General features: G+C 41.3%; 2 protein-coding genes across 6 annotated transcripts; both read left to right on the top strand.

Moving 5' to 3' along the window:
• The first annotated feature begins 18,268 nt into the window (after positions 1-18,268).
• LOC131248396 (very-long-chain aldehyde decarbonylase GL1-10-like) lies at positions 18,269-36,204 on the top strand. Its single transcript, XM_058248667.1, has 5 exons — positions 18,269-18,713; positions 18,804-19,126; positions 35,296-35,443; positions 35,770-35,802; positions 35,882-36,204. The coding sequence occupies exons 1-5, from the start codon at positions 18,384-18,386 to the stop codon at positions 35,960-35,962; spliced, it is 915 nt and encodes a 304-aa protein (XP_058104650.1). The 5' UTR covers positions 18,269-18,383; the 3' UTR covers positions 35,963-36,204.
• Positions 36,205-50,894: 14,690 nt separating this feature from the next.
• On the top strand, positions 50,895-56,864 carry LOC131248395 (uncharacterized). Of its 5 annotated transcripts, none has more exons than XR_009172218.1 (3): positions 50,895-53,580; positions 54,324-54,406; positions 56,172-56,864. XR_009172218.1 is itself a non-coding variant. In XM_058248665.1 (3 exons), exons 1-2 carry the CDS (start codon positions 51,306-51,308, stop codon positions 54,363-54,365), a joined length of 2,385 nt encoding a protein of 794 aa, XP_058104648.1. In that variant the 5' UTR covers positions 50,895-51,305; the 3' UTR covers positions 54,366-54,406; positions 56,172-56,864. The 5 variants fall into 5 exon arrangements, 2 of the variants coding, with proteins under 2 accessions (XP_058104648.1, XP_058104649.1); XR_009172217.1 differs by having other exon boundaries at positions 54,302-54,406; XR_009172216.1 differs by having other exon boundaries at positions 50,895-53,626.
• The last annotated feature ends 15,225 nt before the right edge of the window (positions 56,865-72,089 follow it).

Raw genomic sequence — 72,089 nt, 5'->3', positions numbered from 1 at the left:
CCAGGAATCCAACCAAAGGAGTGGATTCTCCTGATGTGGGCCCCACTTACAAAAAACCGTGAGAAAAAATTTAAAAAAAAAAGAGAGAGAAGGGAGTTGACGCTGCAACAAGGAGCATCCTGCTGTTTAACGGACAAACGTGGGCTTCACTATAGGCCCCACCATGATGTGTGTTGAACATCTAGACCGTCCATGTGATGGGTCCCCTTCAATTATTGGGATAACCCAAAAATCAGCCGTTCACGATACTCAGGTGACCTTATAAACAGATTGGATGGAAAATCAGCCTTATGGTGAGCCCCACGTGGGACCCACCTAGCATGGAAATGGATTGGCTGGGCTACCACGCACCAGCTATATTGCTAATTGATGTCAACAAGTTCTGTGGGTCCCATGTGATGTACGGGTTACATCCAAATCGTCCATATGCCGGACGGGTGGGCCACACCTTGATGTATTTATTTTATAAAGTCAACTCTCTCTCTCTCTCTCTCTCTCTCTCTCTCTCTCTCTTACAATCCATACCTAGTCAAGTACACCCATCCATCACTCATCATCACTTCTCTCCCATTCTCTCTCTCTCTCTCTCTCTCTCTCTCTCTCTCTCTCTCATCTCTCTCTCATTTTTCCTTCTAAGCAACCCACGTCAAAGCTCCATGGGAGAGAGCTTGTGTGGCCCACCTTCCTACCATCCAATCCCACTCTCTAAGCTTCATCTCAACCATTGAAATGCATTCCATGGAGTTCTAGGATGCATTGGTGGAAGAAGGAAGAGGAGATCTAAAGGTGAGTGCTTTCTTAGGGTTAGATTTATCTGTTTTTGCTTGGATTTGATGATTTGAGGGCCCACTTGTGGTGGGACCCATCTTGATGTATGCATTGTATCATGGAGGAGCTCATAGTGTCGGAGCTCCTCCCATCATCATCGTTCTCTCTCTCTCTCTTGATGTGCGTGGCCCACCATGATGAATGTATTCTATCCACGCCGCTATCCATCCAGTGGACCAACCATACCGTCCATCAAGTGGGCCCACAGGTGGTGAAATCCCACTACGGCGTGGGTGAGGGGTGGTGCATACCCACCTGTTCAAAACGGTGGCTAAGGATGCTGCGGCCAACGTCCAGGGCTGTGGCGTCCTAGCCTACTCAAAAGAGGGAGGAGTGTGGGACCCATAGCAGGCCCCACCCTTGATGTATATATTCAATCCACACCGTCCATCCAATTTCCCAGCCCATTTTAGGCGTTGAGCTGAAAAATGAAGACCAACCGAATCTCTGGCGGGCCATATTGTGGAAACTAGTGGTTTTTAGTGATATTAATTGTTTGGGGCCGCTATGATGTTTCTACGAATCGAAACATATTCGATATGGGGCTTGTTAGATCTGTCCCGAGTCCAGGAATCCGACCAACAGTGTGGATTCTCCTGATATGGGCCCCACCTATGAAAAACGACGAGAAAACAAAAAAAAGAAGGGAGTTGACACTGCTGCCAGCGTCCAGAGGACGCTACAGCAAGCAGCGTCCTACTGTTTAATGGACAAATCAGTGGGCCCCACCACAGGCCCCACCATGATGTGTGTTGAACATCTAGACCGTCCATTTGATGGGTCCCCTTCAATTATTGGGATAACCCAAAAATCAGCCGTTCACGGTACTTAGGTGGTCCACACTACCCAACAGCAAAGGATTGAACCTCTACCATTGAAACCCTTTTTTGGGTCACAGAAGTTTTAGATCGATGTGAAATTTGTTTTTCCTCTTTATTCAGGTCTTTGTGACCTTATAAACATATTGGATGGAAAATCAACATTATGGTGGGCCCCACGTGGGACCCACCTAGCATGGAGACGAATTGGCTGGGCTACCATGCACCAACTATGTTGCTGATTGATGTCAGCAAGTTCTATGGGTCCTGTGTGATGTACGTGCTACATCTAAATCGTCCATATGTTGGACGGGTGGGCCACACCTTGATGTATTTATTTTATATCCACTCCGTCCAGCCGTGGACCTCACTTGCTGCATGTGTGTGTTCTACTGTGATCTATGTATTTCATCCACACTGTCCAATGTTTGGACAGTGCTGGACAATGTTTGGATGATACTGATTTACATGGACAGTGTTTGGATGGTGCTGTCCAATGTTTGGGCAGTGCTGATTTACATGGGCAATGTTTGGACAGTCCTAATCATCATTAGTGAGCCATGTGCCCCATAATATGATAGTGTATAGTGATACACATGTTACACATGCAACTATTGAAATGATTTTTGGTGTAATCCAAGCTCTCACTATGAGGCCCATTAGTGCGGCCCATTATACGGCCCACTTGATATATATGCAGCCCATGTGATGTGTATTATGGCCCATGTGCCGAGGCCCATTGTGATGTATATGCAGCCCTTGAGTGAGGCCCACGATGATGTATATTAGGCCCTTGTGTGAGGCCATGGGCCCATTATATGTTTGGCTTTATGTGGGTCAGTCCTTGGAAGCAATGTTGGTTAAATATCCACATTGATGGGCAATAATGTTAGATGTCCACATCGTGACCTTTCCTTAGGCCAATTCCAATTGTCTAAGATGATTTTGATTATTGGAGCCGATTCTGATTGTCGAGACCGATTTCGATTATCGAGACCGATTCCGATTGTCGATGCCGATTTCGATTGTCAAGGCCGATTACATAGGCTGATTGTCGATGTTAATTATCGGTGCCAGTTATCGATACCGATTATGAGTATGTGACAGCATAACATCATGATACATGCCCATACACATCATCTGCATATTTATTAGAGATGTGGTTGACCATTGTATATGCCATAGGGCAGGTTATTTATGGGACTCCCTGCTAGGCAGAGTTGCCCACATCTGCGCACGATATGCGTAGGATTGATGCATGATTAGACTGTGTGATTCATGCATCTTGCATTTCATGATATGACCACTATACGCCTTAATGACATCAGGGCCATGGCCTCCAAAGGCATATCGTGGATGGCCAGTTAAGACACCGAAAATATTTGGTTCTAGCATCGGGCTTCCACAGATGGCCTTGGGTGAAAATTCTTAAACCCTCTTGGTACCAGAGGACGCCCCAACATCTAGACCAAGTGGATATATATGAGCGTATGAGGACCGTATACTAGTAGGTCGCGTCTCCCACTGTGTCGTTGTCGGTTGAGAAGGGGTGTGACCTTACCCGTCGGAGTAAGAGGGCAATATCTAGGTTGAGTTTGACCAGCTTGAGGAATGGGTCCACTGTCGACGAGGTGGGCCCGATATTGGCAGGCGAATAGTGAGGTCTCTTCCACTTACCCAGTTGTGCACTCGGATAGGGGCAACAACTTGACGTAGAGTGTAATAGACCCCAGTGATGATCCCAGAGATGTACGGTACTGATATGTGGACTTACTGAGCAGGAGTTGCATACTCATTCATTCATTAATTCACTATCTACTCGGGCTGGTGGTGCGCAATTATTTGTTACGTGTACCTTTGCAATTGCCAGGATTTCGGTTGAGGCGCACTACTAACCTGAGATTCGGAGTTTACCACATTGAGTCTGACTATGTAAGTTAGGTATGGGACTGGTTTGGATAGAAGTCCCTTGTGGTGGACCCCATATCCTGCGATACCACGTACTATCATACCGACTTCACACTCTAGTTTGGTTATTTCATTTGCATCGCATATTGCATTACATCTGTGGTATATGGTATTCCGAGTTGCTACGTTTCTGCATCCTCAGCATATAGCATTTGGTTTACTGTGCTTCTGTATTGCATAACCTGATTAAGGTTGACGGTATTTATGGACTCGGTATATGATATTTGGCTTACTATGTCTCCACATTACATAATCGATCTACATTGCTTCCTGAGTATATGATATTGGCTTATTATGTTTTTACATCGCATAGCCTGGATGAGGCTGATGATATTTATGGACTTGCTAGTATTTACACTTACTCTGATATTTATATGCTTGGCACGTGCATCGCACACACTTACACCATCCTCTAAGCTTTTTATAAGCTTATGCACGATAGATGCGTGCAGATGGCGTTAGATCGCAGCAGCATTGAGTTTGGAGCAGGCAGCCGTCTTCTGGAGCTTTGATTTTCAATACATGTATTTCCCTTTCAGCATTATATTTAATTGTTTATATTAGTGGATATGTGATGATGATGTTGTCTTTGTGATTTAGGTAAACTTGTGGTTATGCTTCTTACGAGATAAATGTACGTTGAAAAATCCTCCTTATAGGATCCCAGGATCGAAATCTGGCGTATGTGCACTAGGAGCCGAGAATGAGGTACTACGGAGGCTGTTGGCATCAGATTCGACGATTAAAAATTTTGTGAACCCGGTTTCCGAATGTGGGGTGTGACACTGCACTTCTGACACGCGGGTGTTACCACTTAAACCTACATCAATGGAAATCTAGAGTCAATTAACCAAACAACTTGTACTCAACATGTGTAGGATGGGGCTTTCAGTCATCTTTAAAGCTACCCATCAGAGGCCTTAGGAGCTGAATTGTACCCTACATCAGTCAAGAAGGTAACCTTGATTAAACATCTTGAGTTAAAACAGTTTTTAAGTCAACTGATAGTAAAGAAATGAAACAACACTCTAGTAATTAACCTTCAAGAGCTAGTGGATGACAAACCAAGCACCACTGTGTCTTAAATCCATATTTAGCCATTGAAATCAAGTATCAAACTGATCCAGCCATTGGATCAGTGAATATTAGGCCAAATAGAGCTTAAGACGTGTGATACGACCCACTTGGGCCTCAGTCCCGCCCCAAACTGGGCCAGGACCCCTAAGTGAGGCTCCCAAGACCATTGGACGGAGTGGATTTATTACAAACATCACAGTGGACCCCACACGAGGTGTGTGTGCACCCCGTGTACCTGTGCACAACGTGCACTAGATAAGCTAAGTCGGTCAAATCGACTTTGATTGAGCCTTCCACGAAAATCCGATTTCCTCTCGCCAAAAAGCTGTTTGAATCTGTCGGACTTGGGCTTCCAAAGTGGCCCACCCTAGGCACTATCCAAATGATCCGAGCCATTCATCAGGCTCGTGGGGGCCGTCCAACCAAAACCCTATAAGGTTTCGGGCCCCTGCATAGAGACAAGAAATCTGAGACGGAATCGTCCAGAAGTTTGCATGTGGCTAGGATTTGGGATGAGGGGCCAATTAGTGGCCACACAAGTGGCCCACGATTGACCTGATCGTGCCATCCCAGCCATCCATCTTTCAGCTAAAGCCATGCTCTTCCATTTCTGGAAATAGCCGAACAATGGCATGCACCAAGAAAAGTAAAAAGGAGTCTTTCCTTTCTGGAAAAACAGGTGTTGGCATGATTCTTACCATTCCCTGGGCCACGTGGAGAAATCATAACCCTTCTCTGCAAAGTGGTACGAGATAATGGAGAGAAATGCTCTATCTCTTGAGAAAGTGATGAAAACCGGAATATCTCATGAGATATTCTGAAACTCACGTTTGAGATCCAAAAAGTGGGCCCCACCATGATCAACAGTCCCATCTAGTCCACTCAAACGGACCAAATCATGCTGAAGTACCCCAAGGAGTGTTTTGTCATTAACGGCTACTCCATCTTCCCCGTTAAACCGCTCGACCCACGATCACGAGATGGGCCCCACCAGAGCTAAAATTATACTTCTCTGGTGGGCCATTGTAGTGGGAATCCATCCTTGGGATCATATGGACCCCATGCATTGCCGTTTTTCAAAGATGGCCCATAAAAGTGTAGTTTCTTTCCTAGCCGTTGGAGCTCTCTCTCCCATGCCTATAAAAGGGGCATTGTTGCCCTTGGGATTCGCACTAAAGAAAGAGAGAAGAAAAGAGAGAGAGAAAGGAGAGAGAGAGTGAGAGAGAGAGAGAGAGAGTGAAAGAGAGAGTGTGAGGTTCGACCAAGTAGACTTAGTGTGCACTGCACCAACTCAGCGGGTCAGTGCAGGTATGTAGCACCACAGCAGAAGGAAGGAACCTCCAAGGAGAGAAAAGAGAGAGGAAATAGAGAAAGAGGGAGAAGTGAGGGCTGGTGCGTGCATTCCCTTCCGAGTTAGAGTCAAGCTCGACTGAGTCAGGTCATGCACGAATCTAGTCAGGTAACTCCTTACCCTTCCGTCTTGATAAGCTTTCAATCCAAGTTGAAAACAGCCTTTGACTGGATCGTGAATATAGTTTTCAGCTGTTGCTGGTAGCAGTCCGAAACCAGCCTTCGTTAGGCTGTGAAATCATACTGAAACCCGGCATGCATCAAGCTGCATGTTGGCCTGAAACCTAATGTTCACTAGGCCGTGGAGATGTTGCAAATGGGTCCTTAGATGGGTTGGGAATTCGGCAGGAAACGAGACCTTGTTTGGGCTCCGAAATGAGCTAAGAATGGCCTGTAAGTGGGCCTGGAATTGGATTGGAATCAGGCCTCAAATAGGCCCTAATTCGAGTTGAGATGCAGCCCTTAACAAGGCCTTGGTTCGAACTAGAGTTCAGATCCTCACTTGGGCCGCACTCTGTAAAGAGATCAAGTGGGTCACACCCTGTAATACAGGTGGGTCGCACCACATTAACTCGTAGGTGGGCTACACCCCATTAAGGTTGGGAGCCCTGTGCATTTCAGATTAGCCACACCACAAATGGTGGGCCTCACCTTAAATCACGATGGGCCTCACGTTTGATCTCTATGGTCGAACCAGGCCTAGATTTGGGCCACAATCTGGGCCGCGATTGGATCACACAACTAGGTCAGACGGCCTAGTCCGGTCCAGATTGTTGACCTTACATTGGACCCAATAAATGGGCCGAAGCAGGCCCAGTTTGGCCCTTAACAAGGGGTGATTTTGGGCCCCGACTTGAGTACTTGTTGGGCATAAGCCTATTGGGCCTGGTCACCTTGAAACAGGCCCAAATAGCCCTATTTATGGGACCCTTTAAACCTACACCATTTCAATGCGTTAACCTTGGGAATATTTATCTATAACCTTAGGGGGTCATTTCATGATTTGGGCCACAAGGTGTACACGGGGACGCAGATTAAGAACGGTTATACGACCCTACCAGGTGATGATTTCCTTCCCCTTGGGCTTTCCACCTCCAAGCTAGGCTAAGGATAGCTTTATTGTAATTTCAAATGATAACCAAGAAGCGGTAAATCATTCGGGTAGTTGGTTGAACTTACGTCTTATAAGTGGGTTGGTACTTGGTTAGTTTATATAAACTTATGTTTTAAAATTTATTTGAATACTTGGATAATCTAACTTTTGCTTTAGACTTAGTTACAATAATTGATTAGTTAATTTATCACATGTCTTAGAAACGATTAAACTATTCAATTAGTTTACTTAGCATTTAGTAGGATGTTTGATTAGCTTACTTAATCAAGTCCTATAATTAAAGGGCATGCTTTGGATTTATTAGAACACTCGATTAGCTTACTTGAGCACATGTCCTAAGAATTAATTAACTAACCATTCAAGTATAGGAATCACTTGATTGGTTTCCTTGAGATATATGATTAAAAATTGATAAGTTATGAATACATGACTCTTGAATTATTTGTATATGTGAGTTTCACTTTGAATATTGAAGCATGCCTGACTCTCCATATGATTGCATTTGTTGTAAGTCACATATTATCTGAAATCTCTTTATGGAAACTTCTATTTAAAAAAGAGTCCGTACTTAGGGTGTAACGGAACGGATTGTAGTAAGATTAGACCCTCAGGATGGAGGTTATGGTTTGTGACAGTCTAATTCATAGGATTTACCACCTATGGAGTGATTTTATCTACCTGACCATGGAATGACCTTTTTAACATTTGTTATTATCGTTGTTTACTCGCAATTGAATTATACATATCGCAATGAATACTGAAAGCCTGTAGACTCATGGGCCGAGTATGGTGGTTATAGGACACTATACCCGAGCCGTCGGCCTGCGCTGGGCTATGAGCTCCTCGTAGTGACCTTAAGCTTTATTAAACTTGCTGATCGTAAATGGATTAATAATGGTTTGGCTAATCATGCATACATAGTATTCGACCATATTAGTAAGTTTGGTACTACGCATGTACTACGTACTTTCACTGGTGACCGGCCATATTGGTGAATTTGGCACTACGCATGTACTACATACTTTTGTTGGTGACCGGTCATATTAGTGAGTTTGGCACTATGCATGTACTATGTACTTTCGCTGGGGACTGACCACATTGCATGCGTTTTGCCCAAAGGCCAATTGGATGAGCATCCTCAGTTGATGTGCACTTATACATCCATGCATTAATTAAGATTGCATCTTGCCCTATTTTTATGCTATTTCTTGTCTGGAGCGGCGGTGTGTAATCTTGAAGGGAAATCACACTGAGTTGGCCACTTATTCATCAATGTTCAACCATACAGAGGATACAGGTGCAGGGATGGACGACTACGTGACGGATCTTGGGACCGCTACTGGCGTAGCGAAGGAAGAGCCAAGCAAGGATGATCCGTACCAGGAAATGGTTGCTTACTTTGGGCTAAATCAGTAGATTACTTGGTTATGTTTATTTTGAAACTTGAAGTTTTGTATTTGGGCCCCACCTGAGTGGCCCAGAATATTATTCTCATTTGGGTTACGTTTATACTACACTTGATTTTCGTTAATCGTACTTTGATATATTGATTACCACATAATGATCTGTTAACTCCCGAGTTTTCAGGAAACGAGTTATATACTCAGGTCCCGAAAACCGGGGCGTTACATTATAGTGGTAGAAAGGGTGTATTTGGCCTTAATGGCTAGGCATTCAACATCATAACCCTATCGAAGGTTAATTATAGATGTTAGGGTTCATTAGAGGGTGTAGGATCGATCTAAGCCGTAAGAGATTTGGTCATAGTGATGATCTACGCGAGGATATGATTGCCTTGCAATTTAGTTGCGAAAATTGCTGACTATGATAAAAAGTTAGTTTGATAGCTATCGATTATCAATCGGGGTCGCGGTTATACGGATATGTATAGGATATTAACTTAGGTCAGTGTCCTAAATTTAGTCGCGATCTAACGGTTTAAAAGCTTCATTTTAACAAAAATTAAATGGGGATAATTAACTTAAGTTTATAATAATTTCTAAGGGCATTTGCACATCTCATGTGCTTACCTTGCGAGCCCAAGTCGAATGATTTGAGGCCTGATCTCGGCTCCATGTTCACGATGAATATCAAGCCTGCTAAGACGAACATCTTTTTATAGTTTTGAGTTCAGCGACCCACTAATGAGCTGGTCTAGAGCTTGTTTAGTCAATCTAGACATTTTTTGAATAAGTCGAGCAATGAGATTTCTCGTGCGTGATGATTAGAGTTTGGATTAACTAAGTTTACAGTGTGACCTATTCACAATTAGTGAAAATGGTGATTCAGTTTAAAATACCATAAACTATTTATTCTTAGGATAAAAGGACAGTTTGATCAATTTGATTTTTGTACATAGAATAATCATGATTTAACCTCCTTCAATAAGGAAATTTTAGGTGGATCTTTGTTAGCTATAATAATTATGATTAATAGACGATGGATTGTGTAGATCTTGGCCTTAAACTAATAGATTACATAGTTAGGCAAAAGATCTAGTGTCCTTGAATGAATTCGTTAGTTTCTTATAGGTAATTAATCAAACTGGTATAGTTATCTGGTAGTAACGCTCGTGTATATGCTACGGTCAGGTACATAAAAATGTGGGATGTTACATGACTAATGAAAAGAAATAAGACTAATAATTCCGTATGAGTTTTTTTTGCCTTATGACAATAGATGTGAGTCTACGGAATGACTTATTCTTTTACTAACACTTTTAGTTTAAAACACTTCTCAAATAAACGATTACACAAACGAATTAAATAAAGCAAAATGTTACCAATTTCATTAAGTAATTGTAAAATGATGCTGATTACAACTGACAACTTGTGGGTCAACCAAATCAATAAACAAAAAAAGAAAAAAGAAAAGGAAAGGGATAAATACCTAATATGTCTATTAGAATAGACAGATTAGGGTAGGTGTGATAAACCAAATCAAAACTTGTAATATCACAATCTACAACTTAAGGTTGTAAAAAAACTATCTCTACTCCTAAGGTACTGTAGCGGGATCCACTATGCATTATCTAAACTATGCCATGTTAAGAAAAGAAAATAAATATAAGTAAAAGATACACTGATGTGTTTGGTGTAAGGCCTCGAGCTCTTTTTCGATTGTTCCTTTTATAGATCATCGAGGTAGGGAAACCCCCGCTAGTATTTCCTTATTGTTTTAAGGTCGTTCGCACTCATGTCACTATTCTGTACATGAGAATCCCTCTGATCACTCCAGAAATGGCGGCTTGAATTAGGATGGATTCTAGTTAGATTCGGACTTCCTAGCTTATTAGATCTTCTTATAATTGATATGTTGTAAAGATCTTTATGGCCCACTAAGGATTAGGCTTGAGACCACCAAAGTTTCTTTAAATCTGAGCCACCAAATTAGATTCTAGGATCCTCACGGGTTGATCCGAAAGGACCCCTCCAAGAAATCGAGCTTGGTCGCTCATGGGATTCTACCGTCTTGATGGGTTGAAGTGTTAAAGGGGATAGATGGACATCCATCACATCAAGATCTCCCAAACCTTTGATTTAGGAATAATCAAACTAGATTTTGAATCTAGTTATCCTATTCTCTTAATTCCAATTAAGGTATGGGGAGAAAGATTTGATCGGATTGATAAGTCTGTCTCTTTCGATTTGGGTCCAAGCCGTGGCGGAGTTCATTTGGACATTGATTCGATCTTTGGGTCTTCGAAAACTACTGAAGTACTACAATCTCTCTGAATGTCTTTGGGAAGATATCCCATTTTAGAAAAAATTGTGAGAGATGGCCTTGCTGAGAGAATCTTCGCCAAATTTACAATATAATTTATTCTATTGGTGGGTCTCTTATAGATGTGATGGGCATGTTGCCTCATTAATGGGCATGATAATCATGGCCATGTGGCACGAGATGATTTACTATTCATAAGGCAAGCATGAGGGACCGTGCCTTCACTTTTATTATAAAATACGTATCGCCCAATAAAACATTAATGATGATACTCTCGAATAAGAGTATGTTTTGCATCAGTTGCAGTTAAGGGTGTACAAGAACCGAGCTGGCTCGATTAGATCGCTCGACTCGAATAAAAAAAGCTTGGTTCGACTCGGTTCGAAGCTGAGTTCGAGCCGAGTCGAGCTAATTTTTTGAGCTCAAAAATGAGTTCGAGCAGGCCCCAGCTTGACTCGACTTGGATACTCGACTCGGATCGAATCCAACACGAATCAAACTCGGATCGAACCAGTTCGGTGATTCGGTTACTTTGCCATTGATGTTGCTCACCAATTGTTTGATAAAATGACTCAACAAAAGGTGGCTGGTGGCAAGGAAGGTATTTTTTCACCTAATGTACAAAATCACAAGCTTAAGGAACTGAGGGTACATGTGCTTGTAATCGGGCTCAATGAATCCTTGCATCCTGATGCGCTTTGTTACCAAGCAGAACAAGTTGTGTACACCCTCTTGTTGGGTGAGATTGTATTGAGATATCAACCTGCAAACAGCAATCAGTTCGTGGACTTTCATGTTTTACAAAACTGCATTGAGCATGCATCCACCCATATTTCCAAAGTAGATGTCTATGCCTTCAGGGAAGCACTGTTTCAAGGCCGCAACCAGATCCTGCTCCTCTTTGGGTTCGATGGTGGCAAGGAAGGTATATACATGAAACAAATACCCATTTTCTCTTTGTTTTTCTTAGTTTTTATATTGCGTAGAAGGTGTTTGATAAAATACCTGTAAAACCATTGCCTCTGTTTGCGAAACAATGGGATTTTGAAGTCGCTGTTCAGGTGTTTGTGAAAATGCCCCAATGGCGAACTTGGCTCGAACTTGGCCCGAGCTGCTGACCGAACCGAGCTGAGCTGGCCAGTCAGGCTTGAGGACCGAGCCGAGCCGAGTTCGACCTGAGGTTAGCCAGTGGCCGAGCCGGCCGAGTTGAGCTGAGGCCAGCTCAACTCGATGTACACCCCTAGTTGCAGTTTCATGGTGTTGACGGACTTTGATTAGCCTAGTGCGCCTAAAATGAGTGTAAACAAAGACAATAGGATAAAAATCTAAAAATTAAGTAAATCCAAAACCCATGCCGACCACACCAAACGAAAAACAATGGAAGAAGAAACACCCACTTTGAAACCTTCTTGGAGCCAATTATGATGCTTATATGCCATTCCAACCATTGAAAGGGTTACTACCACTTAGATAATTTTTCAATGGTAGACGTTTAATTCACACTATTTCGTATGGTGTGGTCCACTTGACCTTTGGATATACTTTATTTTTTAGCTCGGATTCTAAAATTATCTTGTAAAATAGATGGATGGAGTGGATAAAATATATAAATTAGAGTAGGCCATACAAAAAAGTTTACTCAGTATACAATCCCATTTCTTATACTTTTGAGAAGCTAAGTGGTGAAATCCACCGTGTCCATGGTTTCCGTGTTATCCTAGAACATAAGTCATCTAACTCAAGTGGGCCTAACCACGGAAAAAAAGTGCATGGGAAAATAGATGTCTATGATGTTTATATGTCATCTAAACAAATCCTTTATAAGGCCATTCTTACTCATTCTTATTGAGATGAACTGCAAAACACAATAATATTAGCCTCAGCCAAAATTTCTGTACCCGCTTGAATGTTACGACAATGGATATTCAATTCTCACTGTTTTTATGGTGCGGTCCATTTAAGTTTTGGATCTACCTTATTACTGAGCGATGTCCTAGAATCAGCTGAAAAAATCATTGGACCCGGTGGATTTCTCACAAGCATCACGGTGGGGCCCACCCAGCTTCCCGTGAAGTTGCTGTTAGAGGCTTTGGCAGTCCGCGTACGGATACGAATGTCCACGTCGCCCGTTTTGCCTCCCGAGAAGGGTGGGGATTGGGTGCTACCGACCACTAGGACCTCACTGGAGAGGGACAGTCCTCTTAAGGGTTATGTGGGCCACCATGATATATGTATTTTTGCTCCTGGCGGTCTATCCATTTGAAAGATCATTTTACGGCTTGAGCCAAAAGAGGGAAGCGGACCGGCTGTTGTACCACACACCAGCTATATAGCTGGTGTTAAGCAAGTTCTGTGGTCCCCATCACGAGGTATGTGTTATATTCAACCCGTCCATCCATTTGTCGTAAAATAAGAAAGATCTAAAGATAAAGTGGACCACACTACAAGAAGCACTGGTGAGTGGTGACAACGACGCGCATCTACACTGCTTCCCCAAAAGAGGAGCCAGAAGGCCGGAGTGGATCACACTACAAGAAGCACTGGTGAGTGGTGACAACGATCCCACCGTTGAAACCTTTCTAGGGCCCACCTTGATATTTATTTTCCATCCAACCTATTCATAAGGTCAGATAGATATGGAAGAAGGAAAAATATAAATATCAGCTTGATCCAAAACTTCTTTAGCACCCAATGGGCATTGGGTATTTCACATTTTTTGGATCATCACTTACAATGATTTGTCAAAAATGAATGAATGGCGTGGATAGAACATATACATCACGATGAGCCCCACAGATCCCTTGACCGGACCATCTCTCTAGCTAGGTCATGTACCGGTAGCCCTTTACCGGACAATATGTCTCTACCTAGGTCATGTACCGGTGGTACCGAATCCCCACTCGCCCGTGAAAATCTCAGCTAATTGTGGCATGAAATCCGGACACGGACAGGGTACTACCGGATGTGGATTGCGTACTACCCTGTGGGGCCCACCGTAATGTAAGTGTTCTATCCACGCTGTTCATCGTTTTTATCAGATCATTTTAAAATATGAGCCAAAAAATAAGGCAAGTAAAGGGCTTAAGTGAACCACAAAGTGGGGTTTGAACGTCCACCATTAAAAACTTCTTGGGAGCTAGAGAAGTTTCAGATCAAGCTGATATTTGTCTTTTCGCTTCATCCACGTCTACATGACCTTATGAATATGTTGGATGGTAAAAAACCATCACGGTGGCCCTTAGAAAGGTTTCAAGGGTAGGTGTCATTATCACTGCAGTTTGCTTTGGTGTGGTCCATTGGAGCTATGGAACTGTTTTATGCTTCCTACCATACTTAAAAAGGATCTGATAAAAGCGATGAACGGTGTAGATAAAACACTTACATCACGTTGGGCCACACAGAACCCTGCCAGGAATGATTATGGTCCGGGTGGGGTAGGACGCAATCCGCGGGTACTACCTCCCCATGGACTTACTGTCAGTTGTGAGGCCCAGCCTAACGTAGGTTTTATCTATACTGTCTATCTATTTTTTTTTGATCTGGTCCGTCCATTTTTCAAATCTTTTAGGATATGCACGCAAACTTAAGAAAGATCACGACACCACAAGAACAAGTAACGATGATGATGGCCACCGTTGAAAACTTCTTATGGCCCACTATGATGTTTAGTTGCCATCTAACCTGTTCATAAGGTCACGTATACCTGGATGAAGAGAAAACACAAAATATTAGCTTGATCAAAACTCTTGCAGCTCCCAAGAAGTTTTAAATAGTGGCGTTCAATCCCAATTGTGTGGTCCGCCTGAGCTTTGGATCTAACTCATTTTTAGGCTCATACCCTAAAATGATCTATAAAAATGGATGGACGGCTTTGATAGATCCCATATATCGTGGTGTGCCCCACCTAGCTTGCCGTTGAAGGAAGTCCATGCGGATGGCTTTGGCCGCAGTTGGAAACGGAAGCGGGTTGGCTTGTGAACCAGTAGGATGTCACATCACCCCGTTCTTTGGGCCCCACCATGATGTATGTGTTGTATCCACACCATCCATCCATTTGGAGAGATCATTTTAGGGAGTGAACGAAAGAATTAGGCATATCCAAAGTATAAGTGGACCCTACCACAGAATACAGTGGGAGGTGACGGCCACCATTGAAACCTTCCTGAGGTGGACCATGATGTTTATTTGAGACCCAACCTTTTTATAAGTTAAAAAAAACATGGAATAAGGTAAAGCATAAATATTACCTTGATCAAAAGCTTCTGTGGCCCAAAGAAGTTCTAATGGTAGGCATTCAATATCCATTATTTTCTACTGGTGCACTTGAAATTTGGATCTTTCTCACTCTTTGGATTATGCCCTAAAATGATATCACAATGTGAATAAACTGTGTGGATATAATACATACATCATGGTGGCGCCCATAATCGGGAGGGAAGAAAAGAAATGACTTTGAAAATAACATTTACCTTTGTGTGGTCGAGTGCGTGCACCGGCTGACAAAGACGGACGTCTATCGTAACTCCAAGGAAAAGAGCATTAATTGCATGGGAACATGCTTTTGCCATTCGTTTTGGCTATTGAAGTGTTTAGTATCTAATCCGCTCCCCCCGACTCACGGTCAATTGGGAGGCCCACCTTAACGTATAGGTTTGATCTACGGTGGCCATCTATTTTTTAAAATCATTTTAGGGTAGATTTGGTCCATCCATTTTTTTTCAGATCTTTTAGTATATAAACCCCAGACATAAGGCAGATCGAAGGCTCAAACAGAAGACGCTACAAGAAGAAGCAACGATTATGAGGCCACCCTTGAAAACTTCTTATGGCCCACCCTGATGTTTAGTTGCCATCTAACCTGTTCATAAGGTCATGCATACGTGGATGAAGAGAAAACACACAACATTAGCTTGATCAAAACTCTTGCAGCTCCCAAGAGGAGAGGTTTTTAAAGGGCCGTTAAATTCCAATTGTGTGGTCCACTTGAGCTTTGAATCTACCTCATTTTTATGCGCATACCCTAAAGTGATCTAAAAAATGGATGGACGGCTTGGATAGATCCCATACATCACGTTGGCCCCTCAGAGCTGCCGAGTCCGTCCAAGCCAGGGTACGTTCGCCCAACAAACACAAGATAATAAAAGACTCAGATGGTGAGTATCCGGGGTTTAGTGAAAGATACAGACCATGGTTGCCCACCCATCCACACTGTTCCTTATGGCATGGCCCACCTGAGCTGGGGATTTACCTTAATTTTTGGCGCTATGGCTAGCATCGAGACCGAATGGATAGAGTAGATTTTACACAACACGGATTCGGTGCGGCCAGGAAAGATGTCTTCCGTGAGGCCATCATGATAGGCCCACCTTGATGTATGTGTTGTATATCCATGCCGTCCATCCATTTTTTCCAGCTCATTTTAGGGTATAGACTAAAATGGAAGTATATCTAAATCTCAGGCAGCCCACACCACTCAAAATAGTTGTGATTGAATGCCCACCATTAAAAACTTCCTACGGTCCACCATAACGTTTATTTTCCATCCAATTTCTTGATAAGGTTACATAGACATAGGTGAATGGTAAAAAACCAAATATGAGCTCGATTCGAAACTTTTAAGGCACCAAATTTTTTTAATGGTGTGCATTTAATAACCATTGTTTCCTATGGCGTCGTTCACTTGAGATTTGGATTTGCTTCATTTTATGATCTATACCATAAAATTATCTGGAAAAATGGATGAATGGCATAGATATACAATACATCCATCAAAATGGCCCCCATGGTCACAGCCGGTATGTTTATTTGCCATCCAACCTGTTCATAAGGTCACAACGACGGGAATGAAGGGACCACACAGATATAAGATATCAGCTTAATATAAAGCTTTTGTGGCCCACAAGAATTTTTTAACGATCAATTACCACTGTTTCCTGTATTGTGGTCAAAGAGGATGGACGGTGTGGATTTATGTCACATACATCACAGTGGGCCCCACAGTCAGAGAACCACCAAAGCCGCGCAAATGTGCTGCGAGTACTCTTGAATATCCAAAGCTCGAGTTACACTACCATTTCTCGCCAGAAATGCTAATTTCAGCGGCTCGAGTGCGCGTGCCCACACACGAAAAGCACGTGCAACGGCAACCGATTGGCTACTCCCCCTGACACTGTGGGCCCTACCATGATGTATATGTTTCATCCATTCCGTTCATTCATTTTTAAAGATCATTTTAGATTTAATTCTAAAAATTAGAGGTATGTAAATCTCAGGTGGCCCACACCACATGAAAATAATAGCGATGGGATATCCACCATTAAAATCATCCTAAGGCCCAATTTACTGTTTATTTGATATCCAATCTGTTGATTAGGTCATACATGCCCAGATGAAGGGGAAAAAAACAAAAATCAGCTTAATCCAAAGCTTTTATTGCCCCCAAAATGTTTTTAATGGTCAACGCTCATTCAACACTGTTTCATGTAATGTGGTCCACTTAAGATTGGGATATATCTAATTTTTGGTCTCATATTGGAAAATGATCTTTAAAAATAGATGGACAGCATGGATGAAACACAATCATCATAGAGGGGCCCACGGAGCACCGACCACCAGCCATTGGCTGGTGTCAGGGGGAGTAGCCAATTCGTTCCCACGTGCAATGCCAGAGTTGCCCGTGACGCTATCCCAGCAACAGTTAGATTCCACATCTAAAAGTCGTACACCATAAATCAACGGTTAAGAACATGCTTCAGATTCAGATGCGCATTTCGTGGCCCATCTGATGATCGAATCTGCCTGATTTTTTAAGGATCTCGTGACCCAGTCCAATCGTACACACGTACCACCCGTATCCTCGTGCGAGGCAGCGATTAAAATCAGCATTTCTCCGTTTATTTTCTCACCGAGGGAGAAAGACAAAGCCGTCTGTTTGTCCAACGCGAACAAGGCACATATCTACGAGTTCGTTTTGCCTCAATTGCGATTGAAATGATAACGTCTGTCGCGGCCAACTGGGGCCCACATACTAAATAGTTCGATGATCGGAACCGTCAATGTTGTGTAATCTATCTTATACAAACCACCATAATAAAGTCACACTGAAAAGTTGATAGCGTTCATCACTAACGATAGATTAATTTTGATAAAAATGGAAAATTTTCAATGGCACTAGTTCAACTATAAAAATCAAAGTTTCGTATGATTAATAAACTTGATTTTCTGAAAATTGTTTATTTTATGTATTAAAGACAATATGGACGGCTCCAATTGCCAGATAATCTCATCACGTGGGCCCCAGTGGGCGGCAAACAGAAGCTCAATCCTGCATCGCGACAGACGCAAAACGAACATCATCTCTACACCTCTACATAAACAGCCTGTTCTCCGGCAACGTAGTTGCTCCCACCACCCATTTGCCCGAGTCTGGTTTTTCTAGGGCACAGCGTCCTTATTTGTAGGGTATCCTACCAGCTCTTTCCTTGCTCTCTCCATCGATCTCGACGATGTTGCCTTTCCAGACCATGCAAGAAGCCGAGCAGGCCCTTGGCCGGAGTCTAACGTACGCAGAGAGCCTATGGTTCCGGTACTCAGCCCGAATTCCAGACTACTGGCTCTACTGCCACAACATCCTCTTCCTCTTCCTGATATTCTCTCTCATCCCTCTTCCCCTCGCTTTCATGGAGCTCAAACGCTCCAAATCCCTCAAGAAATACAAGCTCCAGCCCAAAGTCCTCCTTCCTTCCCAAACCGTCCTTCAATGCTACAAAGATGTCATGCGGGTTTTCATCTTCGTCATCGGCCCGCTCCAGCTCGCTTCTTACCCCACCATCAAGGTCACATTTACGAAATTGCCACTCCCTCTGTTCGCTTCGATTTCGTTCTTTCAATTTTTATTAATTTTATTAATTTTTTGTAATTTTTAGTTGGTTGGAATTCGAACGGGATTGCCGCTGCCATCGGGATGGGAGATTTTCTTCCAGCTTCTGGTGTATTTCTTGATTGAAGACTACGGGAACTACTGGATTCATCGGCTGCTACACTGCAAGTGGGGGTACGAGAAGATCCATCGGGTCCACCATGAGTTCACGGCTCCGATTGGGTTCGCCGCGCCCTACGCGCACTGGGCTGAGGTCCTGATCCTTGGGATCCCGTCTTTCGTTGGGCCTGCGCTTGTTCCGGGCCACATGATCACTTTCTGGCTGTGGATCGCCCTTCGGCAGATCGAGGCTATTGAGACGCACAGCGGGTATGCGCTTTGATCCTGCATTTTGCATTTCTTGAATGTTTTATGTGGTAGGATTTTATTTAGTTTCTGATAGCGGGTTTGTGGCTGTTTTTGAAATGTTTGTGATGATTGGTGTTTTCTTGAATTTGAAGTTTCTTCATGGGAGGAAATGGGGGGTTGATCGTCATTTTAGTAGTAGATTTGATTGGGAAGAGAAAATCAAGCTGTTGACGGTTTGGATCGTTAGTTTTAGTCGGAGGAGAGTTGATGGCGATTTCTTGAATTAAAGGGTTTTGATAGGTGGGGCACTTTAATGATGCTTTAACTTTAGATGTTGTTTTGGATTGAGCGAAATGACTTGGGATTGTGATGCGACCTTGACTTTGCATGGTCGTCTTTTACTGGTATCGTTGGATAGTGGTTGAAGACATTGGATTATTTAAGAAGATTATGATTTTTGAGTTTTGTTATATGTATTGCTTATGGCTTTTTAATTTTTATTATTCATGGGGGTGGGGTTGGGGTGGGTAGTGGGGTTCTTCTATCATGCATTTATTTGGTTTGCCCTGTTCCTGCTTTCTTTAATGGTGGGTTTCAAAAAGTAACACCATATTGTTTGATGGTTTGCAATGCTTGCTAATAAAGCATGCATAAGGGAGGATCAGTAGGCGGCGTTTCATCAATTTGTATGCTTTTGTTGAGAATTAATGATTTGTTTTTGTTGTTTGTGGGTGTTTGCAAGCAAAGATGCCCAATCTTGGGTTGAATTTATGCCAGCCCTCTGAGCCTTATTTAGGATGTTGGTTTATGGACCCTGTCATTGTTTGAAGTGGTTTGCTAATCCAACGCTTCTGAATAGTGCAGTCCCTCAGATGTGCCATCCACGCGTGCCAGATGTGGCGAATGTTAGGAACACTCAAGAGAGGTGGATCCCACCATGTGCATGTCCCGGACCAAAGTTTCAGGCCAGTTTACTCATCTGGGTGCCTCTTATATGGAATAAAAGCATTACTAATGAAAACTTGTTTTGCTGTCTATTAGTTTTGTACATCTTGGCCCCACTGATGATTAAACTGGCCTGATTTTTGTGCCAGCACAGATCCACAGAGGGGCCTACCTAGTGGATGACTTGCAGATATTTCATGTCTGTGCCACATTGGTGCATGTGGAGGTGTGTATAGGAACTGGGATTAAATGCGTTTGGATTAGCAAACCTCTTGTTAAAACCTACAAGCGAGAGGAAATAAGCATAAACTAGAAGATAACTTGTACAATTGGACAACTACAAAGAACTTAAAGGCTAAAACTCTGCTAAAACTCTAGAATAGCAGTCCACGTGAAGTGCTTAGGACCGTGTTTGCTACATTCCACTTGCAGTCCTTTCTGGAATGCAAGAAAATTTAAAGGGTGCTCCCTTTTGCTTGTGGGAATCTAGAATGACTTGTGGTGTATCGGAAATGCTTCTAAACAAGAGTTGTTCACATCTGCAAACAATTAATTGGATGGCTGTTACAACATCCTTGTGTTGCTGGACCCAGCTCTAGGAGCTTGATCAATGTCAGCATCCTTTCTTTGTACATTTCTTCTAGAGAGTTAGGACTGTAGATCAGATAGGATTGTACATATTTCTTATAGATGAACATGCAGTTTTTGGCTAGCTTCAAAGCCCCTATTACATAAGACACACGTAGGCGCTGTGGTTTTTTAGCTGGTTGCAGATTGGGGTCTTGGAGTAGTCTGTGCTTGACTAATTCTTGGTGGCCCTTTTCTTGTACAGAGCCTGTTTAGGCAGCCTATCTTGAAACCCATGCAGAACATGGCGTCTTGATAAGTGATTAGAGTGAAGCCGGGAGACCTTGGGTTGGTTTGGCTAATACCCTAGCCAGTTGGTGTCCCTGGTCTATGTTCTTTTCCTTCAATGGAGGAGTTGTTTGCAACAAAATAGCCCTACTGGTTGGTGGGGTATTTATTTATTTTTCAGAAAGGTAACGGAAATTTTATTAAAGGCACCGAGATGGTGCCAAAACTACAAGCCTAAAAAGGGAAGGAACAATCCTTTAAAGCATCTATTCAAGAAGACCATTCGATGACATACAAGATAGCCCTACTAATGACCTGCTCCACTCTATTGCTTTCATTTGAAAAGTGTTGCCCATTCCTTTATCCCCAGATAGCCCAATTGCTGCCCAAAAAACGAAGCCTCCAAAGAGCCCAAGCTCACAAGGTCACACCATGCCAAGCCATATGTAGCCCTGCCAATTGAGTTTGGCAAAGACCAAGCAGTATTGGAGCTCATAAGAAAGCCGCCCCATACTTGACGTGCAAATTGGTAGTGTATGAATGAATGGTTGACTGACTCTGCATTTGCCATGCACATTAAGCACATGTTGGTGGTTTGACTAAGAGCACTAAAATCACATTGACATTTCTTTGTAAAATCCCATAATCTTGAGTGAAGTCCTTTCACAGCAAACTCTCCCCAAAGCTTTTTGCGCATGCATTGGGTACAAGTTTCATCTTTATATTACACTCTTGTAATGGGCTATATATATATATATATATATATATAATTTTTTTCTTTTCTTTTTGGGGATTAGATTCCTATGTTACTTTTGCACAATTAAAAAAAGGTGGAGACTCTTCAATCGTTTACATGTCATGGTTGCATCATCACATTCTAGACTATGCAAATCACTAACCTAAATGTGGGTGGAGCATAATCTAAAAATTGCTCTGAGAAGATGATATTCACCATATGATTTCCCCTCCCCCCTTTTGTGATAGAGTGGAATGGCATAACAGGATTCGTATTGTTTTCCCCGATTAGTTCGGAAAAAAGGATTTGATGAAGATGATGATATGGTTTTTTTCCCTTTGAATTTGGACCACTCATTTTACTCTTAACCATCCATTTTAGAGCACCATTAATTGGTTGGTTAGGATTGCTTGACCAGTGTGATTTTAGAGATAATCCACATTGGGACCCACATTTTGGATGGTCTGGATAGCTGTACATCAGTGCCACAATTGGCAATTCTTTCACGAGGCCTTCGTTTCTTCATTCATTATATTCATAAAATGTGATCTAGAGTATTCATTGTTGGATACCAGTTTGCTTTCTTTCATTTATTCTTACAAAAAAACACAATAAGCAGATGAAGTTCTAAATGCCTGCCCGCAGGCCTTGGAATAAGATGTTTTGGTTCTAGTTAAGTCTCTGTTTGTTAAATAGGAAGTTACTTCCAACATGCAATCATTCCACCTTTCCTTCATTTCCTTTGTCATTTAGCAATGAAACAATAATATTAAAAAGTTCTGCAATTTATGCATTTTTCTCACTGATGATCTCATCCTCTAAATCACTAGAATACCAATGGGAGGGAAAGGGTGTGGTGATAACACTTGGCAGCTTAGAATATTTGCCTTGTATGATTGTGAACAATTTTTATTCAATGGGGATGACAATAGAGTCTAAGCTACTTGGTAATCAAGGTAAAGGATGTAACAAGGATTTACTTTGTTTTTCTTTACGTAACTCACAGTTTCTATAGCCGGTCAACCCAGTTGCTCAAGATCACCATATTCATTTTTTCATTCATTTGCCATGCCTATTATTTAAGTACCTTCAAAATAGGCTGGATATCCTCATCTCATCCATTTCCAGTAATTCCATTTTAAGCTTTATCCATACCATACACGTATTTGTGTATTATAGATTAACATTATTTCACTTTGCATGTACTGCTATTTATGTATATTGAACCATTTCCTTAAATATGTTCTCTGTTGGTCAGTATACTAATCTCAAAAACTTTATACACACAGCCACATGTAGTTTACAATAAGGTAAAAGAAGAGGCCCATATAACTGCATCTCTATCTGACAAATTTGTAATGAACTTATCCCTTGAAATCAAAGGCGGATCGAGATTGGCAGGCATATATATTGAAGATCTACATGCACCATTGAATTTACGGTAAAGGAGAAGTGGAAGAGCTTCAGTGCATTTCAAACTACTGTTGCATGTACTTGCCGATACTCAGAAAACCATCTTGAACTCCCCTTTATCATCTTCAAATCCCCATTAATACTAGTGGCCTTGGATTTCTATTAAAACTAGCAGTGGAATTTAGTTTTCATGGTCTGTAAGGAGGGATGTACTCCCTAGTCCCTGCGAACAATCAAATTTGCCTTCATTACAATCTAGTTTATCCCTTGTTCCTTTCCAAATGCGTCAAAGTTCTTTCCTAATTAGAAATCACTGAATAAAAAGTTTTAAGTTTTCCAGTCCTACTAACCTTTTCCAACGTTGCTTTTACATTATCAAATATTTAACTTTCTTTCCCTCCAAATCCTCAAGCAAGCTTCATGGATAGCATTCTTTGCTTGTATTTCAAGTGGAATGAAACACTTGACCAAGCACCTAGCACGTCTTCTCTTTTGGAACATCCTTGATACTCCCAAAGGAATGAGGAAGAAGTTGCAGAGTCATTTCCATCCTACCATGAAGGAAGAAAGATAGTCCATCCTTTATTTCCCTAACTCTTGAATAACTATTTAGATAATATTTGTTACAAAAGTCGTTCCATTCCCTTTACTTCCCTATGCTTGAATGATTGTGTAGATAATGTTCGTTCAGAGGTGGTCCAACATGATGGTTTTGTTTGCCATCCCCATCCAGGAAAACGATGCTACCCCAAGTAGGATAGATGTTTCCCATGTTAAATGGATGGGGACACCACAGTTCTCTTGAGTGATGGCGAAGAGAAGGAAGACTTGGTTGAGGAACTCCGTGGACATTCTTTTTTACAAACCCTTGTACTTTGTTTCTAGAGATATGCACTTTTTAGATCCAAACTGCACCTCAAATGGGCCAGGGAAAATTTCTCTAGATTTTGTTGAAATATGATACTTCAAACTAAATACTCTCTTATGAACTCATAGCAAGACCAAACAGGCAAGGACTCTTTTCTTTGGATCAAGCTGTAACCTAAGTAACCTAGTTCCAGACACACCTCACTAAACTACATCTCTCCCTACACTTCACATCCTTGCTTACCACTCTATCGATAGACTCCTCTTCCCTTGGCATGGTGGAGGGGTTGGGAAGGAGAGGAGAGTAAGTCCTTGTGGCAGTGTTATAGGCAATTTGGAGGGAAATGAATAACTGTTGCTTCTATAATAGGTGCTGGCTGGTTGAAGAGGTAGGTAGGAGGGTTAAGTTGGATGTGGTGGGAGGGCGTCCAGGTTAAGTCTGTGGACGATTGTAATCTTTTTTCATTGTTTGGGTTGTAAGTTTTCACCCTTTTTTGGCAGTCTTAATAAATTATTGTTGCCTTTCAAAAAAAAAAAAAAAAAAACTCCATTGGTGAAGATTTTGCCCACGCACTTTGATGTGTGGTTGTATCCTATTCTGAACCCCTTTTGTCTTGCTCTGCAGTCTCCTCAGGTACTGCATGCTCTGGATGCCAATTGCCAATTGTTCGCAATTTCCCTTTGTGAGTAGAGTACAATAGTTGTGCTATGTAGTGTGGAGCCTTGCTAAGTTGGCATTTGAGTCATGTTGGTAATTGTGCATCAGCAGGTTCCTTGTTATTTTGGGCACCCAAGTACTCGAGCATAACCTTTTAATGTCTGGGTGCTTCGTGCTGAGCAGTTTGTGTGGCAACTACCCCTCGATGACCCTACATTGGTGTCTCTCCCTTTAGTGTGCGTTTATAGTTGGGCTGGGGGTGAATACTGGGTGGGACTGTGTTGGCACATGGCTGGTGTAATTTGAGCCTCTGGCATGGCCCATTCCAAGAGCCCTTTAAAACAGGAAGGTCGCCATCTGGTGGGCAGCCGATCATAAATTTTTTTACCAATCTACTGTTTAGAAGCCGACCCAAAATAAATGGGAGAAAGGCTAAGATAAGACGTGATGACGACAATGACTGGATCATTCTCCCCTACGGATTCTACTCAGAAATCCCTTTATAACGATTACTTTATGTTTTAACAAATTTATGTGTTTGAGTGGATATTTTTGGATCTTAGGTAGATTATCACTATCTTTTATCATGTAAAATTTTATATGAGTCACGAGTAACAATATACTATCTTTAATTATATAATGTTTAAGTTATAGAATTCTAAATGTTTGTACTTTATGGTTAAATTGTATTCATTTTATAGGATGCACTATTAATTGAGATGCAAATTGAGCATGACTTTAGCACGGATTAGGCAAAATCTGAAACAATGCTTCAATCTATACTTTATGTGGTAAAGGTAAACCACCCAAGGATATTTAATGATAAGTAAAGAAATAACTCCAAGATATTTCCATATCTTTGTATGTAAATAAAAAGAATCCTTCCTAATTGGCAATGTGCAGGGATAAGATTAGATGTGCAAGCAAGAATTACCCCTTGTGAAATTGAGGGGCATATATGCATCCCTTTGATGTTATGTCCGTCAGCACCCATAGGCAACTAGCAATCCTTATTCTCTTTGGGTCAATCATGCATGTTGGACACTACATATGACATTTTGTAGATTAATCGTGAAGGCACCCTTGTTTAATAGCAAAAGACCAGTAAATACACACGATGAGCTAGACAGAGTTGATGGTGCTTGCTAAGAATTTAAAAATGCACAGTGAGTGGCATGCTGATGCAACTGGACAGGTTGTGGATGTTGGTTGGGGAACCCCGTCACCACACAAGTTGCCTCAATTGGAAGTTGTGGCTATGGGTGACCATGATAGTTATTTATGAATTACACGAGCATGGAGTAATGGTTATTTAGATTCTAGTGAATGCTTAAAATGCAGATTTGTATGCAGGCTGTTCAGCTACAGCCTTCATTTTGGTTGACTTTAGATGCAAACTTACACTTTGTGGTGATTTTTGTATCGGAATTGGTTATCATTACCTTTAATGCTCAATGGATCAGTTTCAATCTATCGGTGGCTCCCCAGGCTGTATTGTTTCCTTTTTGGATCCATAATCAGATTAAGTGTCTAGGCATCACAACATTTGAACTTGTAGGTTTTGAGTTCTTCTGACTACTAGTATTTATGCACTGCATCCATTTTTTGCTCACAATGCTTGTGCTGCTAAGACTTCCATGATGAGTAGTGGCAACACCTTAGTATCCATCCCCAGCCACACACTAATGATTCAGAAGGAAAGTCTCCTTCTGCAGGCAAACACGATGAGATGAGTGTTGGGGGTGTGGGGCATTGCATGGGGTTTTGGCTGACTAAAAGCTAGTAGTATTGTGATGATCAAGTTGAGGATGACTCTTAAAAAGAAAGTGGAATAAGCACTGTCAACAAAGGTCAAGGAATTATAGCTACTAGCTCTTTAGGATGCTAGTTACATTGTGAGGTGCATTAGTGCTCAAGTATAGGCACCTCCAAGCTAAGCACAAGAATCGGGCAAAGTAAAAAGAAACAATCTAGAAATTCTTTATTCAATTCAACGGTGCCTTGATATTACTCATCTCACGCTCTATATATAATAAGCTCTTGAAACATGCACAAAAGGAAAAATCATAATGTTATTGATAATCAATGACTTATTACAAATATGAAAAAGAAATAAAAGGGATAAGAATACATTTAAAATTATTTGACTAATGGATTATTCATAGCTAACTAATTGATTATGCTAGCTAATTATCTAAATAAGTTAGCTACCTAAATAGGAGGCTCAAGTCTCTTTATTAATGGGCCAGGTGTTGGGCTTTGGCTTAATGGTCATGGCCCATGGATCGTGGGACCATATAAGCCTACATCAGTCCTCCCTCGCTTGAAAGAACTGGACTCCGACGGACTTTGATGAGTTAATGGCTTGATATTTCTCATAGAGGTCAAAATTTAGACGCTGGAAGTATGTGGCTGTGATCCATGTAGCATCGAAGAGAGGCCGTTCTTGCCAATGGACGAGAAACTTTTTGCGACCACCTTAGCTCATGAAAACAATCAAGTTATTGATAATATCAACGATCATGTATGTAGGTGGAAAAACAGCCGGAAGTGTGATGACTTGTTCTTTGATACCATCGTTAGTATATGCTGCCCATGATAGATTAAATGATCTTCTACATTAAAAGTAGGATTGATAGGTAAATCTGGTGGGAGATCTAAAACATAAGCATTAACACTAATCTTCTTTATGATTTTGAACGGTCCCGCATTGCTAGGATGGGTACTAGGGGTTAACTATTCCTGACAAATACGGGCCATAACCATGTCACCTTCCACAAATTGAACAAAGCGACGTCATGTACTTGCACATTGCTTATAACTTTCATTACTCGTGCCAATATTGCGTCGAACTTCGTCATGCACTAGTTACATATGGCGGATGAAATTATTAGCTTATGCGCTTGGTCTCAACTCTACGGGTGGAAGAACCAAATTGACTAAAAGACGTGGTCGTATACCAGTTACTGCTTCAAAATGTGACATCCCTATGGACCTATTAACTGAGTTATTATAAGCAAATTCAGCCACGAGTATTACAAGGTCCCATGTAGCTATATGATCGCAGACAAGACACCATAATAACTTGCCCGAGCTACGGGTGATTACTTCTGTTCGACCATCGGCCTGGGGTTAACTATTCGGGATGAATACGGGCTATAACCATGTCACATTTTGTAAATTCAACAAAGTGACGTCTTGTATCTGCACATTCCTTATAACTTTCATTACTTGCAGCAATATTGTGTTGAATTTTGTCATGCACTTGCTGCATATGGCGGATGAAGTCATTAACTTTTGTGCTTGGTCTTGACTCTACGGATAGAGGAACCACATCGACTGGAAGACACGGTTGTATACCAATTATTTCTTCAAAAGGTGACATCCATGCGGACCTGTTGATTGAGTTATTATAAGGAAATTCAGCCATGGGTATTATTAGGTCCCATGTAGCTATATGATCATGGACAAGAAACCGTATTAACTTCCCAAGCTACAGTTGACCACTTCCGTTTGACCATTAGCCTGAGGGTGGTAGGCACTAGAGAACTGGAGCTTGGTTTTTGTTGCTGCCCAAAGAGTTCTCCAGAAATAACTCATGAACTTAGTATCCTGATCGAACACAATTGTTTTCGGAAGCCTATGAAGACGAATAACCTCTCGAAAGAATAATTGAGTAGTTGTGAGACTGTTTGATGTATTTGAGCATGGTATAAAATGAGCCATATTTTAAGATCGATCAACCACCACAATACTAAATCAATTTTCCAAGCTGTCTTTTGCAAATCCAGGACGAAGTCCATGCTGAGATCTTCCCAAGGAGCATGTGGCATCGACAATGGTTGATACAATCCACAAATTTTCTTTTGACCCTTGGCAAGCTAGCAAACCCCGTATAACTGGCAAATTTTTACAACATTTGATTTTATACGAGGCCAAAAGTATCCATCTCCAATGGAAGCTAGGGTCTTATCATGGCCCAAGTGTCCACTACACCCATCAGCATGTAACTCCTTCATAATATACCCACGGATGGATGGATTAGGTAGACAAAGTTGCATTCCCTGGAACAAGTAGTCATCATGAATACGAAATGTGGATGTCTTGGATGCTCTCCACTAAGAACACGTATAAATACATTCGAAATCCTTGTCGTTAGGATACATCGTATCTCTTTAAATCCTGGAACAATGACCGACATCGATGACATAGATGCACGTGATGGCTTAATGCATCGGCAACTTAATTGTCCTTGCCAATTTTGTGGATGAATGATAAGAGAAAACTCCTAAAGGTAAGTTCTTCACTTGATTCGACGAGCACTCATCTTGTGTTGAGAGTCTAGGTACTCGAGTGCTTCATGATTAGAATATAGGCAAACTCATTGCCAACCAAATAGTGATGCCAATGCTGTAGAGTATGAACAACGGCATAAAATTTCAAGACATATGTGAAGTATTGTTGCTTCACATCAGAGAGCTTTTCGCTAGAGAAAGCTATTGGATGACCCTCTTGACTGAGAACTCCACCAATGCTGATATTGGAAGCGTCGCAACTCACCTCATATACTTTCTCAAAGTCTGGAAGGCTCAAGACTAGAGCTTCAATTATCTTACTTGTGATCCTATCAAACACTTGTGTTGTTGCACTTGTCTATTGAAACCCCCTTTGTTTTATACAATCGGTGATCGGGGCTATGATGTTGTTGAAGTTTTGCACAAAATGTTTGTAAAATGTAGTGAGGCCACGGAAACTATGAACTTCAGAGATAGTGGTAGGTGTTGGCCAATCAACAAATGGCTTTTACCTTGGTGGGGTTCCCCTTTACACCTTGTGACAAGAAAATGTACCCTAAAAAGACTATGGATGTACTTATGAAAGTACACTTTTCAAGGTTAATGTAAAAGCGCCCGCGACAAAGGACTGAAGATAAGACTCAAGTGATTGACGTGCTCCTTCCTCGACTTATTGTATATAAGGATATCTTAAAAATAGACAACGACAAACTTACCAATAAAGGGGTGCAACAGCTGGGTCATGACGCACATGAAAGTGCTAGGCATGTTTGTGAGACCGAATGGTATAACTAGTCACTCGTAGAGATCATCATTTGTCTTAAATGCCGCCTTCCATTCGTCACTAGGTCAGATGCAAATCTAGTGGTATCCACTGCAAAGATCAATCTTGAAGAAGACGTTAGCACTTGGTATCAAGTCCAGCATATCATGGACCTGAGTTATTGGGAAGTGATACTTCACTGTGATTTTATTAATAGCCCGGTTGTACACACACATACGGCAATTTCCATCCTTCTTGGGAGTAAGGAGTGCTAACTCTGCACATGGTCTTAAGCTCCCTTGGATGTAACCCTTTTTAAGCAACTCATCAACTTTTGACGCTTTAACTCGGCATACTCAGCGGGACTCATTCGGTATGTTGGTAAGTTAGGTAAAGATGCTTTAAAAACCAAATCTATAGCATACTGAATATCCTGTAGCGGAGGCAACTTCTTAGGCAAATCATCGGGGACCAAATCTTGAAAGTCATGCAGCATAGATTTGACTTCATTATGAATAGGTTCATCCTGGTCAGTAACAAGCTCCTGCACCTATTTTGTGACTTGAGTGAACATTACGCCTTTATCCTTGCTCGTTTCCTCAAACTTCCGCATGGTGAGAACATGGGAGTTTGAAAGAGCAACTAATGTTGACGATGAATACGTAGAGATGAAAAAGGTGACATAGCCCTTTTTAAGCAACTCATCAACTTGATGCTTCAACTCGACGTGCTCAGCGAGACTCATTCGGTATGCAGGTAAGTTAGGTAAAGATGCTTCAGGAGATATTCTTATCTCCTTGAACCACAACGTTGTACACCTTTGGCGCCATTTGATTTCTTCCTCCCTAGCCTAGGTGGCATATCTAATAGAAAGATCGGACCTCTTCATTCTACCTTTCTTTAAAAGATCACCACCTTCTTCTAATAAGTCGAGCTCATGAATTTTTAATGCCATCTTGTCAAATTCTCTCTCTCACCCCAAAACCTCTTTTGTCCATAACTTGAGTCTTTCTTTCAACATCTTGAGCTTCTTACCAATCCTGAAACCAACAAAACCGTCAACCGAGAACGAGGACCACCAATCTACTATCAGCTTCTCGAAACCGTCAACTTTTGTCTAGTCTATTTCAAACCTGAATGGTCTAGGGCCCCAATTCTCTTCAATAGCCTCAAGAGTGATAAGTCGATGATTTGAAACCACTCTCGGGAGACCTTGCTAATTTACTTGAGGGTATTTGTCAAGCAAGCTCAACGAGACTAAAAATTTGTCCAAACATGACATTATTGCACTTTCTTGGCCATAAGACCATGTGAAAGTAGTGCCCGCCCCCAAGATCCACAAGATCATGTCTGTGCACCTAGTTAGAAAACCTCGCCATACTTGTAAACACCCTCCCCCCTTTGGACTTCTCGTAAAAGAAACGAACCACATTGAAGTCCCCACCCACACACCAAGGAGCCTCCCACCTCTGTATAACGCTATCCAACTTTACCTAGAACTGTTCATGCAGACCATAAACACCAGGGCCGTAAACAACAGTGAAGGCCCGCTGGAAACTGGAAAATATTTCACCTAGCAAGACAAACTGAAAAGGAGCCAATGAAGGAGTCTATCTTTCTCTAGACATCAAACCTCCAAGCCACCAGAATCCTCCCAGCAGCCCCCCTTAGCATCAAGATAAACCCAATCTACATTTTTAACCCCCTAAATTGAAGTTAACATATCTTTATCAGTCATGGAGTTTAGTCTCCTGCACCGCAATAAGATCCGCCTTCATTTTTCTGCACATTCTTCTGACCTGGTCCCTCTTAACCTTGCATCCCAACCCTCGAACATTCCGAGATAGAATCAACATTGGTCACCACCTTTGCCCAATCTCGCTCTCATGCTAGATGCAAAATTGTAGTTAATGGAACATTCTAATTCATTAGCTCCCTCCACCCCTTGGGGGATTTCTTAGTCTTTCAATATTTGGAGGTCCTGGTGACACTGAATGGCTCTGGCTTGGACAAGATGAAAGAATGCATAGACGCCTAAAGGAACTGTTCTTCTAATATCGAATCCCTTATTGCAAGAATCTCTATGGTCACACCCTCCATTGTTGAATTTATGCCTCAAATCAGGGCTAAAACATCCTCTTTTTTTTTTTTTGGGGGGGGGGGGCGGGAGTGTGTGTTCAAGGCTTCCTCAATGAGCTCTGCTTCTAGTGGGTCACCCACCGGGACCAGTTCTCCTTCTAGAGAATCTGCTTCTCGACAATTGACAATTGTAATCTCTCCCTCAAAACTCATTGGGTTTCCTTATGAAGGAGAGCGGCCGACTTCTCCACTGTGGACGGAATCTGCTGGTGGATCCTCTTTAGAAATTGTCACATTCTTGCCGATGTTGGAGGGCCCAATCTGCAGCTGAAGTCCTTCACCTAACTGGTTCGCACAGAGCTACCTCTTCAAAAGAATCGGAGTATGCTTTCGAAATAAGGAATTAAAGTCGGTTCCTCACATGTCATCTCTTAACACACGTGGACGGGTGTTATAAGTCGCCACACATGTTGGCGATAATATAATTGCAAGTGGGCCCGGTTGCTCAGGCACAAGTGTGTTGCTCGTCGTCCCTTCATCCACTGAATCATGCTTCTCTGAATGCCACATGTTGTAGCTGGAGGCATCGTCTTGCCACATGTCGATGTCAGACCCATTATCACCGACCATCTCAGAAGTAGAACCTGCCGTCTGATGTAAGGAGACGGAAGCATTCTCCAGCTGACAAGTGTCCCGTTCTTTGGGCGTTGGTTCGGAAAAAGCTCTAGTCTCCAAACAAAAAAGCTGGTTTGAGACCCGAACCTTCAGCCAACGCTAGGCTCGGAGGGGTTGGGACGATGCTCTGTGCTCCCGTGGCACACAGAAAGCTCCTTGTCACCTTCTCATGTGGTTCTAGCTCACCAACCTCAATATTGCCAATAGGCGCCTCACATGGATGCCCTCCCTCGACCAGAACTCCAGCAGAGCACCCGGCTCAAGCACCATCTATAGACAACCGGAAACCATGTTCAGCCGTGGTCCCCCCCAAACCTCCCACGATCTCCAAATGTCTCCCCAGCGCTGCAAGACACCTCCATTCTCTTCACTCGGGACATGCATAACCAACCGTCTTTCCCCTACCATAGCTGAGATGGTATTTGGAATCCACAACCCTTTCTTCCACCGCACTCGGACTCTAGCCACCCCCAGCTCCTCCCCCCTTTCCACAAAAGGTCAATGCAGACGACTTACCCCAAACACAAGTCATCACTGTAAAGAAATCAGCAAACTAGAACTCCAATGGGATTCTCCAGATGAGGAACCAAGCTTCATCAGTATCGAACATAGAGTATTCCTTCCACCTATTAGCTGATATATAGGCCTGTCCTTGTGAATGGCTTCAACCATGAAAAGGATGTCCTGATTCACCTCCGGTTGCAAACAGATCCACATCTCATTGAATCTGATTGGCTTTAACGAGTACATCTCCGGAGCAAGCTGGCAACATTCATCCAACCAGATTTTAATATGGGGAATGGTCGCTCCTTCCTTCGTAACAGCAACTACTGAACATTGAAGAGATTCCCAAGATGGACCACAACCTCTCCACTGACCATTTCCGTCGAAACCCATTGCGCTTCCCAAGATTGCACCCCTCCGGATTGCACAGGTTCCCCCTCCTTTGCCACATGTGGGGCTTTGGTACCAGTCCCTGCTTCCCTGTAGGTCACCGAGCTGTCACCCTTGGCTTTGGAAACATCCCCAGCCAATCTCCAAGAATCCAGTGCCACCGTAGTTAGTGTCTTCTTCCGCGTCTATAAGAGTCTGAGGATTTTTCGCGGCAATCATCCATTCTCTGTTTTGAATCTGAGGGCCTAAACAAGCCTTTTTGCACCAATAGCTTCTTTCCCCCGAAGCTTTTTTTCCATGCAGCAACGTAAATGGCCGAGCTAGTTTCTCCTCTGTGCTCATATGGACGAACGTGAATCCCTGATACAGCGCCGTGCATCTATACCTGGGCAGCACCACCTCCATCACCACTCCCGCTCTCTCGAATACCGTAGAAAAATTGATCAGCAAACATCCCTCTGGGAACCCTTCAACATAAAGGGTAGGGTAATCCAACAGAAGATTTCCTGATAGTTTTCTTCTTCTGGTCTGATTCTCTTTGCCTCACCGTCTCCCATAGGAGGAAAGTGACTCCAATAGGATGTAGGAGAAAATAAACTTACGCATAGCAAGATCCATCGTCTATTGAATTGAGTCAACAAATGTGTCTCCACCACCACCTTCTACTGAATTTAGAAGGCTTTGGTACGAAGGCAAATCAGGCCCATATCAGCATGAGAACCAAACTTGATACGAGTCTTCCCAAGCTGGGGGTGTTGATGCATACAGGCCATAAATCGTACATATATACACAGTGGCCATGGGTGGTCCCTACATATTGGTCAATCCATTAGAAAAGGGTAGAGGGGCATCCAATTGATCAGCAATAAAAAAATCAAATGGATGGCAGATACGGGTGCTGAATGGTTTCTGGGCTGTTTATGTAGTTGATTGGCATATGCGGCTATGTACAGTGTCAGAAGGTTGATATTCGGCCCACTTGATGTTTAGACTGGTCTGATCTTTGGGCCAGGGCATATTCATAATACATACTTTATCGAACATCGGGCCACTTGATGTTCAGACCAGCCTGATTTTTGGGCAAGGGCATACTCACAGCGAGCCCCTCCTGAATGACCCAGATCTCACACTTTGGCACTACAAATCTCCTCTTCAATGTGAATCTGCATGAATTTCCTCAGCCTTTCATAGCTTCTTCAATAGTCGAGGTATTCATATCTTTCCAATCTTTTAAGAGATTGGATAGCAAGGGTCAATTACCATAGGAAGGAGGTTAAACGCATAGTAAGGTGGTGCCTGCCACATGCAGTCCAATTAAAAATCAGTTTTGACAGAAAAACTTTGGGTAACCGAGGTACATCCAGTGTGGTGTCATCCCAGAGGCGATAAGAGCATCAAAGATAGTGTTCGTCCAGCAGCTGATAATTATCGATCCAAATGGAGCAAAGTCTATAGCCTCTTTATTAAGGCCTTCTTATCTTCTGTTCTTCCTTTACCAACTCGGTTCTGGAGGGAAATTCCTGTAATTCCTTAAAATAGGCTGCGTTGATGGATCTGGAACCACATCAGCTGTCCTCGTTATGAGGGACATCCAGCTTCTTGTTTCCCATTATGACCTTATGTTCTTAAACTGTGAGAGTCGACCTGTTCTTGCTAGAGTTACAAGTGGGTAAATTATCATTGAATCTTCTCTATCTCCCATATTTCTTGTATTTCTCGGCTCATTCTATAAAGTTGCCATTTGTAGAAAAGAGGGTTCTGTGTTTTGCAGGAACTCTGGAAGGTGCATATTCCAAACTTTTAATCTGCTTTGCTGCCATTCTATGGCACAGATCATCACTCAGCACTGAATAGAAAGTAGACTCATCTTCTCTTTTGGGTGCTATTGTTAAGATTAAGCAATCTTTATATCTGTTTCGCATAGGAGACTGACCACCACATGTCATATGGTTACTTCCCCCGATTTGATGCCCTTCAGCAACTTGTAACTAGCGTCATGGTATTGTGCAGTTACGACTTCCCTCAAAGCCCAACAAAATATATTCCGTTCTATGGAGGCGCGGAATACCATGATTACCATCATTATGTTGGAGGACAAAGCCAAAGCAACTTCGCGTCTGTGTTTACTTACTGCGATTACATATATGGAACCGACAAGGTCTGTCCAATGTCTTTCTTGGCTTTACAAGGAGAAGACTTCGTTCCTATTGGAAGAGCCTATGTCCCAAAATCTCCCACCCTCCACCAGTGGACAGGAATCGCCTATGCATTCAAAATCTAACTCCCGCCCACTTCTTCAGGACAGTGGGAAACCTGTTTTGGCTGCCAGTAGGGATTCCTGACCACTGCCAATGGATGGTGGAGGGTTTTGGAACATGACACAGCTGTGTTCCAATGGGATTGCATAGGATGTGCTTATATTTACTTGCTTTGATTCAAAAGAACGGAAGTTTATTTGTTGATGCTGCTTTGAAATCTTCTCAGGGCTATCGATACCAGAAGGAGCACCTCGCAAAGGTAGAGCATGCAGCTTGTATGTGATTTTCCATCTGTTGTGTTACTGCATTCTTAAATTTCTTCTGACTTTTGTAATCAGATGAGAGAGCAATGGAGACGAGGTGAACAAAATGGCCAATCTTACCATGCTCTGCCAGCCGATGAAGATAAGTCGGAGTAAGCATGATCTTCAAGACTCAACTCACCAAAATTTCTGTTGTTGGTTTGCTTCATAGCTGCGTGCATGGATTCCCAACACTCAGGTTGCAAAGTTGATATCGTCTGCTGTTTGTATGATTTGCTTCCTGTAGCAAGGCTGATCTTTTTTTTCTTCTTCTTCTTTCCCCCATCGCCCCTCTTTTTCTTTTATATTAAAATAACATGAGTGCTTTGCCATTGCTTGTTTAGGTCTTCTAAGAAAGTTTTTGTAATTTCAGGATAGTCAGATTCAAGACCCGAATACAAGCAGTGACTGTTTCTTCTTCTTGTTTTGTTGATATTAGAATTTTGGTCACTTTTCAGCATATGGATATTGGCCATCACTACAGACTTGAGAGAGTGTTTGTAATCTCAAGTTGTTATCTCACTTGAGATTTGGGGCAGAACAAGTGAGCTGATATCCTTTTTTTTTTTCCCTCAAACCGAGCTTCCTCAAACGCTTTGGTTCTCTGCTGACAAAGCAAAACCATTCCTGGCTCCGAGGAGCATCCAAACAGGCCTCTGGAAGTTCAAATAACTGCCAACAAAATGCCAAATGCCTGGATAAAATCTAATCTGCACCGAGATGCATGGGCTATTTAGATTTCCGCAGAGAATTTTGTGCAACTAGCTGCTTGTGGGGTCCACCGTGCTGTGCATGGCATCCAACCTGTCCAGCAGGGTCATTGCACCATGAAAATAAGATCGTGCTGCACCAATAATCTAGCAGGCCACGATGGTCCATTTGTTTTCTATGGTCTGGCCCACCCGATTATTCGGTCAGCCTGATTTTTGGGGTTTCCTGTTTTCGTGGTAGGGAGGCATCAGTACTGGATGGGTTGGACACGATATACACCAGTGGGCCCTAACCTCAATTGCACCAAATTCTCATATACATGAACTGGCCTCTTCAAGAACAAATATTGTGTTTGGAAGGGGGAAAAATGCCATCTCATGTAAATTATTTTCATCGGAAGAGATCTCCTGTTCCTCATTGATGGAAGGATTGATTCGTTTGATGGTTGATTATCGTCTCATCTTCCTCACATGTAACATGCTTAACTAGACCATTCAAAGTATGGGGCACATTGTACATGATGGCATATATCTAAAATCAAGTAATCCTAATCATTCAATTGGTGGCTATCAAATAGGTGGGTAAAACTGATAGTGAGAGGCCCAAAGCAGATGGTCACCATCTTCTCAGTGTAATTTATTGGGTCATCCACAAGTGGGTCAATGCCCCGGACGGTTGGGATTGCCATATACCAAGGCCCAGATTGCCATGCAACTGCACCATGTCCATGGCTATATTTTAAACGGTGGTAAACACATTCACAGAAGTTCAGTCCTTGATAGAATGCTTTCTGTCCCTTTTTTTTTTTTTTTTCCTACCGTAAATAGAAAGGACGTGGAGTAGGTAGTAAGAAATGACTTACCCGTGGTGAACTGAAAATATGATCCTTGATAGAGTGGAATGGTGGCACATGATCAGCATGGGCCACCCCAGTTAGTCCGGGTAAGGCTTAGATGATGATAATCATTCCTAACGTGCATGGAAAATGGTTTGGCTTTAAAAATGATGATCTTTTTCATGGTCATTTTCATTCATGTGAGATCCCTGTCTGCCAGAAAGGATTTGATTTCCAACGATTTTCATTGTTCTCAAACACACCCTAAAATGATGATCTTTTCATTGTTCTCTCCCTTGTAACTTCCATTACTATTGATTTCCTAAACTCCGTGGAAACTGATTTGATTTCTGCCCTAGAAGTATATGGAATTTTCTTGAAAACAAAATATAATCTTTTTCGTGGTAATTTTCATTACCATATCTTCTTAAACACTGGCTGAAACTGATTTGATTTCCGGCAATTTTCATGCTCCCAAACATGCCCTAGTAGTACATGGAATTTCTTGAAAAGAAAATGATCCTTTTCACTGTTTTCCTCATTACCATTCATTCTTAACGTCTACACAAACATCCATCGATTTCCTTGTTCCCAAACATGCCCTAGAAGTACATGATAACCTTTTTTTTTTGGGGAAGATACTTGTCTTTATTATTGTAATCTACTAATCTTCATTGCTATGAGTTCCTAAACTCTGTCATTTTAAGGGTTCAAAAGGGTTTGCATGGGCCTTTCCACCACTGCTTTTCATCATCATCATGTAATCCTTACCCCAATTAATTAGGGTAAGGCTACGTGAATCCCGAAAGGCCATTTCACTCTGTAGAGGACATATCTCTAAGTTATCAAGCTTCTTTTTACTACATCCATTTATATTCTTTTGAACATTCTCCTTGTTCTTTTAAAGCCTTCAACTTACACTATTTTTAGTTGATGCCATTCTAAGTTTCCATCACATGACCAAATCATTGAAACCTACTTTCCTTCATAATCACTTTCTCGTGTTACTCTTAAATTACTTTGAATGCATTTATTTCTTATTTTATCATTCCTTGTCTAGTAACTTATCCACCTTAACACCCTTATTTCAGTTATACTCATCTTATGAAAACGTTGTTCCTTAAACGCCCAACATTCAGTCCCAGAAAACATGTCTAATCTTATAGCTATCTTATAAAGTTTTCCATTCAACTTGAGTACCACAAATGATAATATAAAACTTTAGAGGCGCATCTCCAGTTCTCTCACTCAGCTTGAATTCTATTATGAGCAATATCCTTTTCAATCTCTCCTCCGTAATGAATTATTGACCTAAGGTATTGAAAGTAGTCATCTAGGAAAAAAATTGGCCAGCATTCTTTTCTTCTACTCCTATTGCTACTAAAATTACACTCTATATATTTTATTTCAATATGAATAATTTTAATCATTTAAATTCTAAAGTACCTTTTTATAAATCTTATTTTGCGTTTGCACCCTTCCCCATCTTATCCATAAAAGAAAAATTGTCACCTGCAAACAACAAATCCCACAAGATCTCTTCTTGCAAATGCCTCATTAACTCTTCTATAACCAACTCAAAATGGTACAGTTCAATGCTAGCCCTTGGGGGCAAGCTTACAATAATTAAAAACTTGCTTCGTCACCAGAACTTCTCACATTTTGTTACCTTTCCCTCATATATATCTTTAATTATGTCAATACATTTTCTCGAAACTCTTTACCTTTCAATATCTACCAAATTAACTCTCTAAGACTAATCTTATATTTTATCTAAGTTAATAAAGGCCGTGTGGAAATCATTTCACTTCTTCCCATATTTCTTCATCAATCATCTAAGAAAATAAGTTTAAAGGCCCTACAGGCAAGAAACTAAATTGATTCTTTGATATATTTTGCCACCTACTAATTAATAAATAAATAAATAATAAAATAAATCTAGTAGTCTGATCTTATGGGCCTGTGTTTCAATGGACCTTATCCAGTAGGCTTACTTCATGGGCTAGCTCGGGATAGGCCCAGCCTCATCCATTACCTGCTAGACTCAGGCCTATCAGATGTCCCCTTTTTTTTCTTGTACTGTGGTCCACCAGATGGAGGGTATAGATTCATAGTGGACGGCCATATGGTCCATGTCTCCTATAGTGAATGGCAAGTAATGAACCAGGACTGGTTAAACGAGATGAATGTGAAAGATCTTCGCTCCATATGGGAGGAATGCCGTATTGGCGGCAGCACCTCTCTGCACACGCCAATCACAAGCTCCTCACACGTGCCGATAGGGAACATGTTGGTGAGATCTAGGTCGTTCATCATGTCAGCCTAACATCAGCCAAATCCAACGATCAGGTGGGGCGAAGCTAATTTGAATGTGGACCATTGGCTATCCTTTCAACGGTCCTTTTTTTAATAAAAATGTGGCCCACCCGATGAGTGGACCGTCAAGATGTTGGCATTTTTAGGACGCTAGTGTTTGGCACGTGCTGATGCTCGGCTGCAACGAGCATTGTCTTCTGAAATTTGGCTGAGATAAGTGGCCACGATCAGATGTGTGCCTGATCACACGCTTGGAGAGAAGTAGTATCTACTGCCAAGGAATTATAGGATCATCCGCCCAGGCCTTGCGAGTGTACTCGCTTTTCGTTTCTTACATGTACGACTGACGGTTTGTTAATCCAAACCATTCGTTTGTTACATCTCAGCGTGGACGGTTCGTAGTTAATATTTGCTAGAATAATCCTAGCCTTTTAATTATAGTAAGCTAAGAAGATAAACATATCAACGTTCCATATTCTGCAGAAAATAAATATCAAGATCATCAGCTAGAATCATCTATTATGGGAAATATTTGTTTTGGTCTATACTTGATTGATAGGATATAAAAGATGAACGGTCTGGATTAATGATCTATCGGTCCATTTGTCAGAACTGAAAACTCGAGCATACTGTGCAAGGACTCGGGTCGAGGATCCCATTATTCCTCTTCACAAATAGTCCTTGATGCCACCGCCTTCTAGAAAATTCAAATGAAGTGGGAGCTTTTCCATATGGGAATTATTTAATACTCTGGTCGAGTATGACTTCTGATACACAGGTACTCAGAAATTATACACTTATCATATAACAACTCAAATTTAACCGACCACATTGTATAAACTATTTCATTTAATTTCCTCTCAAAAACTAAAAACATTTAAACAATCCTAGCCTTTGATTCATAGACACATTCTTGATTAAACAAGACCATCATATTCTTTACAGATCTAACCGTTAAATCCGACAATCAGATTATCAAATAAGTGTTAATTTTGGTCCATGAAAAATCTACAGTGGGTCTCATAATCTGGACAGTTTGATTTAAATTTCTTATGTTCCACGTAAGCAATTTTAAAATTAATTTCTAAGTGCCTGCCTATCATTCATAACACTCTGCCAGAGTATCAGTGCTCTTTTTTGTTTCAATACAAGGGTGCATTTGTCAAGGATGTCGTTTTCCTGTCAAGCACGCTGCACATGTTTCCGTACAAATATAGTCCGAGCCATCTGTCCGGCGGGTTCAATCCAGGGTGGGCCATGGTCTAAAATCTACACCATCAATCTATCTTCTAGGTGGCCTGTTTTCTTTCAACAAACCATCTGCAGCCTCCAAAAACCAAACTTTCAAACGGAAATTTGAACTGGACGCATTTTCAGGACAGGTTCAAATGCCTTTGGATGCATGGGAGATACCGTTCCTTCATGTGTAATTTAGGCACATGTGGTTTCAATGGATTGGATCGAAACCGTTCATCTGATAGATCCGATATTTTTTTGTATATATATCAGAAATCACTTTGTTTGTATGGTTCTAACCGTTTGATCCGTGGCACATGAATGGACACTAAAAAGGAAAAAAGGAAGGTGTGGCTCAGATTCAGTAAGTAAATATTCATTTTTTATACTTTAAGGTTAGTCTAATCAAGGAATAATCTGATCTGTGGAAATTCAATAGGTAGAATTCCTGGTTTTGATAATCATAAATATTTTCCATGTGTATGGATCACGATCTTTGGGCATGCTGTTTCCGTGCACTTGAGAAACACTGGAACAGTTCCCTACAAGTCGTTGGACCGCTTTTCGGAGTACAATTCTAGTAAATGGTATCAACCTTATGAAATCATGATCAGTGAATATTATCTGCCAATCAGAACCGTCCAATTAGTTGATCCACTCTCTGTTGAGCCACAACTCGAAATTTGTACTAGTTGGATTGTCATAAATCCTAGTTTTAAACGGATGGTAAAAGATCGAAAGCATTTTCAAGTCAGTCCATAGATCGGAAGATTAGGAACAGCCAACAGCTACGATATTTTTTCGTCATCCCACCATGAGGTGGTCTATCATCTGGTCGGTTCAGGTTGATCGATACAGTGGCCCATCTTATGAGTGACTGGTTGATACCATTTAGTAAATGGTATTAGACGAACAGTTATGAGATACCAAACAGGATTCGGTGGATCGCTGATACACGGAGGCGGGTGGATCCCCGACTATGGGGCCCACAATTATGTATTTTCCTTACATACACGCCGTCCATCCGTTTTGAAATCACATTTTAGATATTTTTACAAAAAATAAAGGAGATCCAAATCTCAGGTGGACAACATCACCAGAAATAGTGTTGATTGAACGCCTACCGTTAAAAACTTCTTGGAGGCCACCGGAAATTTTATTTTCCATCTAACCTGTTAATAAGGTCAAAAGGATCTGTATGAAGGGACCATACAAATATTAGTTTGATCCAAAATCTTTATGGCCCACAATAAGTTTTTAATGGTCAATCACCACTATTTCTTGTGGTATGGTCCATAAGAGATTTTGATCTGCTTTATTTTTCGAATCATGCCCTAAAATGAGCTTTAAAAATGGATGGACGGTGTAGATATAAGTAAAATACATCAAAGTGGGCCTCATAGTCAGGGATCCACCCACGCCCTGACACGGCGAGCAGACCGATTCGATTCCGCGAGTCGACTCATCCCAAATGCGCCCGAAGACTGGGCATCAGACCGCGGTAACAAGTCACGTGCTCTCAGAACACGTGCTTTGATAAATACACTGGCGCAGGTCCACTTTCCATCTACTCGCGGAGCATAGATGCGCGTATGACATACCGGTGGAAGATCTAAACCGTTCGTCACGTGGAAGCCGCATGCAGATACTTCAGTCAATGATAAAATCATTCCAGCTATCAGATCAACGGTCAGATACTCCAACCAATTGTTGCAATATAGACAAACGGTCCACATTCGATGTACATGTGCGGCCTAAATCATCTATCATTCTAAGCTTTTATCCCTCTAGCTCAGGGAGACGGTGTGTCTCTAAAAAACGAACAGCTCCATTCTTTCACACGTGTTCCACGTTGCATGTGCGAGCAGGGAGCACTCTGAAACTGTACTCGCAGGGTTGAACTAAGCAGTATCTACGATAGATCACAGCTCGTGCTCCATAGCTACGAATACGGTAAAGTTAGCCTCTGTTGCCGTACACGTGTACTCCACCTTGAATCCGAACCGTACGAATATTGGGACCACTTTGTTTGATAAAACCCAAAAATTACACTCAAGGTATGATCCTACAGTGCACAGGTGAACATTTAATGGACAGTAAAAACGAAAAGCTATAAACGGTCCAAATTACACAAACAAATGCCTCTCGATCAGTGACTAAGATTATCTAATAAATCTGAATTTAAGTAAATGAGCAATCTACATCATGTCCCACCATTTTCACGGTCCAGATTCGAAGTACATGCCACGTGTATATGGAAACAGCTGTCCTGGATCTTAACTACAGGACATCCTCCTGTCTACTGAACATACAGTCGCTCTGAGTGTCAGTCCGCGACTTTAGCGAGTTGACGAGTCTAGCATCGGGAGAAAGGCGATGGGACTTTCTCCGCAACAGCTTTTGAAACGGAATAGAAATTCCATTTCCAGACATTTCGCTATTCTATCACCCATCGCGCAGAATCTCAGCTCGTGTGCCAAACAAACACTTGCTTTTCTTTGTATTTTATCTCCTACTACTCTTGTTGCTGATAATAGCAAGCATGGTAGGTCTGAAAGGCTACTACCATGCAACATCTATCTTCATACACGTGCCTGAGCATTGTGGTACGTCAAATGTATGTGTGGTGCAACACCGTTTCATTAGAAGCTATACCATTCCATTATCATATGAGTCTCAAAAAAGATTTTGAATATCCCCAAGTGGAATAAAGCATTGCAAGTCAAATAAGAGAAAGAAGGTGCTGCGAGGTTTCGGATCGTTCGATGTATCGATTATCTCTACAAAAACGGTTGCCTAATTTTGGAATCTTGATTATTATATTTCTTCACATTTTCAATCAGTGTGCAACGGCATTTCAGCCAAATGAAAAACGATTATAAGTATTATTAAGGTGTTAGTGCATTTTACATAATAAGCTTTAAAGCTATGCTGAAAAATTACTAAGGGTGCGCATACATTTTTCATGATTATTGTATTTCTTTGCAGTTTTTATCTCTTTTGCACATAGTCATTCATGCCTTTAAATATTACTTTTGAGGTTTTTTTTTTTTGTGTGTGAATTTTGGAAGAAACTATCATCTATTTGGATGTTTACTCCTGCATGACCTATTTCACTTTCTTAAGTTACGGGAGAAAATGAGATATTTATGATAAAATGTGGAGAAATAATAGGACCATGTGGCTACATCTACGAGCACGCACACACGGATTTTAAATTGATGTATTGGATATCTTTATCATTGATGTGGCCCATATCATTTCCTGCAATGGCTTGTTTCGGACTTATATGAGCTGATACAACCATATCGTTTTTAGATGATATTCATAAGTATATAGTAGTTTTGGGCAATGCTTTAAATTTTGGTCTCAAATGGATGTGTCTAGGACTCTATATGTTCATGCATCTTCTTTAGCATGACCAATATTTTTCACATTGTGTTTGGATGTTCAATTAAATTGAACTGCAAGCTGAAATGGGGCTACACTCGCTCAACGGCTAAATTTTGCTTTGTTAAAATTATTGTTTCTTTGATTGTGTGATGTCATGGGGTGGTTCAAGTATGTATTTGTTTTAAAGTTGTTATTGACCAAAATAAGCTCTAGATCTATAGCCGGTTGGAAACTATAGAAAATATTTAGATTTGGAGAATAAAAAAAATCTCATTTCAAATGACTTTTGCAATTTGACATGCAGTTCTAGATTCTTGAATAAGAACCTAGGTTACCAAAAAGGAAAAGATTAGTCACATATCTTTGCCCATACAACTTGTAGTCTCTACTTTATAAAGTTTGTTGTTTTGTTTTTTTTTTTTTTTTAATTGTGGAACTTCGACAATATTACACCCAACCTTACCGTGTAGGATTTAACTTCTAGGTAGGCAAAAGTAAACAAGAATATTAAAAAAGGAAGAATATAGATGAGAGAGAAATATTGGAATAAATATAAGAGTGTGTAAGAATTATTGACGTCTTTAGAATGTGTGGAGTAGGATGCAAGTTGACTTTGAGATGTGGGAGGAAAAAGTGAAAAACTTTCACTCTTTTCCTACAAAATGGCAGTAGGATGTCTCTGATTCCAACTCTACTTTTCGTCTTTTAACAACTTTGGTGGTGCATCCCCTGAGTTGGAGCCGGATAGAGTTTCAACACAATCAGAATCTCAATCAAACGCCACCGCTCGAGCACCCTACACACTTTTTTTTTTATTTACATATTCCCTCTCGGAACTTTCTCACACGCTTCCTATCAATGACTGCCCCCATGGTTGCTTATTGTGATGTGGTTTATATAGACATGGCCGGGCGACCCTTTAAAGACCGCCCATAGGTTTATGTGGCTTACTTTTAGCCTAAAAATATCTTCTAAGTTATGAAATATCAGACTTTTAATTAGTGGCCCACAAGCAATGATCAAGGATTGTCCATATTCACCTAAAAAAGTTAAATAATATTAAAAGTGCTTTGGTATAAGAATCCAAGAGTTCCTTTATTAGATGTCCTCCATCCATACTGAGGCTAACATGGTAAACGGTTTAGGTCACCAGATACAACCCAAAATCTCATGATACAATTCGGTCACATTGTCATGCAATACATCTGGATGCATTCAAGCAAGCCTCTTATATAATGCTAGATATATTTACATGGAAAGATACATATAAAGAAATATACTTGGATATATGGGATATACACGTGAGATGTACTCATAGGCACGCACACAGCAACAGTAACTAGCTAGATATTATCTCTAAACTCTCCCTCAAAGTGCAATAACCAACTCATCAAGTTGGATTTGTCATGTCCTACAATTCAGTTAGATAGAAGATACGAGCATTTGGATGCACTATCAAATTAAACTGCAATAAGCTCTGGAATCCAAACATACTATGTAGAACAGATCAGACACTTTTATGGCAAAGATGGATTAGAGAAGGCTTGATTGGAGGTGAAAATGATCCGAACCGTCAAAACCTTAAAACAGTCGTATCTCACAGACTAGAATGACTTTTTCGGTGTATCAGATATGATTTTAGGTAGGAGAAGCTACTTTAGCCAACCAACCTCGCTATGCCAGATTTGCGAGATTCCATCATATCGACGGTCAAAAGTCTATTTTATTTTCGTTCTTACTATATATAATAAGTTTTAATTCGATAACTTTTGATACTTTGAGTTTTAGGAGTCGTGCTCAACATGAAAAGAGCTTAGAAAAATTAGAAGAATAACATGGTTAGGACAAAGTAGACACTAACTATTTTTTAGCAAAAAACCATAAAGTCTAAGTAGGAATCACGGTCATTTATAAATAGTAAGTTTACTATTTACGGTGAGTCACATTTTTAGGAAGTTTGAATTGGATTTTGAGTAAAACTCGTCCTTGGTTTGAGTTCACCATTTAAAGAATTGTAATTTTGCTTTTTTGTCACCAGTCAATTTATTTTGAATTTATTAGAAATTATTTCTATTTTCATAGATTCGATAAATCTACAGGGAGTCCAAAGAGCTCCTTAGATCCGAAGTAGTTATCCCTAAGTAAGACGGTGATCGACCTTATCATGTCCTTTCCAGCGTCACATACCATCCTTGTTGTTGATGAGAGAATTAATTTTTATCATTTCCTCTTAGTTAAAACGAACATTCGTTCAACTCACTTCTACATCCAAACACATCCCAGTGCTTGTCAACACATTGATATGGCTTTAGATTTTTATTTTATTTTAATTTACAAATAAGCTCATCACCATATGGACAACTAAATTGAATTACAATATTTCTTTCAATAAAATGCGCAAATGATCAAATCTCCAAGTTGATCTTAATTTCCTTATACATTGATCTAAATGTTCAAAATATGATGTGACATGCATCCAAACACATCCCAATGGTATTATCCTACATGGAAATGTTGCACAAAAAGTAAAACAGATACCAACAAGAGATAGCTTCAAAAATTCAAAATGAGAATGATAATGAATGGATGGAACGATACACACAAAAGAAAAGAAAAAGACAAGCTTATGCATATTCTTTTAATGTAATTAATGAAATTTGAAAGATACTTTGCTAATCTTATTCCTTGTCTACTGGAACTAGGGTCCATCCACAGTCCAAGTCATCAATGCCTCAAACAACCTGCTCTTGAACACTAAAATCTCTCGTCACTACCATACCTAACCCTAATTGTGACTTTGTTATTGCATTTTTACACCGTCTTTGTTTGTTTGTGTACGTCCATCGATGTCGGCCACAACCCTTAAATCTTAATGATCATCTTGACCGTGAATCTAATGCTTTAAATCCCACTATGTTGATCTTCGCCATTCATTTTGTGAAGCCTTGTTGTTTACATTGAATGTGGAACGCTAACATTCTTTTTAAGCCATTCTCTTTCTTTTTTTTCTTTTTGAAATTATATAGCACACATCATAACATGTATTGGATCTTGTTCATGTTCATCACATCAACGCGTTTAGGGAGAGTAGGATTATCATGGGTGGTCCACTTAAATTGTAATGATAGAAGATCAACAAAGAATTAAAGAAGGAAATGATGAAATAATAAATGATAATTGGCTTATGAGGATCAAAAGAACTTTGATTGCGGACCTTTTTATTTTTTTCCTTAATCTTTAACTAATTCAATAGCAAATGCTACATTTTTTATTTTTTTTTTATCTGGGCCATTCAAATGTGGACCGCTTATCCTCCATACCAGGATCTCACGCATGCTTACCACGTTGACACACGTAGGGGTGAGTAGGATTTTTTGTGGATACGATTTTCTCAGGATTTAATCATTAAAAAAAAAAAGTTCGAGAAAAATAATGATATATAAAGCAATAAAAATCATTGGCGGACACACATGTACAGAGAGTAGGATTTTCGTGGCTTCAATTCTCTCAGGATTTAATCACAAAAATAAAATTTCAAGACAAATAATGATTAAAAAAAAAATCATTAGCTCATGAGAAAGAAAAGAACTATGATTATGGCATCTGGGCCGTTCATTAATTGGGTCCATTATATACACATGGACCACCTTTTTCTCAACCATCCATTTTATTTCAAAACTGTGTAACCCACATTATGACCCAATTGATCCCAGGGTGCTACAAGGAAGGACCGGATCTGACACACGTTCACCACATTGGCACGTGCAATGAGAGTGGGATTATCTCAAAGTGCCCACTGCACTTGTAATGATAAAAAAGTCAACAAAAAATTAAAGAAAAAATAATTATAAAATAACAAATGATAATTGACTTCTGAAAAACATAAGACCTTTGATTATGGCCCTTTTTTTACTAATCTGTAATTATTAATACTAACTCATTTAAACTAATCACATTTCCTAACTATCATACCTACTTAAAAAAATAAAAGTAAAAATAAAAACTTCATTCTTTTGATTTTTCATTTGAATAATGAAACAAGGAGGTAGAAACGAGGAAATGGATTGAACGGTGATAGATGTACCATGCTTTTAAATGATTCATTTGAATAATTTTCCAATGGTCGTCAACACAACCACAAGACTACCTAAGTAGATAGCTACATTTCTCAAAATCCTAGGTTTGCCATCAATAGTTTCCAGCTGAATTATGGGATACTCGATCTTGCACAATATACTCCGGTTTGCTGTCCTGATAAGTGGGGCCCAGATTCTGGTGATCTAGACCATTGGTCTGTTAGGCCATGGCGTGGATGGACCATTAACCCTGAAGAAATTTCTTGATAGGATTATATAACCTTTCGTCTTATGGCCTGGTTTGTTCGGTTAAGAACAAAAACATGAAAATGGTCTAGATTTATTTTCTAGGATCTAGATTTTTTGTATGTGGTGTATAACTGTGGGATTGTAAAGATCAACGGTCTGGATTACCTAATACTGGGCCCCACTTGTCAGAACTATAGACGCGAGTAGGGTGTGCAAAGCGTCGTGTTCAGGATCCTACGGCTCCTTATATTTTCGGTGTATGATTCATGAATAAGGAATGGTGAATTCTTTGATACTCCGACAAGTGGGAGGCTTGATACGCAGGCACGAAGACGTTTTACACGTGCCATGCATTAACTCAAATAAAAACCGACTGTTTCCAAGGCACGGTTCCTAAATCGGATTGGTTTAGCAATCCTAACCTCTGATTTGTAGGCATTTGTTTAAGACCATCGGATATATTTCATTATCAACCGTCCAATAAATGTCCACCAATCCGATGGTCAGATATTCAATTAATCCTAATCTTTGGATCATGATACAAATAAAATGGGACCTGTAATTTGAACGGTTTAATTTGAGTTAGCTTTATGCGACTTTATGTAATTTCCAAGTAATTTGTAAGTTTCTACTTTCCATCTATCATTCATCCATCATTCACCACATCTCTCGGAAGAGTTCGTTTTGGTCCGTCGTGAGTCAGGATATAGCGTGCGTGGCCACCCACTGGGTCCACATGCTGAGATGGTCAGATGATTTCAACCATCCACGTTATTCTTACTACTATAGCTTTTGAATTTTAGATTTGAATCCAAGCTATTGAAAATTTCTTTTCTTTGTTTTAAATTAAAAACCATCCTTATAGCATAAATTTTCTACGGTAATCAGAATATCATGGATTCTACGATGTGAACGGTCACGATCATTCGATCACTCAGTACATGGTCATGTTTAGTGGTGACAGAATGAAGAATGCACTCCTGCGGAGTATCAAGGTTGAGTTCGTTTTGTCTCCATTGCGACTGACAAAACAGTGTTTATCTCTGTAATGGGGCCACATGATCAGTGGCCCATTTATAGGAGACGTTCAGATTTTCAATCAATGCTATCAAAGATGCCCTAAGAAACTTACTATAAACGGATGATTGTGACCACCACTATCTGTGGATGAATTTAAAACAATGAAAAGAAAATTTTCACACTTTCTCATTCAACTCTAAAAATCAAGTGTTACGATTGATCAACGAAGCCTAGTTATAGGATAATAGATTATCAATGGTAGTAAAGATGACATGGACGGTTAAAATCATCTAACTATCTCAGAATGTGGGCCCGGTGGCTGGCGACGAACTCTGGTATTTTAGTCGCGACGGAGACAAAATGCCATAAGGAATTATCTGATACTCCTATGGATAAAATGCACGGTGCATCGGACACACGGGGCTTCTATTTTTACATGTGGAGCCGATGATAAATTGATCCAGACCATTGGGATATTGGACCCCACTAGAGATGGGCCGTACGTTCAATATCCCCTCCATGGAAAAAAATACATATTTATTATGTGGTCAGAAAATGACGGGAAATAAGAAAAAAAATGCAACGGCCCTCATTAATCTAAAAAAGCGCTCCTGATTAGCTGCTATGATCGTCATATCTGGAATATCTTTTATGTTATAACCCATCTAAGGTGATGTGCACCCTATCAACGGTCCGGATCACAAACCCATTCGTTCAGATAAACATACTTAAAACCCGATTATACTGTATATAAAATTCGTTTTTCCTCCGTCGTGACTTAGCCTACAACGTACGTCGCAATCCACTGAGGCCCACATGCTGAATATTCCATTGATCGGAACTGTCCATTTCTCTATACCGATTCTACTACATTCATGTTTAACAAATCATAATGAATTGATGATTTTAAAAGTCACAAACTTCAGATGAATTAAAAAGAAAATAAAAAAAACTTTAACGGTTCTTCTTCAACTAAAAAATCAAAGGCTAGAAACATTAATAGATCTTGATTTTATACATAACATCTTATCTGTTTATTAAAAGAGAACATGGACGGTTCAAATATTAGGAACATCTCATTATGTGGGCCCCAGTGAGTAGTGGTGACAAACTCATGATCCTGAGTCGCGACACATGCAAAATAAAAATAAAAATACTGTAGGTATCCTGGGATCATATAATTCCTATGTATGAATAAGCCCCATAAAAAAAGACAAGAGGGGGTTTGAGAAACAGCATAAAAGAAGAGGAGAAGAAAAAGGAAAAAAAAAAAAGAAAAAAAAAAAAAAAGAAGAAGAAGAAAAAGAGAGAGAAGAAGAGAAATACACAAGACTTTCTGTTTCTCTCTTCTATGCTCTCTTCTCTCTAACCACTCAGACAAAAAATCAAACAGATAGCTTGCAAAACCCTACTAAAAAACCCAACAGCAGCAACAACAGCAAAAGAAGCAAAATCAAGAACAAGTAAGAAATCTATCTCATTCCTTTTCTCGAACAGATCATCCATCTACTAAGATGGAAATCTGCAAGCATCAAGCATTCCATGCTTTCTCGGCTTAAATGCAAGGAACGGACGGCCACGATGGAAGAAGACTAAAACGCAGAGCCGCGATTACGAAGGATCGATGGCCGCTGCCAACGCTGTTCCCTTAGACTCGATATCAGCAGCAGAAGACCTGAACGCGAAGGCAGTCCACAAACGCTACGAAGGGCTTGTGACCGTCCGTACAAAGGCCATCAAAGGGAAGGGCGCATGGTATTGGGCCCACCTCGAGCCTATCTTGGTCCACAACTCCGATACCGGACTACCGAAAGCCGTCAAGCTTCGGTGTTCTCTCTGCGACGCTGTTTTCTCCGCTTCCAATCCATCGCGGACTGCGTCTGAACACCTGAAGCGCGGGACCTGCCCCAATTTCACATCGCTCCCAAAACCCCTCTCTTCAATCTCGCCTTCTGTCGCCGCTGCGGCGGCGGCTGCGGTGCCCGCTCCGTCCCGCAAGCGCAGCAGCAGCGGTGGCGGAGGCAATACTGCGGCTGCTGCTGCTGTTGTTGCTTCGTCTTCTTACCAAATTCCGCCACTGGCAGTAGTCGATCCCTCTCGTTTCTGCACGGAAATCGTCTACTCATCCGCTGCTGCTGTGGCTGCGCCGCAGCAGCAGCAGCAGCAGAATCAGCAGCAACATTTGCTGCTGTCCGGCGGGAAGGACGACCTTGGAGCTTTAGCCATGCTGGAAGACAGTGTCAAGAAGCTAAAGAGTCCGAAGGCGTCGCCGGGTCCCACACTCAGCAAGAGCCAGATAGACTCTGCAGTCGGTCTCCTCACGGACTGGCTCTATGAGTCATGCGGCGCTGTTTCCTTCTCCTGCGTCGAGCACCCCAAATTCAAGGCCTTCCTCCAGCAGGTGGGCCTCCCGCAGATCAGTCGCCGGGAGCTTGCAGGCCACCGTCTTGATGCGCGCTATGATGAGGCCAGGGCTGAGTCGGAGACCAGGATCTGTGATGCAATGTTCTTTCAGGTGGCTGCTGATGGGTGGAAGCAACGGGACTGTGCCACCCCCACTGGAGAGAATCTAGTCAATCTCATTGTCAATCTCCCCAATGGGACAAGCGTGTTCCGGAAGGCAGTTTTCACAAGTGGGCGTGTCCCATCCAAGTATGCGGAGGAGATTCTCTGGGAGACGGTCGCCGATGTCTCTGGGGGCGGTGGGGTCCAGCGCTGTGCGGGGATTGTTGCAGACAGGTTCAAGGGCAAGGCACTGCGGAATTTGGAGAATCAGAACCATTGGATGGTGAATCTCTCTTGCCAGCTCCAAGGCATCAGCAGCTTGATCAAAGACTTCAGCCGTGAGCTTCCACTCTTCAAGACTGTCTCATCGAACTGCCTCAAGCTTGCAGACTTGTTCAATACCAACTCGAAGGTAAGGAACAGCTTCCACAAGTACCAATTGCAAGAACTCGAGCAAGCGGGCCTGCTCAGAGTGCCCCCCAATTCGGGCAATGGCGGAAATGGGAACACCATTCTCCTTTTCGCAATGCTGGAAGATATATTAAACTCTGCCCGACCGCTCCAATTGGCGGTGCACGACGAGTCATATAAGGTGGTCTGCGTTGAAGACCCTGTTGCTCGGGAAGTGGCAGATTTGATCCGTGATATTGGTTTTTGGAATGAAGTGGAGGCAGTTCATTCTCTCATGAAGTTGATTAGAATGATGGCCCAGGACATCGAAGAGGATCGGCCGTTGGTCGGGCAATGCCTGCCTCTCTGGGATGACCTGCGGATGAAGGTGAAGGAGTGGTGTGCGAAATTCAGTGTTTCAGAAGGTCCCGTTGAGAAGGTGATTGAGAAGCGGTTCAAGAAGAATTACCATCCAGCATGGTCCGCCGCATTCATACTAGACCCACTTTATTTGGTGCGGGACAGCAGCGGGAAGTATCTCCCGCCGTTCAAGTGCCTTACGTCCGAGCAAGAGAAGGACGTTGACAGGCTGATTACACGGCTGGTGTCAAGGGAGGAAGCCCACATTGCGGTGATGGAGCTCATGAAGTGGCGATCAGAAGGGCTTGACCCACTTTATGCACAGGCAGTTCAGGTGAAGCAGAGAGACCCCATCACAGGGAAGATGAAGATCGCAAACCCACAGAGTAGTCGACTAGTGTGGGAGACTTGCTTGAGCGAATTCAAGTCATTGGGGAAGGTGGCTGTGAGGTTGATCTTTCTCCATGCGACAGCATGCGGATTCAAGTGCAATTGGTCGTTTTTGAGGTGGGTTTCTTCCCATAGGAGATCGAGGGCTGGGATGGATAAGGCACAAAAGATGGTATTTATCGCGGCCCATGCCAAGCTCGAGAGGCGGGACTTCTCGAATGAGGAGGAGAAGGATGCGGAGCTGTTCGCGAATGGTGAGGACGATGTGCTCAACGAGGTTTTCATGGATGCATCCTCAGTGTAACACTTTTACTCGTAGAATTGAGTTGTAGAAGTATCGAATTCTTTCTATGCCTCCACACGTTCTTGTTGTTTACTCACTTCTGATAGAGATTTTGGTGGGGAAAGGGTCGGAGAACATGAGAGGGATTGAATTATCGGTGTATAACCTCACGATTTGAATGAGTTGGTGACCCTCCTCCCACCCGGGCATGATTTTGGGATTATTGAGTTTGAAGAAAGCTCTTCTTGTTTATATGATAGAATCATGGAGGAACAAAACAGGAAGAACGATGTAGCATTTTGGTTCATAGAGTAATTGGGATTAACAATATTTATGAAGGAGAGGTTTTTCTTGGCTTGGAGTTCAAAAATTATGCTCAATCAGGATTTTCTTTTGTTTGAATTATTTGGGGGGCGTTTGGATGTTCAATCCAATTGAATTGCAAAGTTCAATGCAATTGAGAGTAATAGCCAAGGTGGGGCAAGCTTCATTCTGTTCAAACAGTGAAGAATTGCAGTTTTGCGTTTGGTTGTCACTATGAACTGAAAATGATGGCACCCAATTTGGACATTTACCCAATAATCAATTGAAAGAAATGCAATTCAATTCTATTTAGCATACAAACAGAACCTTAACCATATTAAACCAGCTGATCATGATCTTTGTATGTTAATTGTTTTCTGTTTCTTCAGCGTGTATGAACAAATCATGCAGGAATGGCATTATAGAGGCGAAATGATCCAGAAAATGCGTTAAGTCGCTATCCTGGCGTTCGACTTGTGTTCCTTTTCCAGCATGTAAGTTTACCATGTTTATGCATCTAAGAAGCTTTTTCACAACTGCAATTCATGACTTCAAAAACATTGAAAAAAATATCATATCTGTTCTTGCAGTTAATTGCTGAAAACATTAAGAACTAGACTATTTCATTCAAGTCTTCATTTCTTTCAATTCCATATTTCCATTATAGACAGCCGAACTCTCTTGAACTTTGGATTTACTGATGCTCTAAAACGCCCATTCGATGCGCATTAGGACTGAATTGCAAGGACTAGTTCAATTAAGTGGAACTGACCAAATTGTAATTGCATTTCATGGTATTGATATTGAGGGAGTAAGCTCAAAATTGCAATACCATCCTTCCGGCAGTAAACGGGATGTGATGAGCAGCCATAGAAAGAAAAGCTCTGAATTGCAATTACGCTACCTTCAATCTGGACTTGAAAGGGATCCAACTTGGGGGTTACTCCCTCATCCTTGATTTGATCATTCCATTTTGTTGAACTAGTTATTCCAAATGCATTGGAAATTCTTATCAGAATCCCCCGGATTTCCAACTCTATCTTAAATCACTTCAAGGTCTTCTGATGTGAATATTATCGAACCCTGCCTGTCGTCTTTCTCCGTGATTAAGATGCTTGATTATCCCCCAAGAAGAACTTTTTACTCCGTATGCCTCATCTAGTTACTTTCCCACGAACAGGATTAGTCGACTTAAAAAAATTCTGTTTCAGTGCACTTTTCAAGCTGATGGGAGTCGAATCATCCTGCCTTTATTGAGGCTGATCTCCAACTGTCACATCTCGGTATTGTCCCATGTGGCCTCCGAATAATCTCAACCCTTTATGTAACAACACAACTGTTTGTCTCTGCACACCTTCACATGCTGAATTTTGCCAATATGGGAAAGATGTGCTGAATGGAAGACCCCGGCTGAAAGTTTCAGCCCTTTATGTGCATGAATCGGTTTCACTGGAATTGCCGCCGTCCATTCTTTCTGACACTGAACTTGGTGGTTTTTCAACGATTCCTCTATTCAAGTACAGGGACTCTCTCCAGCTAATTAAATGTGGATGGGCTGTTCAGAACTGGCCATGGCCTAGATCTACACTAGCATGAACCACACCATGCCCATCATTTACTTGGATACCCTACCAAAAATGTCTCCATCTGTTTGTGAGTTTCATGCAGTGTTGGTTTCAGTTCCATTTAATGAGATTTGAAAACGTCGGGAGCACTGCTTATAGTTAGTCTATGGGTTAGAATGCTAAAATCTGCCTAAAATCTGTCTCCAAACTTCAGGAATATTTCAAACTCATTGAGTCAGATAATTCCTTAGAAGGGTTTGCTTATTTTATCAATGTAGTCTGGCTGGAACTAAAACATCGATGATGCACATGTGCATGGATGGAACGCATGTATGAGATCCTTGCTTCTAATCACACAGGCCCATGCCCAAAAGTTCACACAGGTCTACTTGTCAGATGGATATCCACATTCAAGTTACACATTTGGCCCTGGTGTTACATTTGGTCTGAGGCCTTCCTGATGAACGGCGAGGAGAAGGCCAGGATCTCGCACACGTGCCACAATTCTCTTCATTTAAATATCCCCAATAGTTAGAACTGGAAAAACAAAACATTTGGCAAGCATATGATTATCTATTGCAGAACTTGATCTGTTTGTTGAGTTGAAGGTTCAAAAACATTCCATGCAAATGCTCCAAGAATCCATGTTGTTTTCATATAACCTTTTGTTTGTGATTTGATTTCCTGATGACAGTGGCAAGCGATAGAAAAAGCTCGGTAGAAGCCACTAGAAAACACTATCTTTATTGAAATTCTTGGGTTTGTTTCAAAAGGCCGCTGTGAAAGGACACATGAAGGACATTGATTTAGAACTCTGAAATGGATTGCAAGATGTGGTGATGGATATCACTGATTTTCAGCAGAGGGGCTCGAGCCAGTTGGGTTGATGGACAGGACGGTAGCTACACAGGTCAACCTTGGATGAAAATGAGTGAATCTTCATAGCCAGGGCGCACATCAGATGCATTTGTCTTTCAGTCTGGTGAGAGCGGTGGCCCACCATGATAGCAGTGGACATCTACCTCAGGTGGTAAAAAAAAAGGTGTCGGGACCTTTTAAATCATCGTCGGTAGCCTGTCTTGTACCTGTTACCAAAGCTCGCTAGTGTCAAGCTTAGATGGGGCGTTCGAACACTTGGTCATTAGTTTGAAAATGGATTTAGGGAGTCGTTTGTAATGCTTTCCATGATTAAGCGATTGCTTCGGTGGGGCCGCAAGCTCGAAAGACGCTTGATGGCGATAGGCGATCTTAAAGCCGGCATATCTAGAGCTGCTTCAAGAAAATCCAGCTTTCACATTTCAATCTGTTTGTAAGCTATGATTTTCTGTGGTGTTGCTGTACATCCATATATTTATACAGATACATGTGTATATTAGTCATTCATTGATGTGCTTGAGCAAATACAATATGCAAAATCATCTATATTTTTAACACAGGTGGAAGTGGACCAACATCTGGAAATGAAGTGAACCCAATGCACTCATGGGTCCCAAGCTGATAATTGTGTGGTGGGGTCCATTAATTTCACCTATGGTGGCCCACATAAGCAAATACAACGTGCAAAATCTATGTTTTGAACAAAGTTGGAAGAGGACCCACATGTGGAAAATGAAGGGAACAATGTACTTGTGGGTCCCACAGGGTGTGGTTGGTAAATTAATTTCACCACTGGTGGCCCACATAAGCAAATGCAATGTACAATATCTATGGAAGTGGACCCAGATGTGGAAATCAAGGCAACCCAATACTCATGGGTCCCAAATTAATAGTGGGGTCCATTAATTTCACCAATTACAGTCCACATGGCAAGGGTGGAAATGGACCCACATGTGTAGATGAAGGGAACCCAATGTGCTCATGGTCCCAAACTGATAATGTGTGGTGGGGTCCATTTGGATCACCAATTGTGGCCCATAAAGTACTCATCAGTACTCCACCGGAGTACCGAATCTAACCTGATCATGAATCCATGCAACCTGTGTATCATTTGTGCCCAGGAGAAAATTGGGAAAGAGGATAAAAAGGAAAGGGAAAAAGGAAATTCATCAAGTCCAGAAAATCAGATGGGCCATTTTGCCTGGCCATCATTTTCTCTAGTAATAAAAGCATCAATTCCTATTTTGGATGCCCATTTCTCTTCATTGCATACAAGTAGGCAATCTTTGTAGATTTTTCTAAGTAACAGGAACATCATTGCCTCTTATCATAGGAAACCCAAAAAAGCTGTTTGAACTTGGTACTATTGTTGCCTCCCCCTTTTCTTCTCTCCCTTCATTTTCTTGAATAAATTTCAAAGGGAAATGATATGGTAGAACCGGTTCTATTGTAATTTAGTAGAGGACCCTCTTCCACCGTATATTTGGTAGGGGATACGGTTGATCAGGACTGTTCATGTAGTGGGATCTGGCGTGGATGGCCCTTGGTTCTAAAATCATATAATCTCCATGTTTGTGTTGTTTTTGACCAAAGGCCATCCATTGAAGGTTCCAATAGGCGGACGGTCCAGATTTTTCACTCCTACTATATCACTACTGTCTATGTGGTGTATGTAAGATCCAGGCCGTTCATCAGGTGGGTCTTGCCATGTATGTTACTAGGGCGAAATTCAGGCCGATATGGTCAAATGTACATAGAATGTGGACCGCTAATCTATTTTGCTGTGCCCATTTATTTATACATGTGGCTGACACGATGATGGACTGGCCTATTTGGGCCATACGAAAGATACAGGGTGGGGCCCAACTGGTGAATGACTCAGATCACGCAGTTGGACTGTTGGATTCAAAATCTTGCTCTAGCAAGTGATTGCATTTCTCAGTTCAAAATTCAAACGTCTTCAAACCAGTAATTTTCTCGTGAGGACCTTTTTTTTGGAGGAGGAATATCATACGTACGGCGTGCATTGCATGCACACCTCCGGTATACGTTGCATGATGTACCTCAATCCAAATATCCAAATCGTGGGCCACATGGGAAAACACACACCGACTGTGAGATCCAAATATCCAGTTTATTTTTATTTTTCAAACCATGCAATGCATGGCTACAAAACAGATGGTTAATTTCATACGTTCCAATTGATTTTCATGTACGTCCACATCCGTAACGTGGTCCACAACTTGGACGGTTCGGATTGAGAACATGCATGTCAGTTCGTACAATAAATGCATGCGTACGACAGTCCATGCTCTTGCAGAAGAGTGCGGTAAAACCTCTCTAGTTGGTAGGGATGTCAATGGGCTGCACTCGGGCCTAAAAATTATAATTTTGAACAATATCGGCCCGAGAGCCAGGAACGAAACAGTTCAAAATCCGGGCCGAGACCTACCCCAGGCCCGGCCCCTTGACAGCCATACTTGTTGTTGGAGACTAAAGATGTGGTGTATTTACCGGACGCAAATATCCTGCAATAACCCATGCAACAAAAACCTCTGTGGGCCCACCGTGATATGATCTTGAAATCCACACCGTCCATCATTTGTGCCAGATCATGTGAGAAAATAAGCATAAAAATCAGGCCCATCCAAAACTCAAGTAGATCATACCACAGGGAAAAGAAAGAACGGGGACGCCCACAATTGAAACCTTCCGAGGGCCCACCACGATTTTTATATTCCATCTAATCCGTTCATAAACCGAGTCGCACCAGTATGAATGTAAGAACCAAACATCATCCTCATCCAAAACTTAAGTGGGCCCCAGGAAGTCTTCAACGGTAGATGTCCTGATTCCCACATTTCCCTGTGATGTGGGTCACTTGAGTTTTGAATCAACCTGACTTTTGGGGTCCCATAAAATCATCTGGATCGACTGATAGACGGAATGGATGTCACTCACACATCATGGTGGGCCATGCAGAGCATCTTGTCCATATATTTACTGTGAGGAAATGTGAATTCGAATGGCTGTTTTCGTTTTTACCGTGGGTGGAGAGACAGACTCTCCTGTCGGCAAGCGTTACAATGCTGACTGCCCACCAACTTCCAATCTCTCTCTCTCTCTCTCTCACTCTCTCTCTCTCTCTCTGAATGGCTGGAGAGGGCTTTATTTCCACTCGTATGTATGGAATGCTCCCCACTCATGTCTTTGTAAAAGCAGAAATAGCTATAATGATTAGTATAGGACGACACTCTCTTTTCTCTACCGAATCTTCCCCTCCTTTCAACGCTCCTAATCCCATCTCAATTCCACGACATCTATCATACTCCGCCCGACTCTTATAGATCATACTCTGGCGCTTGGATATTGTACACATGGCATTATGGACTTCAAACTAAACCGTCCAAATCATGGAACCTATTCTAGATAGGTTATGATTTTTTAGTATCTCTAATTGGGTGATTTTAACCTCTGATTTTGAGAACTATATTTTTTTTTTTTAAAGAAAATTGTTGATTTTGACCCGTTGATTTTTTATTATTCATTATTAACCGTCCGGTTAGGGCATCATTCGCTAAAATTATTGTTTCTTGAACAATCTATAATGTGGGTCCCACTATATGGACGGTCTGATTTTTTTAACAATCTACTGTGAGTCCCACACTCTGTGAAAGCAACGGATCTGTGGTCTGGATTGACGAATCAAGGGGCTTGGAAGATTTGAACTCTATGATTGTTATCCTGAAAATGTGTGGTGGAAGAAATGCAAGTCATGAACTAAACAGGGTCCTGGTGTTTAGATGGATAAGATCTTCCTGTTTGGGACACCTGACAACGGTTCCCATCAATCAACGGTGTGGATCACCAAACCGTGGACATCAATAACAGCTCATACCCAAACGGACCGTGGCGATTAGCGCCAGAAAAGACACACATTCCAATGTTGCATAAGTTAGTGGGATCTGAGCAACTCATTAAGTGGGGCCACCTTCAACGTTCCATAGACAAACACGTTCAAGGTGGTCCAATGATCAGTTGAAGTCCTTTATCTATGTTAAGAAGAAATTAGGGTCTTGACGTACCCAAACGTGAAGAGTATCCTTAGGATGAGTGGGCCAGTTTTTCATGTGATCCAAACCGTTTTTCTGATTGGCCCTACTGCTGTTGGATATGACCCAGTTGAGTACTATATTCTACTGAATAATTTCCGAACATGCTTTATGTGGATTCCATCCCTAATAGTGGCATGTAGCCTAATCACATCCTACGGCATATTAGGCACAATCTTCCTATGTTGGTATGCATAAAGAAGTCATGATAGTGTGGTGATCAAATTATTGTCAGAATTTGATTGGGTCACATGCAACTGTCAGAGATGGACCTATACAAAATATATTTGAAAATTGTTTAATTGAGTAGTTGTCAAGTGACTCATCTTTGGCACAGGCACATAGCCAATCGTATTCTACCACATTTGGCAGACGAATAACTCCCTTCGGCTGCATATTGGGTAATACCCTCACTAACCTAGCTCGAGACAGATGGTCTTACTAAAGAATATATGGAGCCCACCATGATGTATATGTTTTATATATGTTCATCCATTTCGATTTTAACATATCATGTTAGGACATGAGCCCTAAAAATAAGTAGATTGAACGCTCATGTATCACATGCAATTGAATTCCTACGTTGAAAACTGCTTAAGGCTCACGTTAATGTTTAATTGTCATCCAACTTATTTATAAGGGACTTGTACGTAGGGAAAACATAAATATCAGCTTGATTTAAAACTTGTATGCCCCTCAGGAAGTTTTCAATTGTAAATTTTCAATCCCCACTCATACTTGTAGAGTCCGTCACTTGAGTCTTAAATGTGCTTTCTTTTTAGGCTTACATCCTAAAATGACCTATCAAAATGGGCAGACAAAGTGGATACACACACACACACACACACACAGAGAGAGAGAGACATGCACACATCACATTAGACCCGACAGCCCCGGACCGTCCGCCTCTAGCTAGGTCCTGGTCAAGGTATCATCCAACCCACGCCCTCCCCTTCACACCCAGAGTCTCTCCAATTAGAAGACTTAAGAAAAAGTACAGTGGTGGTCCAAGAAAAGGGGCTGATACTGAATGTCTAGGATCCTCGAATATCAACCGTCCATATGGTTTTGATCATCTCACCATCACCGCGTATGTAGCAGCTGGACAGATGCGGACACTGCTCATGCTCATCTCATCAGTGACCCACAATTTATCCTATGCATGCATAACTTAGGGAAGCCCATTGCATACTCAGTGAATTCTGTGAGGCCCACTGTGATGCATGTATCTTATCCATTCCGTCCATCCATTTTACAGCTAATTTTAGGGCGTAAGCTCTAAATTGAATCATATCCAAAGGTCAGGTGGACCACACCACAGGAAAGAGCTTAAAATAAATGCCTACCGTTGAAAACTTCTTGGGAGCCACCAAAATTTTCAATCAAGCTGATATTTGTTCTTTTCATTCATCATGCCTGTGTGACCTTAAGAAAAGTTGGGATGAAAAATAAACATCATTGTGCGACTTAGGAAGGTTTTAATGGTGGACATCATTATCCTGGCTCTTTCTTATGGTGTGGCTCACCTGAGTTTTTGATAAGCTTCAATTCTGGGGTCATGTTCTAAAATGATCTGAAAAAATAGATGGACGGCATGGATAAGACACATACATCCACAGTGGCCCCACAGAGTTTACTTACACGTAATCAGCTTCCCTAAGTTGGACCATTGCTTATGTTTTTCAAACCGTCCACTTTTCATACCCTGAGGTCCACCTGATGATAAACGGCTTTGACTTTTGCACAAGGAATTATCGACTTTTGATTCCCTTGATATATTGATCAGATATGGCACACGTGTGTGGAGTTGGCAAGTGCCCCATGGATAGACTTATTACTCCGGAAGAGTAGATGATACGCAAGCACATGAAAATTTACATACATGGCATACAAGTAACTCAAAGTGAATTGCCCAGGGTGACGTATGGTGAACAAAAAGTTACCCTCCTTCGATTAACTGACCATCCGATTGGTGGACACTTGATATACAGCTAAAAATGAAAATATCCCAAGGTCCGATTTCAATCATCGAGGTCCACCGATCAAAGGTTAGGATTGTTCAACGAGTTGGATTTTCAGACCGTGACTCGAGGAGAAAAAGACCCCGCATTTTTTTGTGGTAATGGCCGCTCAGGCATGCCAACTGTGTGGAATCTGAGCCAGTCATCAAGAAATCAGATCCACCTGCTCATCAGTTGGCCAGCTTCTGTCAGAAATTGATAGTTTAAAGAAAGTGACCAACTTCCGACAACCAACAAACATATGTGGCCCACCAGAGCGAAATCTACGAAGTCTAATCCTTTTCGGTGAAAGCGGATTGCTTGGTGTGTTGACCTTACCAAGTTCTGTGGGCTCCATTATGATATATGTGTTATATCCACACCGTCCATACATTTTTTGAGATCATTTTAGGTTATGGACCAAAAAATGAGACAGATCTAACGTACAAGTGGACCACACCATATAAAGCAGTAGAAATCATATTTCTATCATTGAAAACTTACCAAGGGCCACAGAAGTTTTGAATTTATATGATATTTATGTTTTTTTTTTCATCCATGTCTATGTGACCTTACGAATGGTTTGGACAGCAAATAAACTGTGGGCAGTGAAAAAGTTTCAATGGTCTATGTCATTGTCAAAACTGCTTTCTGTGGTGTGTTCTACTTAAGCTATGGTTCTGGCTCCACTTTAAATGATATCGAAAAATGAATGGACAGTGTTCATGTAACAAATACATCAATCCGCAATCTTCCACACGTGAGAACTGTGCGACGTTTGCATATGGCAGTGGAGTGTGCTTTGGACAGGAAGTAAGGTATGGAGGGCCACAGAGATTCCCGCGACAAATCCATTCTGTCCATCAGTTTCTGAAGCTAACAATAAGACAGAAGTCCAAAAAATCAGGCAGATGCAAAACTCAAGTGAATCACGTGAAATGAAACAGTGGAGATTGAACTCTTCAATGGGAAACTTTGTGTGGGCCATGGAATTTTTGGATCAGTATGATTAATTTTTTCCAGTGTGACCTAGTGGTAATAACCTTATGAACGGTTCGGATGGCATATAAAAATCATGTTCGACTCTAAAAAGGTTTTAACATGGGACGTTTCCATTATCACTGTTTCTGTCATGTAGTTCACCTGCGTTTTGGATCTGATTGAAATTTGGACTCTTATCCAATTATCATCTTGAGAAACTGATGAACGGAGTGGATTCGTCATGGAAATCCGTGGACCCCAGTAGCTTTCCACTGCAGGGACTTCAGTAGACTGTGTCACAGGCAATTCGGGTCCCATTTCTTTAGGACCCGAAGCACCGGTAATTTCTTTTGGGGCTTACCAGTCAAAGATCCATGAATGTTTCAACGGTAGGCATTCGTCTACCCATCGTTTCTGTAGCGTAGCGCACTTGGGTTTTGGATCTGTCTCGTTTCAGGGCTCCGCAGTAGCTTAGTTATTACCCGGGTAACACTACCGTTACCGTATGGGGCCCACCTTGGTGAATATGTTGTATATCCACGCCGCCCATCTGTTTTTCCAGCTCATTTTCTATCACAGAAAGTAAGTAGATCCAAATCTCAGGTGGACCATACCTTTGGAAAATGTGGTTAATGGCCATTAAAACCTTTTGTAGGTCACAAATGTTTTAGATCAATCTAATCTTTGTATTTTCTCTTTATCCACGTCTGTTTGACCTTATAAACTAGTTGGATGGAAAATAAACATTGTGGATCAGTAGACCTTAGGAAGTTTTTAAAGCTTAATTAAAAAACTTTTATGATATAACGTTGCTTGCTAATAAAACAATATACATAGAGTGTATTAAAATTGACTGTTTATAATAAGAAAAGTTACTTAAAAATAAATTAGATGTCTATAAAGGGTTGTTTGGATACCGTCGTTTAAGTTATTTTTTAACTAACTTTAAGTCATTAAGGGTTCCATTTGGATACTACCAAATAAGTTATGTTTTCTACTTATAGTTGTATATAAGTGACTAATTTCAGATAAGTTGGGTTTATGAATGGTTATAAATACCTAGTTTACTTAAAGTACGTAATCACTTTAATTATTTATTTTAGCTTTTCTACTTTTCACACGTAGTTGAAGAGAAGCATCAAGAGCAACAGAAAAGAGGAGAAGTTGATAAGTATGTTATTTGACACATTTACTTAATAAGTAAAAACTAAGATAAGATATTTATGGAATCAGTAGCTTATCTTAAGCAACTTATGATCCAAACGAGTCAAAAGTTACTTTTTTCACTGAAGTTGGTTTAAATAGTATTATTGTAAAAGTAACCTATGTGCTTAATTAGGATTATTAATTATCTCAATGAGTTATTGTTTGAGCCGCTTAACACACTTTTCTACTTACGTCTCTCATGGTCAATGTCAAAGGAGGCTATCTCTCACGATTGACGCCAGAGGAAGCCTCACATGTGGACTTTTCACATCGGAGGTGGGGCTCACATGATGGATGCTCCACATTAAAGGTCGACTCATCATGGTAAATAACCCACATCCGTAGTAGGCTGGTATGATGGACAACCCACTTCAAAGGTGAGGCCCACACGATGAATGGTCCACATCAAAGGTGATGGACATTGAAGTCGGCCCTGCATGATGGATGACCCATATTGAGGTGGCCCAACATGATGGGCAGTCCACATCAAAGGTCAACCCCTAATGATGAATGGCCAACATTCAAGTCGAGCCACATTCGATTGGCAATTCACATTGAAGATGGGGCCCACATGATGGATAGTCCACATCAAATGTGGCCTCCATGTGATGGGAAATTAATAATGGTGGGCCCCACAGATGGATATCCTCATCAAGGTGGGCCCAACATGATGGAAGGTCCACATTAATTGTTAGCCTTAATGATGACTGGCCCATATCCGAGGCGGGCCCCGCTTGATGGATGGCCCACATCAGAGGTTGGGCCCACATGATGGATGATAACATTGATGGTGGGCCCCACATAATGGATGACCAATATCAAATATGGGCCCTACATAATGAACAGTGCATATTAAAGGTAATGAACGACGCACATCTAAGGTGGGCCCCCCACAAGATGGATAATCCACATCAAAGGTGGGACCCACAGGATAAACAATCAACATCAAAGTTTGGACCCACATGATGGATGGCAGATGTGAGGGAGACCAAACAAGTTTGAAGGATAATTGCTTAATAATGTTAGAAACCAAACATAATTTTTTACTTTTTTTGTTGATAAATACTTTATTTACCAAACATACTTAGTTAATGAATAAGTAGAAATCAAGATTAGCTAATCTAAAATAACTTATCATCCAAAAACGCCCTAAATATAAATAAAAAGCTTAGAGAGTCCCATTAAGTTTTTAGACTGTGAAAACCATTAAACGCAATAATTGTGAGAAGATGGAAGAAAAACATTCGTTAATCATCTTTTAATGCTCTCGAAGATATTGTATTTTGTTTGTGTTACATCATTCCTATCTACAGCTAAATTTAATTTTTTTAAAACTTTTTTACTTCTCTATTCATAGACTCTTTCACAGGGCATCCATGGTAGTAGGGCTGAAAGTTGGGCGCATTCAACCCAACCGACCCGTGATCGACCCGACATTGGGTTGGGCTCGGGCAGGATATATCGAGTCTGATCTCAAGCGTGGGCTATACAAACACCAACCCGATAAAACTTGGGTTGGGTTCGGGTTGAGGTCTCGGGTTGCCCGACCCAACTCGAACCCAAACAATATATTAATTACTTGTAAATTATAATTGAGTGTGGATCATTTGTGTTGAAGGCATACCAGTGATGTCGGGTCTCATTTATCCACGTCATTTCCAAGGACTCAAGCTAACAAGATATGCCAGATTTCTCTCCCAAATAAATTGCATGCTATGCTATTAATTACTTGTCTTATATTTTAGCAAATTTTTTTTAAAGAAAAAAATGAAATTCTTTATGATGAACAATCACATATATAATTAATAAAATCATAGATACAAAAAATAAGTCCTATATTGAAATATAATAAGCTAATGTAATGACGAAAATATTAGCTCGTATACACCCGACCGAGCCCGCATGTGTTGGGCTTGGGTTGAGAATTCCCAACCCGAGATTGGGTTGGGTTGGATTAGGGTTGAAGTATAGAAACCTTGGGTTGGATTAGGGTTGAGCACCAACCCGACCCAACCCGCCCGACTTTCAGCCTTACATGGTAGGGCCAACAGTACTGAAATAATTAACTGACAGGGAAATGACACAGAACGGCTGTTTCTATCCTTATATTGCATGCTGATAGAGAATCCACCCCATACACGTGGCAGGGAGAGAAGGAAGGGTGGGCCATCTCCATCTGCCTTGTGGGGCTGTGCCATGGACGGCCTATGTTTGAAAATAACACGTCGTTGTCACACTCAACAAAGCTTAGAAATAAACCGTACGTGACCAACAAACAAGATGGTCGACTGTTGACATCATCACTAACAAGTAGCTGAAAGCGATAGCTAGGATTTTTATTTTCCATGGACCATCCATGACAGAGCCCATTGAATGGACGGTCGGGGTCGACAGTATCCCGTCACGTATAAGCTTGAGAAGATCCTTTATTATATCATGATAGAGCTGGCTACATTATCATTGGTGCAATGGCTTGTGGTCCCCACCATAATGTATGTATTAAATCCACACCGTCCCTACATTTTTTCAGATCATTATATAGAATTATACCAAAAATGAGATACATCCAAATCTCAAATGGACCACATCACAGGAAACAGTGTTGATTGAGCACCCACCATTAAAATTTTCTTGTTGGCCACAAAAGTTTTGAATCAAGCTGATATTTTTCTTTTTTTACCTTTATCCAGGTCCATAACAGGTTGTATGTCAAATAAACATTACAGTGGCCCCAGGAGTTTTTTTATCACTACTGTTTTCCTGTGAAGTGGTCCACTTGAGATTTAGATCCCCCTCATTTTTTGTATAAATCCCTAAAATGATCGGAAAAAATGGATGCACGGCATGGATAAAATACATACATCATGGTGTGGCCCACACAGCACATACCACCACCCAACTGGCTAGTGGCAGCATCACTAGCCAAACCACATCCGTGAGTGGCCACAGCAATCTGTGCTTCTGTTGGTTGGAGTTCAAAAGTTACTACAGGTGGTCCCAGCGACCGAGCCATCCCAGAGTTTCTGGCTTAAACCAAGAACCGATGAATTAAGAAAAGAAAATTAAAATCACTTTCCTTGTAAGTTATTATAATTTTTGGAGTTGGCGCACATCAGGTACCATCAAACCTTACAAATTGTTGATTGGTGCACATGGAGAGAGATTTTGTACCGTCCGATTACTGGGACACCTCTTGTACGGTCATAATTATCAGTTCTATTATGTTTTTCGGTGGTCAAAATAGTGTCCAGAGGAATACCCGTAGGGAGATTAAAAACGCATTATTAAGCCAAAAAAAAAGGGATAGTGAGCCATCCATGAGGTGGCCCACCATTGGTCGGTCCGGATTGATCAACAAATGGTGTTCGTTGTACGTTTGATACCATTTAGTAAGTGGTACCCGACGCGCACCCAATCCGTACTTCCATTATAAGATTACTGTTTCAAGTAATATGTTAGTTTTGCACAACTTAAAATTTTTGTAGAGACTAATCCTTATCCTCATGTGTAGCCCGGATGTACAGCTTTCTAGACCGTCCAAATTGTGGATGGATCATATTTCTAAAATCAAACTGATCAAGAAATCCTAGCCATCCAATTAATGGCTATTGAATGGATGGTCAAAATTAAATAGTGATTCATTCAAATTGGAAATAGTTTCGTCTCAGTGTAATTTCCTGCTTATGTTCCATGCATAGTAGAGTGCCGATTGTAACAGTCGGGTTCCCGTGCAACTATGCCACGTGTACGGTTGAAGATTCTCCAGCATTTTCTAAACTGTGCAAATCTAACATCGAGTCTTTTCAAAGATAATAATATATTGCTCTAAGCCACGTGCCAAGCTATTACCCACACATCATACATTAATATATCACATGAAAATGTTTACTTACGAAGTTGTATGTTAATGTCCACTACAAGGTTTTTATATTTATTTATATATCACTTAACGGAAGATCTGATCCGTGAAAAGGGTGGACTACATCATTAAGATCACCTGGAGAGAAAATTAGAATGATTGACTGATCAGAAGCTCTACAAAAATAATTGAGTCAGATCGTCAGTTGTCCATTGATTCTAATGGTGTAGCCTATCTGACAAACGAATCATCCTTATTTTCTCTCCAACTGATATATATAATACGGCCCACCATTTGGACGGATCAGATTTTAGACATAAGAAAAAAAATTAGCAAAAAAGAAATCCATGTATGTGAGAGGTAAGGGCGTATGTGAACATTTCTCCATACCATAAGCTCATTACCTCACCACTCGAGGCACGTTTGAAAGTTCAAAAAGAAGAGAAAAGAAAGGAAAAGTATAATAAGTGGGTCATGCAAGGTATGATGGGCCCACCAATAACGATATGTATGTGTCGGTAATCTTCATCAAGAGAGATCTTTTGTATGGGCCCGCCGTTCCGCGTTCCTCCATAACGATACATAGATACTAGTATCTTTGAAAGTGTCCCAAAATGATGAGGTTTGCTGTACCCACACGCGTCTACAGTCCTGCACTCTGCACACAAGCACACTTGCCAATGTGACACACGTGTGTGAGATCTGTTGTTTCCATCAGGTGGGCCACTGTAATTTGATCATTTGGATCAAGAATCACATACAGCTTTACATATTTTTGAGCTGTCTGGGGCCCACCCATGATGTGCATTTGGAATCGAAACCGTGAATGTGGTGTGTCTCCAAATTTTTTCTTTTGGCGTGGTCCACGTGAGTTATGGATTAGGCTGAATTTTTGGGATCCAGGCTTAAAATTGTGGGTGCATATAATGAACGGTTTAGATGGCACTCACACGTCACTGTGGCCCCACATCTTGTCAGTTCTAAAGCATCTTATCATTCCACGGAGCTAAAAGGCCAAAGTATGATGACAGAAGATCTAAACGGTGTGACCCACCTAATGGAAACCATGGATCTCGCACACGAATGCTTTCATGTACTTGTGCGGGGCACTGCATGCGTGCGGGCTTAGCATATCTCTCGTAACAATATAAGAACTAAAGGGATAGGTAGACTGTGGCCCCACCGTGCTAAAGGGTGGTGACTCATCCACGTTGCATGTGGTATACATGGACATCAATCCTGACCGTCCTAAACGTGGGTCCTACTGTGGATGGAGCATAGCCTGGAAATCGCGGCATTGTTCTGCTATATGATTTTGCTTTTTGAATTTGGAACGTTAGACATTTTCCTCTCGTTATCAATTTCATGGGCATCTACTGGAGAACGAACATCGGATCAGTGAGATTTTGGGCTGAGCTACATCAACTATTTCGATGGTCTAGATTGGCGTACACGTATGACACGTGTAAAGTATACTAGTCATAACCATGTAACACGGGCGCAGATTCGTTACTAACCCCACCCACGTGGCCCACCGTGATATATGTGGTTTATCCAAGCCATCCATCCATTTCACATTTCATTTTATGGCATGATTCTAAAAAGGAGCCAGATAGAAGGCTCGAGTGAACCACACACCACAGGAAGTAGTGGTGACAATGACCCCACCGTTGAAGCCTTCTTAAGGCCCGTTGTGATGCTTATTTGCCGTCCAACCTACTCATAAGGCTAGAGAGAATCTGGATCCTCTATTTGATCAGCAAAAATTCCTTATTGTAATATGATTGTGCTACATCAAAACTCCCAATCCCATTGCAAGGAGTAAAAAATTAGAAATTTCTGCTTATGAGGAGCAGAATATCCAAATAAACTACAATGCGTCGTAGAAAGGTTTAGACCTTATGGCATGGTATCGAAAAAAATATATTTATAAATATCAAGTGCATCACACCACAGGGAACAATGATGATTGGATATACATTGTTAAAACCTTTTTATGAGTCACCGGAATGTTTATTTGCCATATAATATATTTATAACTTAACAGAGACTGATGAAGGGACTACACTTGATCTACAACTTTTGTAGCCTGTAAGAAATTTTTAATGGTCAACCTCCGCTGTTTTATGTGGTGTGGTCCACCTAAAACTTGAATCTACTTGATTTTTGACTTACGCCCTAAAATGAGCTGTAAAAAAGGATGGACAGCGTGGATGTATGGTACATACATCACGGTGGACCCACAGTCTGGGATCCAGCGAAGCCGCATCCATTTCAGCAGTGAGCATCATTATCACCACTCCTTCCTGTGGTGTGGTCCACTTAAGCCTGGGATCTGCCTCATTTTTGGGCTTATAAACTAATAGGACATGAAAAAATGGATGGACGGTGTGGATAAAACCCATGCATTACGGTGGGCCCCTAAGAGCCCTGCCGATTCCGAGCTCGGAACACAGTATAGTACCAAATCCGCCTCCATTTGTAAAGTACATATATTGTAGACAAATCAACGCTTCTATTATAATTAAGTCAATGTAACAGCTGGCCTACACATACTAATAAAATCAGTTTTATGGTCGGTCAACGTATTGGTGGCCCACCTGACGATTCGACCGCCCCGATCTTCGCAGTAGGTAATCTTCGAGGTGTGGCCCACCTTGCATGAAACTTTCTCGGGAAAGACACCATTGTAACTTTCTCAGGATCCAGCGTAATATAAGCGAAATAAGCAACAACGGACGTTTGTGATCAACAGTCCCATAATCGACCACCATCTAAAAAACTCATCTGTTGGGGCCCACCAAAATACTCGTTGCCGACCTCCCAACTGTCAGTGATCGAATCAAAACCGTCCATGTGGCAATCATCACAAGACCGGTCACCCAAAATCCGGTGCAAGCACTCGCACGAGATCACATAAGAAAACAGACATACTTGATGAAATCACGCCCTGACACGTGTCAGAGTACACGTCCTGGGTAAAAGGAATTGGCACGTGTGGAGCAGATGGTATCTCGTGCGAGAGCACTCATAGCACGGAAGGGTGGTGGGTGTGGTTACGATGCTTTTTTCCATCTCCTCTCTCTACATTTCAATTTATGCAATCTTTCTTCTTCTTTTTTTTTCTTTTTTCTTTTTTTTATTCTTGATTCATCAATTTTGAATCAGGTAGTACTTACCTTTCACAGACAACGAACTGAATCATTTCCCCCACTTATTACATCTAATTACCATTATTTGTAGTAATCGAATATGGTTGTTAGCTACAATACTTTTTTCTTTTATCGCAAAGGTCGATTATAGTACAACGAGGACTACTAAACCACTAGGTTTTGGAGATTCCTCCACCGTACAGTGGCATGGCCCAGTGCCAATCCAATCAGGACGGTCCAAAACATTGGCACTCAACATGTACGTGGAATGATAGAAAATCGTACCGTTCAGGTGGTTTTAATTGTTTGATCTTGGCCGTTGAATTTAATCTACTGAATGCAGCCTTTTTAACCATTCAATCCTGATGGGTCCAAAACTTGGCCCCAAACATGTATGTAGTGTGATAATAAATAAAAAATAAAAAA

Source organism: Magnolia sinica, chromosome 6 (assembly GCF_029962835.1).
Source record: "Magnolia sinica isolate HGM2019 chromosome 6, MsV1, whole genome shotgun sequence".
In the NCBI taxonomy this organism is placed as follows: domain Eukaryota; kingdom Viridiplantae; phylum Streptophyta; class Magnoliopsida; order Magnoliales; family Magnoliaceae; genus Magnolia; species Magnolia sinica.
Note: the sequence above shows the minus strand (reverse complement) of the source record. Positions and strands in the feature narration are given on the sequence as shown.

Bases quoted from the DNA above. Each gene is read 5' to 3' on its own strand.
- LOC131248395 (XM_058248665.1), top strand. From the start codon at position 51,306: ATGGCCGCTGCCAACGCTGTTCCCTTAGACTCGATATCAGCAGCAGAA. The intron at 53,627-54,301 runs GTAACACTTTTA...CTGTTTCTTCAG, and splicing joins TTCATGGATGCATCCTCAGT to CGTGTATGAACAAATCATGC.
- LOC131248396 (XM_058248667.1), top strand. From the start codon at position 18,384: ATGTTGCCTTTCCAGACCATGCAAGAAGCCGAGCAGGCCCTTGGCCGG. The intron at 18,714-18,803 runs GTCACATTTACG...TGTAATTTTTAG, and splicing joins CTTCTTACCCCACCATCAAG to TTGGTTGGAATTCGAACGGG. The intron at 35,444-35,769 runs GTCTGTCCAATG...AAATCTTCTCAG, and splicing joins ACATATATGGAACCGACAAG to GGCTATCGATACCAGAAGGA.